This window comes from Phyllostomus discolor, chromosome 5 (genome assembly GCF_004126475.2).
Source record: "Phyllostomus discolor isolate MPI-MPIP mPhyDis1 chromosome 5, mPhyDis1.pri.v3, whole genome shotgun sequence".
In the NCBI taxonomy this organism is placed as follows: domain Eukaryota; kingdom Metazoa; phylum Chordata; class Mammalia; order Chiroptera; family Phyllostomidae; genus Phyllostomus; species Phyllostomus discolor.
In genome coordinates, this window is record NC_040907.2 from 28965792 (window position 1) to 29036489 (window position 70698).

General features: G+C 50.2%; 1 protein-coding gene and 1 long non-coding RNA gene across 2 annotated transcripts; both read right to left on the minus strand.

Annotated features, from left to right (window-relative positions):
* Window positions 1-4639: 4639 nt before the first annotated feature.
* Window positions 4640-33685, minus strand: SLC2A1 (solute carrier family 2 member 1). The gene is made up of 10 exons (XM_028511788.2): window positions 33467-33685; window positions 20978-21073; window positions 9663-9823; window positions 9268-9508; window positions 8508-8670; window positions 8230-8417; window positions 7870-7974; window positions 7387-7488; window positions 6091-6294; window positions 4640-5721 (listed from the first exon to the last, which is right to left on the minus strand). The coding sequence occupies exons 1-10, from the start codon at window positions 33482-33484 to the stop codon at window positions 5521-5523; spliced, it is 1479 nt and encodes a 492-aa protein (XP_028367589.1). The 5' UTR covers window positions 33485-33685; the 3' UTR covers window positions 4640-5520.
* A 10704-nt stretch (window positions 33686-44389) lies between these two features.
* LOC118500587 lies at window positions 44390-60936 on the minus strand. The gene is made up of 3 exons (XR_004903161.1): window positions 60926-60936; window positions 50649-50653; window positions 44390-44617 (listed from the first exon to the last, which is right to left on the minus strand). It is a non-coding gene; the product is annotated as an uncharacterized LOC118500587 (long non-coding RNA).
* Window positions 60937-70698: the final 9762 nt, after the last annotated feature.

Here is a 70698-nt window from a genome sequence, read left to right on the forward strand (position 1 = left end):
ATCAGAGCCAGAGATGACCTTGAAGACTGAAGGCCCCTCTTTGCCTTCGTCTGGTAGATTACATCAGATGAGTAATTTTTATATTAGCCAGAATCAAGGCAAGAGAAGAAGAAAAGCAAAACATACAAAAACAAGACATAAATTAAAGAAAAAGAAAAAGAGCTTAGGTAGGTAGCAATGCAGATAGATTTCTTTTTGGAAATCCACCTATTTCTATTTCTATTTTAGAAACCCAGCTAAATTTTAAAAGAGCGATCTTGGTATAGTTTTACTTTATTATTCTGGTGAGACAAAACAAAAACAAATCTTATAAAGTGCTTTGAAAATATGGCTCTAGGAGCCCTGACCAGGGAGCTCAGTTGGTTAAAGTGTTGTCCCAATATGCTAAGGTTGCAGATTCGATCCCCGGTCAGGACACATACAAGAATCAGCCAATGAATGCATACATAACCGGAACAGCAAATTGATGTCTCTGTCTCTCTCCCTCCCTAAAAAAATTAATAAAAATTAATAAATCAAACCAAGGAGATTAAAAAACATATGACTCTAGGAAAGATAACAAAGGATGAGCTGGGCAGTCTCAAAACTTTCCAGTCCTGGGGCCTTCGGTATTTGACTTGCATCTGCTGCCCGTAGAATTAAAGCCTTTAGCTGCCTCTTTCAGCACAAGACAGCTGGTGTGTAATTTTGCAATAAATGCACAATAACTTTTATGCACTTTTCTTTACATGTAGTAGGGAAAAGAGAAGATAAGATGCGATGACTCAAAGACAGGTTTGAATAGATCCCTTTCATGGAATACAACCTGTACTTATTTTATGCAAAATAGAAGTGCATAAACAAGGAATAGCAGATATTGAGGCAGCTAATAGCTATCCACTTGGACTGTATTATTTTTCTACATAATAAACAAGTTTATTACATAAGTAGGCACAATAGATAAGATTTCCATTTTCTAGATGAGTAAGTTGGAGCTTTATACTCATTTAACCTAAACAAGTCCATCTGGAAAAATGTCAAAGATACATTGTTGAATTAATAAACTTATTTTTTGGCAGGAATATAAAATGAAGAATAAGAAAAGAAAATGAAAGGGCTCTCTGGGAATTCACAGAAATCTTGGCAGTAACAACCAGACTTTCTGAAAGGGCGGGAGGGAGAATGTGGAGTTACTCCAGCTGACACGTGTATTACTAATACATTATCTTATTTCATCTTAATATCACAAGTGGCAGAGCAGGAATCTGAAATAAGCTCTACCTGACTCTAGGAATCATGTTTTTTCAAGATACCATGTAGCTTAGGAGAAAGAATGTATGCTTGGTTATAATGTAACAGTTGAAAGAATGAACAAACATTTCATAGACAACATGACAGGTTCTTTTGAGAAACCAAAGGCAGGACAAAGAAGAAGCTTGAACAAAAGGTTTTAGGATCACATGTTTAGGAGCTGCCCAGGGAACACTGAGTACATCAGCTTGGCTGGATCTTAGGTTGTTGAAGGAGTGTCTTAGGAGATAAGGTCTCCAAGGATCAGAATGTGAAGCATCCTATCTTCTAGATTAAAGAATTTGGGCTTCACCATGAGGCAGTGGGGAGTATTAAGTGGTAGAATAATATGGTCATATTTTGATTTAGGGTAGTCATCCCGGGGTTCACGGTCACCAAATGGATTTATTGTAAAAGTCCCAGTGAAGGGTTATCTCCAAAGCAATCTTTCTCTCTGAATCCCTGAGAGGTTGAGGTTAAACCATCCCTGACCTAAATGTTCACACAACAGCCACTAGCTGGCAGCAATGTCCCAAGAAATGGATCAGCCAGAGAGCGCTCCAACTAGCAGCTTCCCCTCCCAACTGCTGGGGCTCTGAGAGGGTATCACCTGGTGGACAGTATGAGTAGGTGGGAAGGCAATCTGTGTGGAAGGAACCCCAAAGGCCCCTAGGGGAAGGGGTATGGGAGGTCAAAGGACAGAGTGATCCAAGCGTGGACCATGGGTGGGTTGTGTGTGGGGAGTAGTGGTGAGTGATGAGGCTGCATCTGAGAGTTCGAAATTGATCGTGAATGGCCCTGAATTTCCAGGTTAAGGAATTTGGATATTATCAAGAGGGAACTGGAGACTCAGGGAAGGTTTTAAGAAGGAGAGAGGCGTGACTACATTTGCATTTTAGAAAGATCATCAGGATTGTAGTGTGGAGAATCACGGGGATAGACAGGAAGCAGTGAGGAGGTGCTCCGTGATTCCGGAATGTCCGCACTAGGGCCAACAACTGCAATGGATGGAAGGGGTCGGATTTGGGGGGAGACTTAAGAAACAAAAATCATAGAATGAGAAAGGGGTTACCAAAAATGTTATGACGGAAGAGAATTAATATTCTTTCCCTGTTGTTAAGCACGCATTCTCAATTGTTGGATTTTCTGCTTAAAACCGCACTGGAAAAAACTCAGATTGTGGAACTTCACTGAATCCAAATTCTAGTTCATTCATTCAACAGTCCTGACCAGAATCTGTGGTGGGAACTGGGGACAAAGGAATGACTTAGCAGTTGCCTCCCCGGTCTGGTGGAAGGGCAGTTAACTCCTGTCCAGTGTTGTGAGCGCTTTGATGGAGGAAATGCGGGGCTCCATGGGGTCCAGTGGGGAAACCCGATCCAGAAGATTTCCAGGGACTTTTGAGCTCAGAATATGAGAGAAAGAGTCTCACAAAACTGTTAGTGAACTCAACTAAGCACTGGAAAAGAAAGGGGCCTGGGAGCAGCTCCATAACCTATTTACTCCTCTGTCCGAAACCGTAGACGTGAGCTACTTTCCCCAGGATGCCGAAGCTAAACTAGCCACCAGCACTCGCTCGTGGAGCAAACAAAACTCGCACCAGAGCCAGGAGCAATGGGCCGCAGAAGCTCCTGGACGGCCCGGGGCAGCCAGGCTGTGATTGGTGGGGTCCTGGGCTTCTGCTCTGATTGGTGAAGACACTACATAGCTCCGCCCTTTTCGTCGCCAGGCGACGAAAGGACGCTAAGGTGTTGATGTGTGGCAGCCGAGTGGGGCCTGGAGCATATCTGTTACTGTTGAGGATGTGCTCCAAATTTTCACCTGCGGTAGACTGCTATCCCTAGGGAAAGGCGTCAAGGGGCCGGAAGCTGTGCCTCCCGGAGCATTGTGGGCCATGGCTGGGTCCGGGGGTTCGGGCCCCCGGCGCCTGCGTGCACCTCGCATCTTGGGGAATGGCTGGCGTTCGGCTTGTTGGTGCAAACCCGTTGCCGGGAGGGAACCTGGGAGTGGTTTCTTGGGCCTTTTCAGACCCGGATTTGGGGCCTAGGGCCGGGGCGAGGGTGCTGCGGGGCTCTGTCCAGCTTCTGGGGCTGAGAAGCGTGGGCGCCAAGGTGCGGCACGGGCTTTGAGTGCCATCTGCTTTGCATCCTCAAGCTCAGCCCTCTAGCGCGCCCCTCCCACTCGAGATGTTTTCTTTCCATCCTTTAGTAACAGCCGCCCGACTGCCGCCATAGGACTTTATGACTAGGGGACCCCTCAGATAACTCCTTTCAACAGAAGCTTTTAGGGGACGGGGACAAGTGATAAGCCTTCCTCAGTACCATTTAATCTCTGTTCTGGCTCCAGCCCTTTATCAGTTAATTGCTCTGGCCCCAGGCTCAGGGCAAGGCACAACCTTTTTCTAAACCTCTTTTGTGAGATAGGGGTGGTAACTCCTCAGGTTCTTTATCTAATAACACACAGCGCATAGGCACTTCCAACTGCTTTGTACCTGTTTTCCCTTCTTCACCCCCTTCTTATAACCCCTTTTCTTGCCAAGATTTTAGTTTTGCCTGTGTGCAGTTGTGAAGGCTTCAACCGGCAATTTCCCCCAAGATTTTGTCAGGGGAGCCTCTAGGAACAAATTTCTTGGTGCTTTATCTCATCAGCTATTTCTGAGTGTTGCGTGCTGAACTGTGAATTCAGTGCTGTTGGACAGACTTCTTCCCTTTAAATTGAGATTAGTGGGAAAAATTAGTACTTGTGATAAAGGGTTGAACTAGTAGGAAAGGAAAAGGATGTTAAAATTCGGGGGTAGGCATGAGGAATCAAGTCTTCAGAAAAGATACATAAGCTGGAATCAGAGGGGGCGTTTCCAAAGGAAATTGATGGGAGAAGGCAGCTTGACAGCTCATGGGCCCATGCAGTGAACATGATTTAGTTGGTGTGTGTGAGGGTAGGGGGTGGGGTGGGGAATAGGTATCAGGTAGGGGTTGTGCAGTGTAATTGCTAAAAACAAGGGTTTCAGCATATTCGCCTGAGATTCAGGAATGTAACCTCTTTGAGCCTGTCAAATGTGGATATAATATCTATGTCACATTTGAGATAATGCTCATCAAGGCCCAAATGTCAAGATCCTCACATTGCCATCAAGTTTTTGAATACTGGCCATCATAGGTGAAGGAAAATGGGCATGCCTTGAATGCCAAGATATTTAAATTTTCTCTGGGTAATAGGGATCATACAGATTCTTGACCATAGTGGGTGTTGGTCACAGGAGGTGCTTGGAAGGGACTTTGACAGAGTCAAAAAACCTAAAAAAACTGGCAGTTGTGACTGCTTCTCTCCCACCCAAATCTCCCAACCATTAATTCACAAGTATTCAAAACCGTGTTTCTAAAAACCAGCCATTTATATCTGTTTAGGTAAGTACAGAAGGAGTACAGTGGTGTATTTACAAGTTGGTTTGTCCAGATAGACTATAACTTAGTGTCTGTATTTAATATTGACAACCAAAAAATATATAAATATCTTCCATCTATACACAGCAGGGCAGGAGCATCCATGTGTTCTTGAGTAGTGAGTCCTCCGCCTCCCACGGCCCTCCTCTCGTGCTGATCGTCTGGCCTTCAGTGCAAAGGAGGCTAGAACCTGGCAGCCCAGTCTGGCCCTTCCCCTCTCCTCCCTCCACTCCAGTGCTCTCAACTGGTCTTGGGCAAGGAAAGATTAATTCGAGTGGTTGGGTAGGAAGAGATGGGAAAGGGTGAATCCTAATGGAGCCTGACTCCTAGAGTGGGGAGATTCAGGACCGCAGAAGTGAGTGGCCACCTCTAGGGGTAGAAGCCTGGTAGTTCATAGTTCAGTTAGTGTGTCCTTGGTCATAGGTCCAACCCTACAGATTAGCTTGGTGGAGAAGGCAAGTATGTCTAGGCAGGACTTGGCCCCCACCCTCAGGCACTGAGCCATTCAGGGTGAAGCCTGGAGTGTGGGTAGAGGAGACTGGCTGATACAAAAATAATAATAAAATCAGTAATAAAAAATTATAAAATCTGTTGCTTCTCTGAATAGGTCTGAGCAACAGTCTTGCTTTTGTTAAAATCCTGGCGGCGTTAAAGTCCTGAATATTCTTCTGGAAATCACTGCTGGCAGAAGAGAGGAGCCCCAGGCCCAGCTCTTCTGAAATCTGTCAGTTTGGAAATTAACATCCAGCTGCCTGTGCTGAGAGATCCTTGGGGCTGCTGGGAACAGGCCGGGCTGGTGGTATGGGGTGCCTCACACTTGGGAATCGGCCCCCAGGGGGTGGAACAGCTCCTCAGGTGTCTTGTCACTTTGGCTGGCTCCCCCCTGCCGGAAACCAGAAGCAATCTCATCGAAGGTCCGGCCTTTGGTCTCAGGAACTTTGAAGTAGGTGAAGATGAAGAACAGAATCAGGAGCACCGTGAAGATGATGAAGACGTAGGGACCACACAGTTCCTGAAAGACAAACAGACCCACTTAGTTGGAGTCCTGACCCTACATTCGGCCGTAGGACCTTGGATAAGTTACTTTGCTCTTGTGCCCCTAACCCGAGAAAAGGAACACCCACCCACAACATAGTGCTGGGATGACTCGATGAGAGCCTGCCTGCCTGCACCTGGCATAGAATACGCTCCAGGGAACAGGTTCCCATTCATTACACAGCAGATGGGAGACAATTCAAAACCCAGGAAAGAACCCTGGGGTTGAGGTCAGGCTTCTTAGCTGTGTGACCTGGGCTACTGAGCCTCATTCCAATGGGAACAGCTGGAAGAGCACTTGGCAGGCGAGAAATGGCGTGAGTAGAGACAATGGTGGTTCTCTCACCTCCACGTACTGGAAGCACATGCCCACAATGAAATTTGAGGTCCAGTTGGAGAAGCCGGCAACGGCAATGGCAGCCGGGCGAGGACCCTGGCTGAAGAGTTCAGCCACGATGAACCATGGGATGGGGCCAGGGCCAATTTCAAAGAAGGCCACAAAGCCAAAGATGGCCACGAGGCTCAGGTAGGATATCTTGGGCACCTGTTCCTGTTGAGGACAAGAGAGAGAGTAGGAAAGTTAGACTGGAGCCTCAGAGAAAACAGACCGCAGAGGCAGCCCGGGCAGGGCTAAGAGCTCTGGGCTGGACGACAGGAGGCCTGGGGCTGATCCTGGATCTGCAGTGTAACTCGGGTACCCTGCCTTCGGTCTCAGTTTTCTCATCTGAACAAAAGGATTTACACCTGCAAGGTGGTTGTGGGCTCTGGTCTACCCTCTGGGAGTGGTCATGTGGTGTGTGTGCAGGAGCCGCTAAGATGAGGTCCCTGAGGTCCTCCGGCTCTTCCTGCGAACCCGCCTGAGTCTGCCTGCAGCAGGAGAGTGTGGAAGAAAACTGTCAGAAGCCTTGTAAGGCGCTGGGCTCAGGGCCGGCCCAGCAGAGGCCCCAGACATGTGGTTCTATAAATAATCACCCCCCTTGAGGAGGCCACAGAAGAGTTTAGGGGCTTTGGCTCAGATCCCAGATCTGCCACTTGTCACTTACTGTGTGCCGGACCTCTCAGCAATCACAGGGCTTTTTAAGCCTTGGTTCAGCTGTAAAATTAGTGTACTGGTGCTTTCCTCATGAATGTTCTCATGTGTGAGGTGCCTGGCAGGGTTGTCCAAGGTCCCGGGTGTGGGGCCAGCAGACCTGAGGCCACTGTTGCCTTAGTCACCTCCCGGGACTGGGTTTCCTCACCTGTGAAATGGAACTACTCACTGAACCACACTGAGCTGTGAGCACTGAGTGAGATCAGGCATGTTTCTGCTTGTATGGTGAGGAGGGCCATACTTTCTAGGGTGTTCTAAAGACGAATGGAGGTTATAGATGAAGGTTTGAAAGGATTAGTATTGGGCAAAGCAGCTGCTTCGGAGAGGGAATTTGGGGCCTGAGGCTGCAGGTGCTGTGGTGAGAAAGTGCCACGCCGGGGAGCCAGGTCAAGGCAGGAGGATGTGGCTGGGTAGGGTGCAGAACCAGGGAGGGCAGCACCCCCAGCCTCTGGGTGCCGATGGCCAGGCTGGGGCTGAGACAGGCACTTTGGGACCCGCGGCCCACTCTGGCGCCCACCCCCGCCACCTCACCCCCGCAGTGTGGCAGCTCACCAGTAGGGCCAGCGCGATGGTCATGAGCACGGCGCAGGCTGCCATGCCAGCCAGGCCAATGAGGTGCAGCGTCCGCCGGCCAGCTCGCTCCACCACGAACAGCTGTGGGCAGAGAGAATGTCAGCGCCACACCCCCTGGTGCCCCTCTAGACCCTCCCACCCAGATGCCCGCCCCCTGGGGCTCTGCTTGGGGGCCACACAGGGAGTGAGGGAAAGGGGGCTGGCCTAGAGAGCCAGACAGCGGAGCATCCTGACGGTGGCCTCGGGCAAACCACCACACTTCTCTGAGCATCAGTGCCATCAACTCTGGTATCAGTGATGAACTTGACAAGTCGAGGATGAAATAACATAGCACTTCGGGAGCGTATGACACAAGTCTGGCTCACAGTAAATGCTGCCATTCAGTCGTGAGGCCCTGACGCCCTCAGCTGGACCCTGGCCCCTGGCTGTTGACTGGTGGCGGGCAAGGACGCAGAGACTCACCGACACGACTGTGAAGGCCGTGTTGACGATGCCGGCGCCAATGGTGGCATACACAGGCTGCTGCACCCCCGCCTTCTCGAAGATTCTTGTGGAATAATAGAAAACCTACGGGACAGAGAAGTTGCTGGGGCGTGGCTGGGTGCTGTGGCCTCTCCCCTGCCTCTGTCCCGGTGGGTACGGACACGGAGTGGGGGGGGGGGGGGCAGCATGAAGGGGATGCTGCGGCAGTTTGGTTCTGAAGTAAAGCTTCTCCTTTGGTAGGGGCTTGCTTGTTATTTTAAGTTTGGGTTCTATTCATAGCATGTACTTGACCACAGGGTTTGGCTGGGGCCACAGAAAGGGTGGGTGAGGGGCACTCACAGCGTTGATGCCCGACAGCTGCTGGGACAGCTGCAGCACCACGGCGATGAGGATGGGCTGGCGGTAAGTGGGCGAGCGGAACAGCTCCAGGATGGTGACCTTTTTCTCCCGCATCATCTGCCGACTCTCCTCCTTCATCTCCTGCAGGTCACGGGTCACATCCGCCATCCCTCGAAGTTTCTTCAGCACTGAGGGGAGCGGAGGAGAGGTGGGGGTGGCTCAGAGCGGGAAGAAGGCCAGGGTCTGGGGTGGGGAGGAGGGCAGGGACCTGCCCGTACCACTCTTGGCCCGGTTCTCCTCGTTGCGGTTGATGAGCAGGAAGCGGGGGCTCTCGGGGCACAAGGGCAGCAGGATGCACTGGAGCACAGCGGGGATGAAGATGATGCTCAGTAGCAGGGGCCACAGCTCCTTGTTGCCCATGATGGAGTCCAGGCCGAACACCTGGGGGGAGCAGGGTGGGCGGAAGCAGCTGTGAGCTCCTGGCCCTGGCCGCATGGCACCCAGTGGCCTTGGCTGGCTTTATGTCCAACAGCCGCTTCAGGAACAGGGCTCCTGTTCTGAGGCTCTAACTGCTCTGACCTCAGTTCCCGCATGTGGAAGATGGGGAAAGAAGGACCTGTTTCCTGGCATTGCTGGGAAGACAAATGGCACAGGGCATGGGGTCTGCCACAGGATGCTTTTAGGGCGGGAAAAGGGAAGCCCTCTGGAGAGGGGGTAGTGTATGTGCAGATATAAAGGCCTAGAGGCATCGGAGCCCAGCGCGCCGAGGAACCAGTGGGCGTGCCTGTGGCTGCGCGCCAGATGAGAGGAAAGGCTGAGTGGCCTGGACGGACTTGCCCTCCCACTGTGGAGTTCGAGGGGGAACAGCTGAGTGGGGGGGCGTGTTCTCAGGGGCTTGCACTGGGCTGTGTCCCTGGGGCAGGGCTGCGGGAGGCTGGGTGAGAGGTCTAGTCAGGAGCTGTCTCCTCGCACGCCCAAGAGCCACTGAAGCTGCGGGGTGGGGGCTGTATGGGGGGAGCAGACGCTGCCCCAACTCACCTGGGCGATGAGGATGCCAACGACGATGCCCAGCTGGTGCAGGGTGCCCAGTGCCCCTCGCAGGGCCGTCGGGGACACCTCCCCCACATACATGGGCACGAAGCCGGTGGTCAGGCCACAGTACACGCCGATGATGAAGCGGCCCAGGATCAGCATCTCAAAGGACTTGCCCAATTTCGAGAAGCCCATGAGCACAGAGGACACGAAGGCCAGCACGTTTATCATCAGCATTGAGTTGCGCCTGGGGGTGGGGTCACAGGTCAGGTGGGTCCTTTGATTTCCCCCCCAGACTCCCCAGGGACTTGGTCACAGGGAATACCCTGGAACAGGACATCTCTCCCAACCCCCACACCCATCTGGGACTCCCTGGGTGGGGCCAGGACCCCTCTGCTTACCGGCCAAAGCGGTTTACAAAAAGACCCACGGAGAAGGAGCCAAACATGCCCCCTATGGAGAAGATGGCCACGGAGAGGGACCAGAGCGTGGTGAGTGTGGCGGGCAAGATGCTCTCCCCATAGCGGTGGATCCAGGTCTCGTTGTAGAACTCCTCGATCACCTGCAGGGGGAGGAGCAGCCTAGTGGGCGAGGCCAGGACCCAGGGGTTCTTTCCCTCTGGCACTTGCCCCTCAAGGGGGGGCATTTTACCCCCCATACCTGGCCAGGCCTCACAGTCACTGCATGTTGAATCAAGTCCCCCCGCTTTTGTGGGGCTGAGTTTCCCCAGTGGTTTCCAGTGCCCTGTTTGGTTTTATATGCTCAACTGGACTTCCTGGGGATGATGGCACTTGACCAGTGGTAGAAGCTCCAGCACAGAGCAGAGGTTGGGAGAAATTGCTCGTTCTCACTTTCCCCTTTTCTCTTCAAGGTACCTATGGCCCCAGGTCCTCTTGTAACCCCTGCCGGGGAGGAAGTCCAGCTAGACAGACAGGTTCTGCCATTCCAAGGCCCTGGGAGGAAGGGAAGAGCAGGTTTGCTGTCCCTGCACTCAGGGCCTGTGTGACTAACCAGCCTGCACACAAGCCACGCTCCTGACGCTCACACTGTCGCTGTCTCCCAGGCTCAGCTCCCGTGGCTGGCTCGGTGGTCCCACCTTGAAGGCCGTACATGGTCCCACCTGTGTACGGCCTCCTCCCGTCTCCCAGGTGCCCAGCTGGGGAAATACAGGAAGGGCTAGGACAAGGAAGCAGTTCTGCGAATTGGAGCCATCTGTCCCAGCACATACCTGCCTGCCAGCCCCGCCTCTCCCCAGGGGGGGTCCTGGCCGGATCCCAGGAATGTGACAGGCAGGAGGTACAGGTTCTCCTGGCAGATACACACCCAGTGCCATGGGACCGGCCAGACCCACCCAGCCACATGTGCAGCTGGGCTCAGGCCCAGAAACAGCTTCCTGTGCACACACACACTCATGCTCACGCCATCTGAACACTCCTGGCTTCAGCCAGTCACAACCCGCATACCCCTCCACCCCTCCCCACCTGCAACTCAAACTCAACCCCATGCCCGTCCCAGCACCCCTTCCCACACTCATGCTGCAAGCTCAAGGACACATGGCAGCATGCATCCTTTATACACCCTCCACTGGCCCTGCTCTTGGCCCTCCCTGGCCCTCCCAGAAGAGGGGTGGGTAGGCACAACTGCCAGAGGGGAAACAGGCCTATAGTCCCCGGAATGCCCACTGAGCATGCTGGGCCTGGCCCCACGATTACAGTGGATCCTTGGCCACTAGCCAACTTTTTCCTGCCCTGCTGCCACTATCTGTCCCAGGTCTGGGGACACCTGACGGAGGCTGGGCTCTAGGGAGTTAGGATAAGGAGGGAGAGGGGAAGTGGGGAGAGGGGACAGTGAGCCCTAGTGATCTGTTATTTGTCACAGGGAAGCCAGGCACTGCAAGAGTTAGGTACTGCACAAAACCAAGTTCAGATCCCAGCCCCACCACCCACCTGCAGTGCGCTCAAGGGCTAATGATCTCATTTCAAATGACATTAAAAATATCTACTTCATAGTGCTTCCGGGGATTGATGACACATCCTTACGGCGCTGACATTGGCACGGTCGCTGAGCCCAGGGACCCCCGCCACATTCCAGTACTGACCCGAGGGAAGTGCAGACCACCAACAAAGTCTAACCAAGCCTGCATCCCGTAACTCAAAGTCAAGGTCCTTGCCAGACATCAGTGTAGCCTCCCAGCTACCAGCTCCTCTCCCTTCGCCCTGCACACCTTTTCTCCACCCTCCGAGGTAACTGTGCCTGGAGGGCCCACCCTGCCTTCCCACACTAAAACCTTTTGGGATCCAGTTCAAAGGGTCCCAGGAGTCTGTGCTCCCAGAGGACAGGGACCTCAGTGGATTCCCACCCGGGCCCGTCCCAGAGCTGGGGTCAGGGATGCCTTGTGAGTGAAGGAAGGAGTCAGTGAAGAAAGGGCCTTGGGCTCTCCTTCTGGAAGGCAGATTCCAACAAACAAACAAACAAACAAACAAACAAACAAACAAACCACTAAGTGCTTGTGTTCTTCACGAGACAAAACCCGCTCCAGAGGAGCACTGGCTGGGAAGAGCGATGCCCCATTCATCAGGCAGACGAGAAGGAGCTGACCCACACTTTCCTGACCCGTCACCTGGGTGGAAATCTTTCTCCCTCCCCTCACTCTCACTTGGGTGCCCTTAGCAGTTAGACCTATAAGCAGGGCTGCAGGGCACCAATGTCCTTGCGGCCCTTTACAGGGGCAAGAAGAGGAGTTGGCCCCAAGGGCTTTGAATTAAGTTTTGCCTTCTCCTGTGCTCAGCGTCTTCCTGTGGCTCAGATGCTTGTCCACAGAGCTCTCCACATTATTGTTGTAAGTTCTGCCAAGAAGTCAGCTAATGGAACTTGTCTGAATTGTGTGCAAAGAACGAGGCAATAGGCAAGTGCTAAGTAAGGGCTTATGACCTAAGATGAGCTGAAGGGCGTAGGCTGAGGTTTCTGTGATGGCAATTCTGGTCTCTAAACCTCCTTTTGGGGCTGGCTGGTGGTGCTGAGGACCACGTGTGCAAGTGATGTGCTACTGGAGCCCCCAGGTAAGTCTCCTGCTTGTGGTGACAAGTCAGTGGGGCCAAGCGCAGTGCTGGTTCCTCTGTGGCTCCTGAGCTCCCCCGCTACTCAGACCACCTCGTGGGGTTGAGAGGGGAGAGCAGCCAGGCCCCTCCACCTGGGCCCCAGGCCCCTCCTCTCTACCCCAGCAGCACTTCCTGGCCACGCGGAGGTTGTACAGTGGATTCTTGCCTCTTGATCTGACATTTGCCATTTCTGGGAGGAGGCTCTGCCGGGCTCCCATTCCTGCTGCTGGCGTGGGAGCTCTGTGTCCTCTTGTCCCTGGGGGTCCATGCCCCACAGGGGGCTCAAAGCTGGCCCCAGCCCAGGAAAGGTAGGGGGACCCCTGGAGAATCAGAAGAACCTTACATGGGGTCACTGCTTCCACCCACTTACTGGCCTCCGCATCCATACCAGCAGTGGCTGGGTGCTCCTAAGGGAAGAACCTACTTGCTGCTCCCCTAAAAGGACCCCACATACCCAATCTCCACAGCAAGGTTCCTGGCAACCTCCTTGGCCTGGCTGCCATTTGAGGAGGGGCCTGGCACAGCCTCCTGCCAAATGCTCCCATCGTCACATGCTCCCTTCCCACATGCTCGTCATGAGCCTGGCAGATACCCTGGGTCCCGCCATGCCTTCCACCCCAATAGTCCCCAGGTCCTGGCAATTCTGCCTCCTAATTTGTCCTACTCTGATAGAGCAGCACCTGCCCTGGGTCTCTCCGGGACACCGCCCCAGACTCCTCCCATCCCCTGAAGCCAGACTCCTCTTTTTGCAGGGACATTCTCTCCCACGGGGCACAGGCTTACCTGTGCCTCCTGGTCCCCAACCTCCCCACCCTGCTGAGGGTCTGTGTGAGTATGTGTTCTGGGCAGAAAGGGAGGGTCCTGTCAGTTTGAGGGGGGACTGTCAGGAGTTGGGGGCCATTAAGGGTCTCTGTCCAGTTGTCCTCTCATTCAGCTAGACGGCAGTGGCCCCCTCAGTGACACCAGAAGGGCCAGCCTAGAGAAGTGGGTCAGCTCTGAGCAGTTGAGGTCCCTTGGTTTCCAGTAAAAAGCTATTTCTTACCCCAGCAGTTCTCTTGGGGGTGAGTGTGGGGCTGGGGAGGGAGGTTTACGTCATGTCTGACTTCTTGGGAATCACCTCCTCCCCTGCGCTCCTGCTGCCCAGGCAACTGTGGGTGAAGGACCACATGTCTGCCTGTCTACAGAGGAAGTCCTCACTTCCTCTGTGTCCAGGCATCATCTGCAGTGGGGCCCTGGCATAGGCGGAGCACGCTGCCCGGTATACAGAATAAGCTGTTACTCACCTCACTGTTGTTCTGAGAACCCGCCACTCTCAGGGGAACATTAAGGACAGGGTTTTTCCATTTGCAAATTGTAGGCAGACAAAGCATTACCCTAAGGAATTTATACTGTAGAAAAGAATCTGAAGGAAAGCTCGGTCACATTCTACTTGGTGCACAGAGCCCCAGGGCATACACCTCAGCTGGGGAAAAGAACAGGGTTCCTAGGGTTCAGAGGACACGATTACTCACCATACAGGTAGTGAGTTCCCTGGCAGCAGGGAGCATACAAGTCATATTCTAGAGCAAGGTTTGGTGAACATTTTATGTAAAAGGCTAGATAAAAAATATTAGGGTCTGCAGACCACATATGGCCTCTGTTGATGACTTTTTTTCTTTTTACTTCCCTCAACTCCTTAAAAAGGTAAATGAAAAACACTCTTAGCTCATGGGCCAGACAAAAACAGGCCACTAGCTAGATTTGGCTGCTTGCCAACCCTTGATCTAGAATCCTAGACTATGACCAAAAGAAGGGGTGTGTGTTTTAGACCTCTGGCTGCTCTCACCATCTTTCCCTCCAGACATTCCTCTAGCCCAGGAGACCTGGGTCTTCTAGATCATCCTGAGACGGAATCAGAGCTGCCTCTCAACCCTCTCTTCTCTCTTGAAGAGATTACTGTGGGGACAAAGGGGTTAAACAGCCAGCTAAGCTTTGAGCTCCATCTAGAAGGAAAGGGCCAGCTTGTTCAGTTTAGTCCCTCAGCTTGAACTTGACCCCTATTTCCTGTTCCCTGCCTTCTCCCCACTACCACTCCCCAGCTGGGGCTGCCCCCACCCTCAGCCCAGAGCTTCTATGTCCACAGCAACTCTTAGCCACGCCCTGGGGTCAGCTGGTAGATCAGAGCGAGACACTACAGGTGGGGCTGGACAGAAAGAACCCTGCCCCCTGGGTCTCCTGGGCCCCACACCACAGACAGAGCCAGAAGCTGGGCCCCAACCCCACAGCAGAGGATCGGACCACCCAGGCTGCTTCCCAGGAAGAGCCCAGACTTAGCTTCTCTCCAAGCCCGGGCCGGGCCTTGGTCGTGACCTCCTCACTGGTGCCGGACCTCCAGGGTCTCCTTTGCAGACAGAAGGACCTTTCTTTCCTCGCCTTTCTCAGCTCCCCAGCACCCGCAGGATGAAGTGTCTGCCCCACCCAGACGACTCCCCCATACTACCTGGACACCCCACTTGTCTGTGCTGTGTGGCTCGTCTGCCTCTTCCCTGGTGAGCTGCTAACAACCTTTCAGAAAAACGCACACACACTCCTCTGGAAAGCCTTCCTCATAACCACCCCTCCTTCTCTCCTGCAGTGGTTTTCAAACGGGGCGATGCGGCCCCCGGGGGTGCCTCTGGCCACGTTCAGAGCCATTTTTGGTTGCTACACTTGGTGGGGTGTCGCTGGCACCTAGCGGGCACAGGCCAGGGACACTGCTAGACACCTTATCATGCAGGATACAGGACCAATCCAGACCCCACAACCCCAGAGCATTATCTGGCCCCGAAAGCCCAGTGCTGAGGAAACCCTGCCCTGTGGCCAGGCACCCCTCCCGTGCCCCCTCTGCTCCCACCGGCCTGCCCACATGTCCATAACTGCCCCGAGAAAGTTGCTACAAGGTACTGTGCACTCCCTCCAGACTAAATTTCAACATGGGGACAGTCTGATTCATCTGTCCCTGAGGCCCAGTGCAGGCTGGGGGTAGAAGAGTCGTCATTAATAACCATGCTGTGAATCTGAGGGGCTTAAGGGATGATGCGGCTGTGACGGGTGTACTGGCATGAAGAGATTGTGTAACTGTGTGGTGAACGGTTGACATGTCTGCACATGACCGAGCTCGACTCGGCCTGGAAGTCAGAGCAGGAGGGACCAGCCCGGGGGGCACTTGTAGGTGTGTGAAAGGGTGTTTTGGTGCTCACCTACCTACAGTGTACCTGCTGGCGCTTCTAAGGTGGTCAGGGATGCAGACTAGGGCCGGGCTCTCTGGATTCGAATCCTATGTCTGCCATTTACTAGCTGTGTGTCCTTGGTTTAATTGCTTAACATCTCTGTGCCCCAGTTCCTCATAAAACAGGGGTTATAGTGCTACCTAGTGGGATTATTACACAGAACAATTGAATTAGGATTTCTAAAGCACTGAGAACAATGCCTGACACACAGCAAGCTGCAGGGTCTGTCTTGGTGGAGATGGGGGAAGGGGTCAGGGGAGCCAGAACTCACAGGCTCTAGGCGGAGATACGGAGAAGCGGCCTCAGCGTGAGGAGGCAGAGGGCTCGGCTGGGAGTCGGCCCTGCCTCCAGTCCTTTGACTCGTCAGCTGGTCATCCTGGGCGAGGCAGGGGCAGACCTCACCGGCTTTCCAGCTCGAGTTCCTCCTTTGTCAAACAAAGAGGGCCAGCCCCAACTGTGTGTTTCCTGAGGATGCCTCACTCTCAAATATTCCTGACGCTGTCCCTTGGCCAGGAACTCATGATTTCTAAGTGGTCTTTAGTTATTTCTGTTGGCAGCTCAGACTTACGCAAAGGGGAGAGGCCATTCTCTCCACCCAGGATGATGCCCTTGTTCATTGACTCGCTGTCTGTGGCTGGGCTCGCCACCTCCTCCCCCTCTCCTCCAGGGAGACCGGAGGCCTGGCTCGGAGGAGTCACGTGGACGTTGCCATCACTCACGCAATGTGGGGGCGAGGGTGGGTGGTCAAGGAGGCCTGAGGCCTAGAGTCCACTGCAGGCTCAGCCTCTATCCTGTCCAGGTGAACTCACCTAGCCTCCATTTCCTCCTTTATAATCGCAGCCCCATCCACCTTATGACACTTCTGTGAGGAGATAATTTATGGGGAGTTGCTTTGTAAGCATTTAAGATGATATGATTAATTAACCACTTCCAGGAGGAAGCCCTGCGGGGCCTGTTTTATGGAGGACACCAAGCTGCTGGTAATTAAGACCAGAACTGGTAACCCTACTACTGGTGGAGCGAAGGCCCTTCTGGAAAGCAGGCCAGCGCAGTTCCCCAGGAGAAGAAGTTCCAAACAGACCAGGGCAGCCGGCAGGATCCGTGAGGGCGGCTGGCAATTGCACGTTAATGGCGCACTTCGTGAGGCCGCGTCTCTGCACAAGCTGTTCCCGTTGCCCAGGACACCTGCTCTCCTTCCTCATGGGGCTGACTCACCCTTAAAGGCCTAGGGCGGCTGCCAAGTCCCTTCCTTGCCTCCCCCACCCCCTACCCCAGCACCAGCCATTCCTTCCTCTTTGCTCCCATAGCACCTTGAAGTGCTCCATTAACCCAAGACTCTCCTGGCTTTCCCCGAAGAGTCTCCCCACCCCTCTGGGTGGCCGAGTCCTCTGGGCACAGGGACAGGGCCCAGCGGAGACCCTGCATTGGGCAGCTGTCCGAGGACCAGGATGTCCCTCCCAGTGTTTAGGACACCGCCTGGCACAGCCCTCGTTGACTGAACTCGCTGCGTGAATGTGCTGAATGCGGCTGGAGGAACCGAATCCCTGTGCCCGGGCAGCTCCGAGCTGTGCTCTCATCTCTCAGTCTCAGGTTGTCCTCTCCCCCTTCGCGTGTTCAACGCGTCCCTTCTCATCCGCTCCTGGCCGGAAGAACTACGGCCAGGCTTGTGAGAAATGTTTGTAAAGTGCAAGAGTAAACACATGGAGTGCCCGAGTGCGTGCCCCAGGAAGCGCCACTCGACTTCACTGTGTGCGTTATCAACTCCAGCCACTCGGGCCTCTGGCTTCGGTCCCCAGAGGCCGGTTTCCAAAGTGACATTTGGACAGGTGCCCACAAATTCACTGTTTACAGGCTCAGCTGGGCCCCTGGTGCTGCCCACCTGGCCTTCTAGATGCCCTGGCCAGCTGCCCCGCCTGTCTTCCACAAAAGCTGTCACCCTCCACCTAGTTCTGATTAGATGGGAGGGCCCAAGAACGGGAGGACCTCGTTCTGGGCTTGTCCACATCCTCAGCCTCCGAGGAGCTGCGTCCCTCCAGCCAAATGCAACCCCCTTTGCCTCTGCTCCATCTTCCTCCTTGGAGGAGCCCCTCCCCCAGCAGCCAGCCCTCTTCTCTCCCCCCTCACCACGCCCACCGGCTGGGCCGTCTAGACTCTTTCCTGCTTCCTCTCTCTTTGACCCGCCCCAGGGGGGTTTCTAATACCCCCCCCCCCCCCCCCCCCCCCCCCCCCCCCGTCAGCCTCCGCCACAACAGGATCTCCACTGGGCCTTTCCCATTCAGAAATATGGGGCTGATGTGTCCCAGTCACCCTCCGGGGCCCCCGACGGAGTTCCTCTACTCCATTCCTCCACCCACTGCTTCCCGAGTGCCTCTTACGAGGGACAGGCACCGTGCGAACAAACCCAACCCCCTTGCCCTCTGGCGCTTCTACTCTTCCTCTGCCCTGTGGGGTTCTTCTCTCCTGGCTGGGAGGTGCCCGCTCTCCTCCTGCCAAGGACCCTCCTCTTCTATCAGTGAGGCTTGACCCTTACTTCTCTCTTCATTCCAGTCTCGCTAGAGCACCTTCCTGTCCTGCTACTGGGGTACCAGTGGCCAGCTCGCAACTTCTCTGCAGCTGACTAGGCACCTAAGAAACAGTCCAAGTGCTTCCTGTACAGCTCCAGCAGTATCACTTGGAACCTCAGCTCCTGCTCGCGCCGCGGGCCCTATCAGCGCCTCCCAGACCCACTCCTCCTCCAGGCCAGAACCTCCCCCAAGCCAGGACCCAGACGCAATTTTTAAACCCTATTCTCTTGTGCTCACACTGGTCTGGTGACCAACTCCTGCTCATCCTTCCGGCTCAGTGTTTGCTTTTCTACCCCCTGTCGCAGGAGCAGCTTTGTCACCAGTTTCCCCATCTCTCGTCCCACCGGTCTGGGGCCCACCCCACTACCCACAGATCTGATCATTATCTGTTCTCTTTAATGGGTCCCCATTGTCCTCATCTGAAGCCCACCCTCCCTAGCTCACCTTTAGACAGTAGTGCCCACCTGTCCATTCTGATGGGCCCATGCCATGGCAGTGATGGGTATTTTATAGATGAAACTGACCCGCAAGGCCCTTGCTGGCTGGCTCTGGCTTACCCAGGGCCCTCCCAAAATTCTCTCTCCTCCCATTCACCCAGGTCGCACACCGGACCCTCTCTCCTCTGGGTGCTTTACCCGCCTCCCCACCGCGCCCCCACCCCGGACCCCTGCTCATCCCAACCTGTTCTGCTTCTGGAAAACCTCATGTGTCCTGATCTTAAGAGTCACAGTTCTGTCAGTAACTTACTATGTGATCACAGTCAGGACATCACTTAATCTGGAAGTTCTCAAATTGGGCTGTACATTAGAATCAGTTGGAGAGCTTTAAAAATTTGATGCCCACTCTGGCTGGTGTGGCTCGGTGGATTGAGTGCTGGCCTGTACACTGAAAGGTCGCAGGTTCAATTCCCAGTCAGGGCACATGCCTGGGGTGTGGGCCAGGTCCCCAGTAGGGAGTGTGCAAGAGGCAACCAATCGATGTATCCCTCACACATTGATGTTTATCTCCCTCTATTTCTCCCTCCCTTCCCCTCTCTCTAAAAATAAATAAGATCTTAAGAAAGAAATTGATGCCCAAACAGAAGCTCAGACTTTTTAGATCAGAATCTGGGAGTGTCTGGGGGACCCTAAAGTGCCCTCAGCCTCCCTCTACAACAGTCCAGACTTTCTGTCTGCCTGGCTCCCAAGTGCAGCCAGCTCTGAGGCACACACCTTGGCAAGGGCCATTCAGAGCATTTAGCAAAGCAGGGCTTGGGGCTATTCCAAGCATCGGACCACAGTCGCCATTTCAGACGAGCTTGGAAAAGTCCCGTCACGTCCCTTACAGCTGAGCATGACTCAGCAGGCCAGGCCTTCCTGGTGACCTGCCCCTGAGCACTGGGCGAAGAAGCTCTGACAGTCACCCTCTGCCTGTCTGGAGCAGGCCCAGCTCTAACTACCAGCACTGGCCAGTCCCGCCCAACAGGCCCGGGAGCCTCGGGAGCTTCTACTCTGGACAAGGAGTGTGGTCTTGACAGGAGGGCTGCGCACTCATTTCGTCATCCCCGAGAAGGCACAGCATTTTAAACCAGCACGAGGTTGGTCAGGAAGAGGTTGTGTCAACAAGAGCTTGGCTGCCAACTCCCCCGTTCACTAGCTGTGTGACCTTGAGCCCACTGGTCACTTCACCCCCTTCCTCTGCTCAGGGCCTTGGTTTCCAGGGCTATAAAATGGAAATCACCACCCAACCTCAGAAACATATGCAAAAGGCCTGGTGTAGTAGATAGAGGAGGGACTCGGTACCGTTTCCTTCCCTGCCTTCTTCCTCTCTTCCCTAAAGCAAGTGGGCTGGGCTGGAGGGGATCAGCAGGGCCCCTCCTAGTCCTGACATTCAAGCGAACAAGTGAGGACAGATCTGGGATGCGACGTGGGGAGGGGTGAGCAAGCACAGACCTTTACCCCCGAGGTTCCCTAGGGCAAGAGGCCATTTTTGTTGTGGCTGGCACGGGGCCTCCAGGGAGAGGAGATAGTTTCAACCTAGAACAAGATGCCTTGTAAGGAGCGTGCTGTGAGTGGATGGGTGTGAGCGCAGGCTCAGGGGGCCCCTGGCCAGGAGGGCTCCAAGGCAGAGCGGCGCTGGATACCAGCTCCATCCCTGACTAGCTGGGTGATGCCAGGCAGGTTTCTTCTCTCTGTCTGCTCCCTCTGCCTGCAGGATGGGCACTGTGGACGCTGCCTGCCCGCCTCGGGCTGCAGGTGAGCAGCAAGGGAGAGAAACACCAGGAGAGCCCTCTGTAGCCCCAGGGTGCCATGTCAATGCAGCATCATTTAATTATGCCAGCGATTGTTTTGACTATTATAGATGTCTCTGTTGCGTGGGGGGTTGCTCAAGGTGACCTGTTAAGACCCCATGTTTCTATGGTCCCTGAACTTGTACAATTCTGTAGCTCAAAGACTAAAAAAAAAATCTCTCACCCAAGAATATGTAGAAAGAGAGAGAGAGAGAGAGAGAGAGAGAGAGAGAGAGAGAGAGGTAGAAAAAGACAGAAACATCGATGTGAGAAACATCAATTGGCTGCCTCCCATAGGTGCCCTGACCAGGGATCGAACCTACAACCTTCTGGTGTATAGAATGACGCTCCAACCAACTGAGCTGCCCAGCCAGGGCTGCAGCCCCAAAAGTTTAAGGCCAATGACAAGAATCTCTGACCTGTTCAGGCCCAGAAAATTGCTACTGAAGCAGATGATGAGCTGATATAAGTAAATGATTGACACCTAAGAGGAAGGAAGGGCGAGTGTTGATAGGCCAAGGAAAGTGTAGCACTCACCTTCTGCGGGGCATTGATAACTCCAGTGTTGTAGCCAAACTGCAGGGAGCCCAGCACTGCCCCTCCCACGGCCAGCATGAGGCGGCCTGTCACCTTCTGCAGAGAAAGAAAAACACACTGTTACAGGCAGATCTGGGCCAGGGTTACTACAGAGCAGGGCCTGGGCTGGCAGGTGCCCTGTTCAGGTTACGTTGCCTGACTCCCGGCACTACACCAGCCTTTCTCCCAGGAAACCTGACCACTTTTTGACATCGGGTGCCCCAACCAGCCTGCTAACTTCTAGACACTTGGCTGGCCAGACTCATTCCTGGGGTCTTTTCTCTCTTTCTCCCTTTCTCTCTCTCTCTCTCTCTCTCTCTCTCTGCAGCTAGGTCTTGGCTAGAGATGAACAGGCCTTGGCATTCTCTGGGGTCTCAGTCCCCTGGTGGGGCCAAGCCTGGGGTCCATGTGGCACCACACTCTGATCCTGGGAGGCCCAGGAACCAGTGCCCCCATGTAGGGGTGTGGGGAGAGACAAAAATTACATGGGACAAGCGGCATAGATGGGGGAGTGACCTGAATTTGGACCCAAAGTTTCTGGCCTCTGATTCCTGCCCACCTGCCTGCTCACTCTGTGAATTACAGCAGGCCAAGTGAGCCTTCGTCCCAGGCGCTGTTTTCGGGTCTGCAAAATGGTAACTGTTTCATGCTGATCAGCCTTGGACATGTGGTCCTGCCCTCCCCTTCACTCCGCTCCACTCACAAGGCCGGAAACTGAGCCCCATGAGGCAGCGATGAGGCAGAAAAAGAGTTCCAGCTCATGCAGGGGTCTGCAGAGGGCCAGGCTGGATGGAGCTTGGGGTCCCCGGACTCCCCACCTAGGGTCCCTCGTGGCAGCCATCTCCAGACCTTGAGCCTTGCAGGGTTATTTTGGACACAGATGACACAGCAGCCAGGAATGTGCTTTGGAAAAGTGACACGTGGCAAGTAAGAGTGTGGGGCCAAGGTGTTTTCAATGGGCAAAGGGCTAGGAGGGGAAAAGGATGGTGGATTTCTGTCCCCTGGAAGCTGAGGGCCTGAGAACAGCAGGCAGGTGGGGCCCTGGGTGACAAGGTGCCTGACTTCATTCTTAAAATAAAGAAGCCAAGAAATGTGGCATTAGACAAGCCCTTGGCTGGTCGTGAGAGAATGGGGACACTGTGGGCACCGCACCGGGCAGGGAAGCTCACACCCTGAGCCACACCTATGAGGGGAGGCTCCGCTCAGCCACACCTGCTGTGGGCCCCGGCTCCCCCCCAGAGCCCAGAAGCAGCCCTGACATCCAAATCCTCACAGACAGCCCTGGGCTCAGTTGTTTACCAGACATATTCCTAGTACGGTCGTTTCATTCTCTAGAAGCCGTCAGGCCAATGATTGAGAAAGCCAAGGTTTTCACAACACAGGCTGAGAAAGAGGAAGGAGGCTTCGGCCAGCCCAAGTGCACAAGCTCAGGGGCTGTGCTTCGTCAGGTGAGCACCGGGCCCTTGCTTCTTGCCAGCGCCCGGCCCTTTCCTGGCCACACCTGGTCACCTGGATGCTGGGGCTTTCTTCACAGTGGGCTTCACTCCCTTCAAATCCTGTCCTTCCCAGCCCGGCTTGCCCCCACCCCACCGCTCACCTGCACAGCAGGCCCCAGCACCCCAGGGTCCCCCTTCTCTCAGCTCCCTAGGGACCCTTCAGACCCAGGGCTGTCCATTCTGGGTGGGTGGGGAGCACCTGACAGACCCCGGGTCACACCCAATTCCTAGGCTCCCCTCCGAGATTAGTAAGAGGATGTGGAGAGGCACTGAGCACCCACAGGGGGTGGGGCTGCCCGCCGCATGACAGCATCCTCGTCCTTGCCCTCGCCGGTGAGTCACAGGCTCCGCCTGGGGCTGCCCGGGGGCTGTCCAGAGGGTGATAAAAACGGTAGAGAAGAGACGTTTTTTCCAGTACACAACAGAACAGACATAAAGCTAGCAATGCAAATTTACGATTTCATAAAATATGGCATAACTGTACAATGCAATGTAAGAAGAAAGTTCTTTCCGTATAGATTTGGGACACACACGCACCGAGAGACATTAAGTAGAAAAAGCGAGCCTTGGAACAGTGTGTGTTGTGTGCTGCCTTTTGTGTAAAAATGTAAATACAAAAGGCGAGGGGATGGCGGGGGGGGGGGGGGGGGGGGGCGGGAACACAACCGGCACCACCGATCTCGGCTTTGGAACTCGGGGAACACACTCGGCGCATTTTGATGAGAAGGTGTTTCAGCGCTCGGCACTTGCTCACCGCTGGTCGCACTTGCTAGAACTCGTATGAGTCATGCCACCGCCCCGGCAGGAGAAACTGCTTCAACAATTGTCACTTGCTGGCCCCTCTTCGGAACAAACTCATGACAAGCACCGAGGTGCCACTGTACGTCTACCTACGTATCTGAAAGGCCACAGAGAAAGGTACTTGGAGGAATCAGGGTGCCGGAGGCAGGGCGGAAGGGAGGCTTCCTTGTTCACCCTTTGGCATGTGTTTGCATTTTGAATCATGCGAATATATTACCTATTCAAAATAAAATCGTTTACAAGCCCCATGGTGTTGTATTACTTAGAACAAAGCAATTGAAACGAAAATGTAAATGACAGATAATGCAGACGATCTGTGCTCTGGTAGAAGCCTGCCCCTGCAACACGGGTCTCCGAGAAGCAGTGCTGTTTATTACTACAGGTCCCGTTTTCACTCGGCTGTGGTGTTCTGGGGGTCCCTCTGGGCCTCTGACGTCACCCGTGGGGCCCCTCGGAGCAGTGCAGCCTCTGGCAGTGGGGGCTGCCAGGGCCAAGAACAAACCCCTTCTGCTGGACTTTGCCATTTGGCAGGTCACAGTAAGAATGCTTTAGAAAACCTGCCTACCCATGTCCTGAGTTACAGCCACAACCGCCCAGGCAGGCTCCTACATCAGCACCTAAAATGCACAGGGACCCATCACGCTCAGCACCCCCAGGTGAAACGGGCCCTAGTCCCGACGGCAAGGAAGAGGCTTTTGGTCCAGTGCAGAGGCTGGTGTGGTCTAAGCTTCAACCAGTCCACGGGAAAAGGCACTGCGGGAGTCCTGGAGAGAGAGACTTGTAGTCCTGGAGAGAGAGACTTGTAGTTTTGCCTAGAGACGGTCAAAGATGGGTTCTCAGGAGGTGACACTGGAGGCGGACCCTGAAGGACAAGCAGGGAGTCTTCCTAGCAGGGAAACGGTAGCAAGGCCGCATTCCAGGTGGACAGAACCATTCATGCAGGGGGGAAAACCGGGCCCCATACAGCAGCCAGGTAAAACAAGGGGTGCTCTGTGTGGCTGCACACTAGGGGTAGGGGCAGACCATGGCCTCTGCTCCTTGGTAGGCACGTGGCATTGTGACCTGTCACACACCCTCACCCCCACCACCCACCCCCATGGCACCCACCAAACCCTGCTTGGTCACTGCTGGACTTGGAGTTAGGAGACCCGAGTTGAAGGTCAGTGAGCTGCTTTGCTTCCTTCCACCTTGGAGTTGGGACACGTGGTGGCCCTGGCTCTGGGCCTCAGCTTCCTCACATAGGAAATGGAGACAAAAGTCCCTTCCCTTCGGGGCTGCTGTCAAGGTCTTCATCAGTGCCCATCATGGAGCGTGCAGGGCTCACTCGGGTCGGGGAAGGATGGAAGCTGCCCCTGACTGGCCCCCACGGCACCATCTGCACCCACCAACCAGCCCTGGGCCCAGAACTAAAACACAGCAATGAAGGCCATTCATGCGACAGGTATTTATTTTGGTGCCAGGCTGATGGGCAAGTTGGTGATACCTCAGAAAAGGGGTACAAACCCCACAACCTGTGGCTTTCTTTAAAAAAAAAAAAACCCTTTTTAGGAGTGGAGGAGTAATGTGGAGCCCAGAACCTGAGGCCCCTTGGGGATGGGGCTACCTTCTAGCACGTCCACACACTTTGCCCTTGCTGTGTCCTCTACAGTCTCCAGCTTTTGCTCCAAGTAGCTGGGATATGGATCCGCTGCTCACCCACCAGACTGGGGACTCCTTGAGCATGGGGCCTAGAGGGCCCAGGGCAGGACACAGCACACAACCTTTGCAAAAAAAGACCCACCACTTCCAACTTTTGCTTTTGGGCAAAACTGGCTCTGCGTGTACCTGTTCTGCCAGAATGGCGTACATCCTAACAGTCTTTAACTTGGCTGTTGATCAGTCCTCTGATGAGTACTGGAGCCTCAGCTCTGAGAGGTGGAGGCAGGGAAACAGTAACCCCCATCCCTACCCACAGGGCTGGAGAGGAAAGAGCCCCAAACAGTCGAAACCCTGACTCGCCTAGAGGGCCACACAGGCCCCTCAGCTCCACAAATGCCCAGGCTCAGGGTCCAGCACAGAAAATAACCTCATGCCCCCCGCCCCTTGTCACCACCTAGTGCTTGGGGTGCAGAGCCTCACCGAGGGCTCTCCCTCCCCCAGGAAGTCAGCGATGAGGTGCCAGCTTCCAGAACCTCTCCTCCCCCACACCGGGATGATGATGGACAGGCCTGGCCATGTAGCACGGCCAGCACTGTAACCCTTCCCTCAGCACAGCCTTTCAGCCCTGGGCTCGGCCTTTAGCAGGCCCTTGGTCAAAACTGGCAGAGGGAGGGCATGTGGCTACTGCCATTCGGAGGCAGGGCATTCCCTGTGGGAGGAGGGTCCAGAAGTCGCCCCACCCCCATCACCCACGTGGTTTCCCCAGTGCACTGGAGCGTGGGACAGGGCCTTTGTCACTGCTTGGCCCCCAGTTCAAACAAGGGAGGGGAGGGGTAGGGCGGGGGCTTATCAGATCCATGATAGCTCCCTTTTAATTTATTTTGTGTACACTTCTTTTCTAAGATTTCATGTGGAGCAGAATTCTGGGCATTGAAAGAGAAGCCCAAGAAATTGCAGAATTGCTCTAACACCACCCTCCTGTGATAGATGGGAGCTGGAAGGTCAGAGGTAGGGGCCCTGGGACCCTCAGCAAACAAAAGCCAGTGCTGGGACTGAGGCCCTTTGGATTCCTGCACTGGCGTGTTTTACCCTCTCTGTTATGCTCTCTGACCTTGCCTTTCAAAAAGAAAAAGGAATGGGTTATCCTTCTGACGCCTGACCCTCAGAGGACCTCGGGCATTTGCTCCCCTCGAAGCCATTTCCTCCAAGCCTTCCAGTGATGTCAGGACTTTTGCTTGGCTGAGCCTCCCTGCACCCCATGGTGGCCCTGGAGGCAGAAGGGACTCATCAATCTGTGTGTGTGTGTGTGTGTGTGTGCACGCGCGCGTGCATGCATGTGTTTGGGAGGAGGGACCTCATCAATCTTTAAAGCGGAGAGGAGGGAGCTGCCGAATTTAGCAGCACCAGCAGCGCCAGCAGCACCAGCAGCGCCAGCAGCACCTGCAGCATCTGCAAGGGGCTAGGCATCACGCCAGGGGCTTCTTACGTATCCTGATTCAAGTATTACAAACACCTGGAAGAGACTGCTCCCACTTCCACAGATGAAAAAATGGGAGGCTTGGAGAGGAAAAGTGGGTACTAGCCGGCAAGTCCCTCGGCTTCCGTGAAATTTCAAGTTTGGGTTCTTGGATGCCAAACTCTGTGCCCTTTCTGCTCATGTCCTCCCTCCTTGGCTTCCGGATACTGGTCCCTGAAAGAAACAAGGTTGCTACCTGGTGCTTTCTCTGTACATCAAGTCCCCGTCCAGCAACTCAGGACCTTGCCCAGTCTGAGCCAGGACAGCCCAGGCCCAAGCTTCTGGCTGCTCGGGTGGCTTTGCTCTAAGCCAGGGTAGGGAAACTATGGTTGGTGGACCGAATCCATTCTGCCAGCTAAGGGTGGGCTTCACATTTTTTTTAACTAGCTGAAAAGCAAAGACTAACATTTTGTAATAAATAAAAATATTAAATAATGTTAGCCCTGGCTGGCATAGCTCAGTGGACTGAGCGCAGGCTGCGAACCAAAGCATCACAGATTCGATTCCCAGTCAGGGTACACGGCCCCAGCAACGGTACATTGATGTTTCTCTCTCTCTCTCTTTCTCCTTCCCTTCTCTCTCTAAAAATAAATAAATAAAATCTAGTAGGAATCAAAAATAAAACTTAAAAAAAAGAATAATGTTTTAAAAATATTAAATTCAGCCCTAGCTGGTGTGGCTCAGCGGATTGAGTGCCGGCCTGCTAACCAAAGGGTTGCCAGTTTGACTCCCAGTCAGGGCACATGCCTGGGTTGTGGGCTGGGTCCCCGGTGGGGGGGTGCATGAGAGGCAACCACACTTTGATACTTCTCTTTCTTTCCCCCCACTTCCCCTTTCTCTACAAAGAAATAAATAAAATCTTTTTAAAAAATTATATTAATTCGGCTCTCATTGGTGTTGCTCAGCAGATTGAGCGCCAGCCTGTGGGCCTGTGAACTGAAAAGTCCCTGGTTCGATTCCCTGCCAAGGCACATGCCTGGGCTGCAGGCCGGGTCCCCAGTTCGGGGCATGGGAGAGGCAGCTGAATTGATGTTCTTCTTCCTCTCTTTCTCCTTCCCTTCTCCTCTCTCTGAAAATAAATAAATAAAATCTTTTTAAAAAGTATATTACTTTTAAATTTCAGTGAGCACTAATATAGTTTGGTTGGACACAGCCATACTCCTTGGTTTACATATTGTCTATGGCTGCTTTTGTGCTGCAGTGACGGTGCTGAGTGCTCGTGGCCGACGGGGACAGTGCGGCCCACAAAGCTGACGATATTTACTATTTGGCTCTTGACAGGAAAAGTTTACCAGTCTCTGCTTTAAGCGCCAGGTTCCCTGAACTACTCTGTGCAAACCCAATACACAAACAGCACAGGAGTTTCAAAGCCTTCCAGGCAAAACCAGGTCATTCTGAGTAAATAAAAAGGTGTTCCTTCTAAAACGGGATGTTCAGTGCAGACGGCTGGCTCCCGGCGCGGCGTGTGTGGGCCCTGGGTCAGGACCTGGACAGCTGGAGCAGAGGACGCCCCCGAGGAGGTGCCCTCTTCAGTGGTGGGACGGGCACCGATTCAACTCGGAAAAATGAATTTATAAAACATGGGGATGTACGCAAAGGTCTCAAACACTCTAGGCAAACAAGTATACTGGTAAGTCCCAGCGCCCCAGCTTCCCTGCTTGCGTGATCTTGGAAAAGCCCCTTCCTCTGACACCTCCAGCTCTCCATAAGAGAGGTTCTCTAAGAAAAATAAATTATATTACTAAAGAAACATACTGTGTGAATGCACTAATTCTAGTCAATGGGGATTCAGCAACAGAAACCAAATTCCTGCATTCCTGTTGAACTTGATATTTTAGTTGAGGGCGGGGATAGAAAATAAATACCTAAAATACATCAGGTGGCGGGTGGTATGAAGGAAGTGATGGGGGTGCTATTCTGTAATCATGCCTGTAATGGAATACTAGGCAGCTATTGGAAAGAATGCAGCACATCTGTATGTACTTGATCTGAAAAGAGCCTCAGGGTAGACTGTTCAGAGAAAAAGGCAAGGTATGAAACCATGTACAAAATGTACATTTTGAGTGGTGGCAGGCGGTGGGGGATAATGAAATCGTATGGTACGGTAGGTGCTTGTACTCAGAGAGAAACTCGGCAAGTATTCACCTGTGAGGGGAAGTGGGTAAACACAATGGACCACACAAGGCTGCAAAGAACTCAGTAGAAAGTGTGGTCCGATTCCATAGTAATCACACTTATAGGCACATATAGGCACATGCCTGAAACGAGGTCTGGTAGGGTAAACACCAAACCACTGCAACTGGGAGAAGACATTTACTCTTTTACTTTGTATACTTCACGCAGTTGACTCCATTGCTTCTGTAATTACAAAACAAAAACAACCCCCCCCCCCCAAAACCTCGATCCGAGAGTTTTGTACTATTATTGCTACCACAGCTGAGCAAATAAGTTCCAATAGGAGGTGTGGCTGCCCTGAGCCGAATGGAAGAGCTGTTTCTGACGGAGCCCTTTCTCCCCACTCCCAAATGCCAAGGTCGGGGAGACAGCTCTGGGCTGGATGGTGTGGGGGGATGTCCTGTCCAGCAGAGACCTCAGTAGCCAAAGGCTTCTTAAGCTGGGATCTGGCAAAAGCTCTCTCTCCCCCCACTTCCAGGGTGCCGAGACCCTTGGAAGGCAAAAGCCAGAAAGGTGGTGGTCCTAGAGAAGACGGATCCTGTCCCCATTCTGCCCAAGTTCAAGACCTGGGAGCCTGCTCAGTTACTGTAAAACCCCCCAGCTTTCTTGCATTAGCTACAGCTTCCCTGGCCTGGGCGGCTGGATGGTAGAGCCTCAGGCTCCACTCCACCCCTCCCACGGAGGGAGGTAACAATGGAGGTTTGTTTTGGTGGCCAGGCCTGGGCCTGCAGGCCTGGACACAGCCTCTCAGAGCCTGTACGTCCAACCAAGGAGCCTGCTCAGGGTCTACTATCCTGGGGATGCTGGTTACCAAACGGACTGACTTTATCACCTCTTTGCCCAGGAGTGACATGGGGGAGGGAGGGGGTTGCGGGTCCCAAGCCAGTTCTGCACACACTTTCCCCTTTGTTTTAGGCGTCCCCAGCTCTGCCAGCCTGGGGGAGGGGGGAACTGGATGCCTGTACCCTTGGAGCCAGAGCAGAGCTCTAGGCCCTGACACCCTGTGACCAGGAGGCACTGGGGAGAGCTGAGCTCCCTGAAGTTACAAGCTGATTACGGGGGATTTGGGGCTGACCCAGCGCTGGGGCAAGTAGGGTCGACTCCCTGAATGGCGGCTCAGCATGACAAGGATCATCACGGAGATGTTTACACTGCTTGCACACCCAAACTGGCCATACAAAGGGTCTCTGCACTTAAAATAGCCACCACCCTGGAGGCTACGTAGGGCCCCTGGCCCATCTCACCACATCACCACCACAGGGCAGCAAACCTCCACTTTACAGGGAAGAAACCAAGGCTCTGAGAAAAGCCACTTTCTCAAGGTCACAGTTTTGTGAGGACATGTTTTGTTTCTATTCACAGAAGGGTTTCAGTTGTCAGGTCATGCCTAATCCAACTTTGAGATGCCTGCTGCACCCAGAAAGAGCCTGGAAAAGTCCTAGAAGTCTGGGGATTCCTGCTGATTTGGGGGAAGGGGACACAGAGGACAGGGGTCTGGAGAAGAAAGCACCTTTTTTTCCACTGGAGAACATCTCAACTATTTTGTGACCGCCTTATCTTGAACACGTCTCTTTGCTTCTCTGGCCTCGGTTTTCTCATCGAGGGCTGGGCCGTGGACTGGAAGGTCCCTTCCTGCTCTGGCTCTCCTCCATCCTCCTGTGTCATCCTAGAAAGACTGGCAGCGTGTGTTGGGGTACACGGCTCAGTGCGACCTTGGAAAAGTCATTTTTCACTGAACTGTGACTCGAATCTCCCTCACAGGGGAGGCAGGGCAGCCACATTAGTTGATTCGTCTCTGTCTCACCCATGAGCTACCTCTGTAAAGCAACCACCTGACGAGCCCCTAATGAAGAACTGCAGCTGTAATGATTTCCTCGATCATGTGTTACTTGCGGCCCACGCACACTGGGGCTCCCCAAAAGCTTGAACTACCAGAATGCCGGCCTTCTGGACAGAGCCCAGGTACCAGGTCACCTGAGGCCCAGGTAACAGCACTGCATCATGGGAGCCCGAAGAGGCAAGGAAGATTTATGGAATGTCTATGGGGACACATGTCTTTTTCTGACTTCTTACACTCTAATGATAAAAACGACATCACTGGCAGCTAAGGAAACTGAGCTAGGTGGGAATTCAAAACCACATCTGCTGGACTTCAGAAGCCTACGCTCTGCACTGCTGAGGGGCCAAGGGACCCTGGGGGATTTCTGATTTCTTCTTCGTAGGGAGGGCAGAAGCAGGAGAGGCCCTGGGGCTCCAGCAGCTGGGTGCGCTTCAGGAAGGGCCTGATGAGAGGTCCTGGAGCAGGGTTCACTCTTACCCACTGCCTGGGAGGGAGCATGAGCAAACCCCTGTCCCTCTCCTACTTTCTGCTCCATGAAACTCATCACAGTGAGCTACAGAGGAGCACACGGAACACACACGGAAGGCACGCGAGTCAATTCCGAGTTCCTCGGAGACGAAGAGGAACATAGCAGGAGGAACTTTGGAGCCTGATACACCTGGTCTTAAGACCTTGGGCAAGTAATACAATCTCTCCAGGTCTAGAGCAACACCCTGCACAAAGGCTGTGCTTTCTGATCAGCGCAGCAATCTCCGACGGGGAGGGGTTTATTCCAGACAGCATGCGGGATGATCTATGGAAGGGTTAGCAAACAACAAAAATAAATGTTTTGCTGTAACTACTGTTTGTTTTTCACAATTTCTTTTGTGTAGGCATAAAATCTATTAGAGTAACAGTGCAGGTACATGAATTTATAAATAGAGATAAGCCACTTGAAAGGGGGTGCTCCAAAATTGACTGAGGGGGCATACAGTCAAACATTTGGAGGTTATTGCATTAAAAACACCCACCGGCAACAGCATTTAGAACCAGCTGGTACGAGGGCAGACCTTGAATTTGGGCAAACTCTTCCAGCAGCCCCAACTTCAAGAAAGGCCTTGACTGGTGTGGCTCCGTGGGGTGGGTGTTGTCCTGCGAACCAGGGGAGTCACTGGTCGGGGCACATGCCTGGGTTGCTGGCCAGATCCCCTGGTTGGGAGCATGTGAGGGGCAACCGTGGATGTTTCTCTCCCTCTCTTTCTCCCTCCCTTCCCCTCTCTCTCTAAAAACAAATAAGTAAAATCTTTTAAAAAAATAAAGAAAGAAAAGGCTATGATGAAAAGGGACAGTGGAAGTCCTTCCTGACAGCCTGCGTTCAAAACTATCTCGGCCACTTATGAGACTTACTAGCTGTGAGACTTTAGGAAAGTTTCTTCCCATATCTGAGCTCCCGGCCCATGAACCAGCAGTGATACTGAAAAGCATTTTCGCCAAGAGCCTAGTAAACTGTCAGAATATTCTATCTCCACACAGCATGTTCACTTACTCACTCAACAAATAAATACCCAGGTCCTGCATCACATCCTGAACAGGTAGTTCTTACCCTTGAGGAAGTAAAAAACTTATCTCTGTCCTACACGGTGAGAAACTGAGGCCCAGAGAGGGTAAGTGGCCTGCCAGAGCACTGAGATAACACAGCAAGTATGTGGACATCGGAGTCTCAAGCCCTTACCCCCAGCACTTCTCATTTGGTTTTTTATTTTGTTATATGCCAGCATAATGGCCAACCCATGACTGTTAGGAAATGTGTTCCCCGGGGCGGCATGAGGCAAGCAAGTGGTCAGGATTCAGCGAGTATGAAGGAGTGTTTTCCCGCTGAGAGTATAGCTCGGCGTCAATATCGGGCACCCTTCTGTTCAGCCAAGACCCTGATTAGTCCCCCACCCGCCACCCCCGCACAGCTCCACGGCCCACAGGAAGGGGCAGTGCAGAGCTGGGGTAGCTCGGTCCTACCCCAGCGTTCCGGGTAAAAAAAAAGGGGGGGGGGGGCATCCCCGCGCCTTCCCAGCCAAGGAAATGGGAACATTTAAGAGGGTAAGGGGGTGCGTTTCAAAGAAAAAAAAAAGTGACTTGAAAATACTCTATACAAGGGGTAAGATGGGAGGAAGGAAACAATGTTTTGCACACAGGAGGGGCTCGATACATATTCTGGGAAAGACAAGATTCACAGCAGGACAAAAAAAAAAAAAAAAGATCCTACTTGGGCAGTTGTTTGCCCCCAGAGAAGAGTCGTCATCTACTCAAAGCACGAAGTCTCTGGTCCCCAGTCCCCCTCCTCCGGTTCCACTCCAGCCTGAGGTCCCTTCCCGACCCCCACTCCCACAGGGCTCATGGCGGCGGCCCCTGTGGTGCTCTGTCACAAGCCGGGGCCCAGAGGGAAACGTGCCACCTCCGAGCACATCTCCCCTGGACTTGGCAAAAGCTTTGAGGCCTGCGCCACCGGGAAAGTAGGGCCACAGAGGCCCTCTTCTTTTCGTCTACGCCTGGAAAGGACCAGGCAGGCACCCTGGAATTGGACTCCCGGCTTTGATAAAGTATTCTCCGCGTTCAAGGCAAACACGAGGCCACGCGTGGTTCGGCGCCCCGGAAAGGGGAGCGGCGAAGCGTGGCCAGCTGAGGGTCCCGCCTCCTCGGCACGCTGCTGAGGCCCGGCCCGGCCGGGCCGGGGGGCTCGGCCGCCTCAGCCAATGGATGAACCCCAGAGGAGTCCGCGCGCTGGAGCCGCGGGCCCGGGTTGCCGGGGCCCCGGAAGCCAGACGCTCGGAGCTGGCGCCAACTCCGCTCGCGGCGCGATCGCACCCGCCAAATCGCGAGCCCCTGCCACCCCTGTGTCGCCCCACTCCTGCGCTCTAGGCCGGCGCCCACAGACACTCCGAGACGCGCGCCGCCCGCCCCGGGTGAACAGCGCGGCCGGGCCGCGGGAGTTCGCCAGCTCTGCTATTTACCTTGCTGCTGGGATCCATGACCGTGCTCTCTGCGCCGGAGGCTCTGGCTTCAACCGGTGCGCGGGCGGGCGGCTCAGGTCCCCAAACTCCGACTGCGAGTGAGACTCTTCTAGCTCCCAGGATCCGCAGTCTCCACGCTCCACAAGGCTACCTCTACGGTTTATAGGACCCTAGCCACTGGCTGGCGCTAGTAGTGTGTGTGAGCTGAAGGAGGGGTGAGGGGCTCGAATCAAGGGCGTGGCTTGACACGTCAGAGGCGGGACTGAGCGGGAAGGGGGCCGGGGTGAGGGCCAATTCTGTAGCTGAGATATGTAGGTTAAGGAGTGAAGGAAGGCAAGAATGAATGAACAAATGAGCAGTTAGTCTCTTTCCTGCCATATATTTTTTAAAAAATACTTTATTTGCTTTTAAAATTGATTTTAAAGGAAGGGAGAGAGAGAAACATTGATTTCTTGTTCCATTTATTTATGCAGTCATTGGTTGCTTCTCCTACGTGCCCTGACCAGGGATTGAACCCCCTTGGAGTATGGGGAGGACGCCCTAACCAACTAAGCTACCTGGCTGGGGCTCCAGCCAACTCTTCCAGCCTTTCCTTGAATGCTTTTTGGGTTTCGCTACTTTCCTGCTCACAGTGTCTAGTCTACTGTGTATGCCTCTTCCCAGCATGGGGATTCCCCACTCAGCTCGTGGGTCTCACTCACCATCAGGCATCCTTTCCTTCTCCAAACTGGCCCTGTGCTGGCCTCTTCCATAGGGATCGAGGCATGTGAGTCTGATGCTAGCCTCATGAAGCCCCCACGCCGGCGATGATGCAAGAGGGGAGATGCACAGCAACACTGACTTGAGGGTACAGGAAGAAGAATGGGCGCAGGAGCAGAATTAGTCTCACAAGGGAGTAAAGAGGTTCAGGGAAGGGGGAGGGTTTAGAAGGCTGAATATGAGTTCACCAGGTGGATCGGAGTGAAGGCCATTCTTGGCAGAGAGAATAACTTCAGGAATTACTTCAGAAAGTAATTGCTGAAGAGAGGAAAGACTATCTAGACCCCACTCAGAGACTGATGGGGGAGCCCTGCATTCAGAACACTGAATCCCAGCTCTGCTATTTACTTACCAAACATCCCTGAGCAAATCCCTTTTCTCTCTGAGCCTCAAAACCCACATTTGTGCTGTGACTGGTGTGGCTCCAGGGGTAGGTGTGGTCCAGCAAACTGCAAGGTTGCCAGGTCCATCCCCCATCAGGGCACAAGTCTGGGTTGCAGGCCTAGTCCCCAGTTGGGGGCGTGTGAGAGGCAACCAAACGATGTTTCTCTCACACATGATGTTTCTCTTTCTCTCTCCCTTTCCCTTTTTCTAAAAATAAGTAAATAAAATCTTTAAAAAGGAAAGACCCACATTTGTAACATGCATATAATAATCCCCTCCTGGGTTGGCCTGAGGAAAAATGGGTATGTATAATTAAAGTTTATCCAAAGAAATGGTACTAATTCGTGGTGTCAGAAGTCCAATCTAATCCCCTTCCTGTTGTCTCGGTGGCCTGTGAAGACAAAGCAGAGTGGCCAAACAGCTTTCCTTTTGCTCCCGCCACACCGTACTTGTCCAAGCAGGTCCCCATTACCTGGTGGAAATTCCATTTCTAGTTTTTGCTGTGAAAGTTTTATGACCCCTAGAGGCTACTGTTTAGAGGTACGTTCGTCAGAAGCTACTGATCCTGGGTCAGAGATTAGATTATTGGTGGGCCCGTCTATTTTGGGGGTGGCTGAGACCTGTGAAGTAGGATTGGACTCCTACCAGAGAGAATACCTAAGGGAGTAGCATCTGAGCCTGGAAGGTTGAGGTGGGGTGAGGGAGGGGAGAGCGTGAGCAAATAAATTCCTGGAAGTGGGTCACGAAGGTGCAGCTTAAGCCAGAGGGAGCCAGGCTAAGTAGCCCCTGTGGCTGGAGTTTTGGGGGTTGGGAGACAGAGGAGATGAAGATGGGGAAATTCGAGTGAGAGAAGAAGCTGAAGAGGTGGGGTCACAAAGGCCTTCAAATGCCAAGTATAGCAGTCAGTGGGCAATGGAGAGCCAGCAAAGGACTTCTGAGCAGAGGAAGGATCTGAGGACATCTCAGCCTCCCCTCAAGTCTGCCCTACCTAGCGGCTTTAAAGAGGTGTGAAGAGGGCTGGGGAGCCCTAGCGCTGAGCTTGGAGGGACCATGTGGCCCCCTCCCCAAGCGCTCACACTGGCAGCTTTGTTTCCAGAGACTGCCTTTAGCCCAGGAAGTAATTTGGGACTCTTCTGGGTCTAATTTCAAGCAATTCCAAGTCAAGTCACTTGGAGGAAACGAGCTGAGGCTGGCAGAGCAGTTCCAGGTGGCCGGGCAGATGGGGCCGTGTGTGCGTGCCTCACAGCACGCACACGGGCTCCGGAGGGCGGCGCCGCTGGCAGCGGCGGCGGCGGCTTCGCTGAGCAGGGTCCTAGCGGCTCCCGAGTCATCAGTGAGTAAGCCGCTAGGGAAAAGGCTTTTTTATTTTATTTTAGCCTTTAAAGGCAAGCGTCCCTGGCAATCTGGAGAGAAGTCTTGCTGAGTCAACTGCAGCTGATGCAAGGGAGGGCTGGCAGGGGTTGGGACGCGGGAGTCCCAAATCCATAAGATGTTTTGCAACTCAAATCCTCCCAGGCTACAGGTAAAAACGGTGTTGGACTTCAGGGAGGCCTGATGGGCCAAGCGGAATAGTTTGTGTGCGTTTAATATTTTCATTCTCATTTGTACACCCATTCAAATCACCTGCTCCCAGAGAATTTCCTGGCTTTCCTTCTTTATCCTTTTGTGCCCGTCTCCGCAAGCTCTCTCGTCAGGGCCACCCCTCACTCGCTGATACTGGGGCGGGGGAAGGAACACGCCCCTCCTCTCTTCTCTCCTGAGCACCAGGCTGGTCTGTCCTCCGCCTGTCCCAGAGGTACCTGGCACACCCCATGTTTAAATCTAAACACACCGTCTTCCCCCATCCCTTCCAGTCCCCACCCAGAGATGGTCCCTCTATCCACCAAGTTACTGATATTTTCCCTTCTCCAGCCCCAGCTTTAACATGACTCAACAGGGCGCTTACTAATCCTGTCATTATTTAAAATTTTGGTATTTTGTCACCATGGGTTTTTCTTTTTGCATTAATTTTGAACCTTAGAAAATATTGCATAAAAAACATTATTTATCTCAATGACTGAGCTTATGGCACCCCCCTTAAATCTTAGTAGGAAGTGAGTGCCTCACTTGCCACACCCTGATCCTGACCCTACCGGGAATGGTGTGTAATCAGGATACTGGCTGCACGGGTGTGTTCGATCTGTCAAAATTCGTTGAGCTGCACACTTCCAATTTTTGTATTTTTCTGTATGTACATTATGCTTTGATTAAAAAAATATTTTTACTTAAAAATAAATCTCGCTGTAGTTTCAAGGGAATGCCTGCTGTTTGCTGCTACTAGCTAGCATCCCCAGCACCAAAACAAACAAACAAACAAACAAACAAAAACAGTATCTGGCACACTTTGGGACTCAGTACTTGTTTGTTGAATGAATTAATACAATATTGTTTAATTTAATCCCCACAAAAACTATGAGTATTTTTCTCTCTTTTTCTAAAACTGAGTGCTGAGATTCAGAGAAGCAAAGTAATTTGCCCAAGATCACACAGGTACTAGGTTTGAGTTTTCGCACCTTCATTAGAAAAATAAACAAGACCCTGGCTACTGTGGCTCAGTGAGTGGGGTATCATCCTGCAAATGGAAAGGTCGCAGGTTAGATTCCCAGTCAGGGCTCATGCCTGGGTTGCGGGCCAGATCCCTGGTTAGGGGCACATGAGAAGCAACCACACATAGATGCTTCTCTCCCTCTCTTTCTCCCTCCCTTCCCCTCTCTCTAAAAAATAAATAAAAATCTTAACACTTTTTACAATAATTTGAGCTGTACCTTTCCCTAGATAATGACTTCCTTGGGGCCTGGACTCAGGCATTTCTGACTTCCCTCTTCCAGCTAGCTATGGGTTGGCCAAAAAATTCATGTGGTTTTTCTGCAAAATAAAATACGGCCCTGGCTGGTGTAGCTCAGTGGATTGAGCATGGGCCTGCAAAGCAAAGGATCACTGGTTCAATTCCCAGTCAGGGCACATGCCCGGGTTGCAGGCCAAGTGCCCTCTGGGCGACACATGACAGGCAACCACATACTGATGTTTCTCTCCTCTTTCTCTTTCCCTTACCCTTTCTCTAAAATAAATAAATTAATTACTTTTTAAAAATTTAAAATACACATTTTTCATTTTCACAAGTAACTTTATTGACTTAGATATTTTTAGTATGTTGGCTATCTCCTGTGTGGTATAACACTGAGTGTTCTCAATTGATGTCTCGATTTGATGGCTATCAATTTCAACTGGTCTGCCCCAGCTCTGTCCTGCGAGAGATCTGCAGCACAAAACTTTGCAAACCGCTTTTGACCCGTTCGATCAGCCATGCCACCTTCTCCATATACTGCACAAATCTTTTTGTGTGCTTCAGTTGTGTTTTTACCTTTCTCGAAATAATAAAGTATAATATGCTGAAAATGTGGCTTATTTTCTTCCATCTTCAATACTAAAATTGGTACACAAATATTCATCAATTTTGAAGGGTTTTTTTAAAAAGATTTTATTTATTTTTAGAGAGAGGTGAAGAGAGGGAGAAAAAGAGGGAGAGAAATATCAATGCCTGAGAAATATACATCAGTAGGTTGCCTCCCTCATGCCCCCAACTGGGGATCTGGTCTGCAACCCAGGCACGTGCCTGACCAAAAATGGAACCAGCAATCTTTTGGTTCATACGCCAGAGCTCAGTCCACTAAGCCACACCAACCAGGGCTGATAAGTGCTTTTTTTTTAAATGCACGCTGATATGACAGCTGTCACAATACAATCTATAACAAAATTGTTTCAAATGAAGTTAAAGACAACTGAGTGCTTAGTAGAGCCATCTTACGGAAAAAAAACGAACAAACTTTTTGGCCAACCCAATACTTAGCACAAGGAAGAGGCTATAAATATTTTTTCTGAGATTGTATTTATTTTTAGAGTGAGGGGAAGGCAAAGAGAAAGAGAGGGAGAGCAACATCAATGTGTGGTTGCCTCTCATGTGCCCCTTTCTGGGGACCTGGCCCCACACCCCAGGCACATGCCCTGACTGGGAATTGAATCCATGACCCTTTGGTTCACAGTCCGGTGCTCAGTCCACTGAGCCACACCAGCTATAAATATTTAATAAATGAATGAAGCAAAGAATGGATGAATGAGGCCAATGGTGATATGTGGTAGGTAGAGCTTTGCATTGTTTCCTGGGGGTCTCTGGGGCAGGAAGGAGGGGACCTGTGCAGCCCACAGGAGCGTTCTTCCTCAAGCTCCCAGAGAGGGTAAGTGCTTCAATAGCCTGGAAGCCCGGCTTTATGGCCCACTTCCTCACTGCCAGGGAGGCACCTTTGATGAGTTACTTCCTCTCTGTGAGCCTCTGTTTTCTCTTTGTAAGATAAGGGTCAGAATAAGCTCAACCTTGTGGGGCTCTGGGGAGTGTTCAATCGCATGTCCCCGGGCCTAGCACACAGTAGATCTGAGAAACTGACCTGCACTCTGAGGTGTGGGAGAAGAGTGTGCAGACAGAGGGTCTCGGAGACCCCAGAAGTCCCAGGACTGATGGGAAGAGCACACAGCGGCCTGCCTGGGCTCTGTTTTGTTCTTAGGGCCTCATTCTCCCGAGAAGTGAAATAACAATGCCTGACGCAGTTGCAACTTTGTGACTGTGCGAAACTTTCCCACGCCGCATTCCTCAGTTCCTCCTCACCCCTTGTGCTGAGGGCAAGACAAAATTTATTTACACATCCGCTGGGCAGTTGCGGAGATTGAGGGAAACAGGGGTTAAAGCCACTTGCTTTACCAAAGCAGGAAATTGGTAGCAAATTAAAGATATGAAACTTGGGCCTCTTAATTTCTAGATACCACCATGCAGCTGTTTGTATCCAAAAGAAAGGAACAATCCACTCCTCCCCTCCCCTCCTCCACACCCCAGTCCCCCGGCTCAAACAAGCAATTACAACCCAGCTGGCACTGGGCCGTTCCCGACCCCACCTGGCAGCCGGTCACGTTCATCATGGCGCTGCTGGCCGATTCACCCCATGATACCAGAGCTGACGCACTGTAGAAAACACGGAGACAGAACCAGTCGTGAACCAGGGGAGTCCTCCTGCCCCCACTGAGGCTTGAAATTAGTGCCTCAAATGCAGGGCAGTTTAGAAAGGTAAAGCTCTGAGGGCTGGCGGGGGGCAGAGATCTCCGGACTCGGACGGGTGGTTCAGTTCCAATCTGGCTCTGTTACAGGTTTCCTGGGTGACTTCAAGCAAGTCTCTATCCCTTTCTAAGCTTCAGTCTCTTCATTTTTGTAATGAAAGTGTTGCAACAGGTGACTTCCAAACTGACCTTCTTGCTGTGGGTTGAGAAGCCTGGTCATAATGTCATGTGTATTGGCAGTTACCTAAGTGCGAGGTGCGGGGCTAAGCGAGTGGTACGCAATCATCTCTTTTAATTCTTGCGACAAATCCTAGACATGCTGTGTTATCCCATTTCACAGAGAAGGAAACTGAGGCACAGTTTCAGAGTAGTTTGCCCCAGGTCGAGGAAGGGAGCAAGTGGTAGATGTGAGTGAGGATCGAGCCCAGTCTGTCCCCAGAACTCTTACAAGCCCACCTATACTTACTCCCTTTATCCTGCTACGTCTTTCTCCTCAAAAACAGTTGTGGTAAGATACACGTAACATAAAATGTACCATTTCAACCATTGTCAAGCGAACCGTTCAGGGGCATGAAGCACATTCACACGCTGTGCAAACGGCACCCCATCCAGCTCCAGAGCTGTTTCACCTTCCCGAACAGACACCTCAGATCCATTAAAGACTGACTCCCCACCAGGCTCCCGCCAGCCCGTGGCACCCACCACTCTACTTTCCGTCCTGTGGAGTTGACTGCTGCAGTGACTTCATATAATCCTTCCTCATTTAAAAAACGATGACAGTAGAAGTTAGGAGTTATTTGACCCTTCTAGTGAGGCAGCGGGGCCCCGACTTGGATTTGAGTTTCAGGTCTGCCATTCAACAGCTGTGTGCCCTGCGTAGCTCAGGAGAGAGTCACAGGACACGGTGCCGAGGATGAGGAAGATGCTGGGAACGTCTGGTGCTGCTTCTAGAGCTTGTTAGGTACGCCTGCTTCCTGGAGGGCTGGGACCAGGCCCTGGCTTCAGTTTGTAGGTGTGAGAGCTGGAAAAAAAGTCTAGAATTGTGCATTTCAACCCATTTCCAGACGAGAAGACCAAGACCTAGAGAGGTGGTGACGACTTCTCCAAAGTCATGAACGTGATGCATCCGTGCCCACCTGTGCCCTGAGCATGATGCCTTGAATGTGGCAGGTGCCTGACAGACGTTTGCTGCTGAGGTTGGAAGGTGAAGGCCACGGCAGAGAAGAAAGACACTGACTGTGTTCCAGCCTGGGTACCTGGAATTGGAAAGTGGCGGGTACAGCCTCTGCCTATAGACGGTGCCGGGGCAATATTCTATCTTGGTTGTTTTTCTTTTTACTGGTTCCCAGAGGCCTGCCCTTGTGGCTGAGGGGCCCATCTTCCTTCTTTCCTTACAGTAATGATGTCAGGATTTTTCAGTTGCAAGTATCAATATATTTAAGCCAACTTCAACCATAAAAGGACAATTTACTAAAGGATACAGAGGCATCTCCCAAACCAGTGGCAGGTGTTAGGTAGCCAAGGTGGCTGAGAAAGGACCAGGAGCCAGAGAGATCCAATTTAGGGCTTTTATTCGAGGCGAGATGCTGTGATCAGGTGGGCTGAGTCCGAGCAGACTGCAGCGGCAAGGAAAAGAGTAGAAGCGTTTCCAAGGGTGTGCGGCAGACCCAGGGGAGGGTGGGTCACCCTGCAGATCTGCCCCAGGTGTCCTGGGTATAGATGTTTGCAAAAACAATATCCTCTGATCAGGGATGACTGATTCAGCAGCAAAGTCCGGATTTATGGGCCTTGCCTCTGGGAAAAGCTTGAGGGAGAGGGGAGGGGCAGTGAGGAGTCAACCGGTTTGCAGCAGGATGCCGGCAGCTATGCCTCAGTTGCTTCCGATAATAGGGAATTATCGGAAGCAACTGAGTAGCCAGGTAGTTAGCTGGTGACGCATACCTTCTTTGTTCCAGTGTGGGCTGTGGCCTAGATCCCCCACATCCCCGTAGGCTCTAACAGCAGGGATGCAGTCAGGGGCTGACAGAGGCCTGGACTCCACTCGGAGGTTGCCACCGGGATGGCTGCATCCCTCCCCCAGGTTTTACTCCTCTCTTCACAAACGTGTGCGTTCTGCTCCCCATGGCAGAATACAGCCACCGCACAGGGCCATACTCTTACACAGGACTTTCTCAACAATGCTCAAGGCCAACTTCAACTGTCTCCTGGTTCTGATGCTGTTTCTGTGTGAGAGAAGCAGATCCGCTCCCTCTGGGTGAGATGCTTGCCCTGGGTCCCCTGGCTGTGGTCACGTCAACCTGAGAAAAGCTCAGACCTGTAGAGAATTGTCATGAGTTTGTTTGAGCCAAACAGATGACAATTGCCAGGAGGCAAAACCTCAACAAGTTGGGAAAATGCTCCAGAAAATGACAGTTTTGCACCTTGTTTTATACATTACAATCAAAAGAGGAGGTGTAAGTAGGTTATGTGAAATCCATTGGTGATAGATTGGGGAGCGGGAAGAAAGCAGGGCAGAGTAGAGGGTGGGCAACCTCTGAGACCGAATGGAAAGTAAAATGAGACATACTCCTTTTACACAGGTGGGTGCAGGCTAGCTAACAGCCAACAACTAACAATGTGGGGATTTGTGGTCTCTGCTCTGGGGTATGGTTGTGCCCTGAGGGGGGTCTAGAGAAACACACCTTCACATTCCAAAGGTACATTTTCAGAGATGCAGAAAAACAACAGACAGGCTCAGTTAAGGCAAAGACTGACTTTTGTCAGAGAAGGTTCTAACCTAGAACAGGACTTCCTGCCAAAACCTGCTGTTAGTTTAGCAGTTCTAATTTCAGACCATTCTATGTGGTTACTTCAGGTCTCTGGGTTTGTAAGGCCACCATGCAGGCCTCCCCTGAGCTGGTCAGGTTTAGCACGTGGCCCCTTTTCGTCCGTCCACAGTCAGAGCAATTGCGGACTCACAGAGCGCCGACAGGGCGGACAGGGCTCACCTCTGTGTGAGGGTGGGGTGGAGGCAGGGCTGTGAGTCACACAGGCAAACATGTGTATCCATTTAAAAAAATGTTGAACAGACCCCTGGTTGGGGTGGTTCAGTGGGCTGAGCACCAGCCTCCCTACCAAAACGTCACTGGTTCGGTTCGCAGTTGGGGCCCTGGCCTGTGTTGTGGGCTGGGTCCCCAGCGGAGGGTGTGCGAGAGGCCACCACACACTGATGTTCCTCTCCCTCTTTCTTTCCCTTCCCCTCTCTCTAAAGATAAATAGATAAAACCTTTAAAAGAGTGTTGAATAGAAATATACACACAACATGAAAAGAAAGTCAAGACTGTTTTGAATGAAAAAAAACCAACAAACAGGTGACCAACAGTACATGTATCACATTTTAAAAAGCAAATATGTGCATGTAATATAATTAAACTTCTATGCATACGCATATGCTAAATGATAATTGAAATTATGGGTATTCTGCTATGAAACTATGGGTATGAAATTGGGGGTGGCTTTCATCTACATTTTTTCTGATTTTCCTCTAATGAATATCAATTGAATTACAATAAAACAATAACTCTTACCTCACAGGGCTGCAGTGTGTCAACTAAGACATTTATCCACTTATTCAGTGACTACTTATTAAGCACCTAGTGTGTGACAGTTTATAAAACTGTTTGTTTTACAAACTGTTTGTTTTATGACAACAGTGAAAAAGACCTGGCCAGTGACAAAGACTCGATAATTCAATAATTCGCGTCACCCTAGGCCCTGCCTTCCAAAAGTGCAAAACAAGGCGGTCTGCTCAGACAGGTGCTTCTTGTTCTACTGTTCTCCGAACATTCTGAAAATCAGGCAGATGAAAACAATGGGGTGTTTCAGCCATCTACTGCTGTAGAGTAACTACTCCAAAACGCCATGGCTTTAGACAGCAGTGATGTATTATTTCTTAGGATTTGGAGCAGTTTTGCTCCCGATGGCACTGCTGAGGTTCTTTACTGATGCAGTTGCATTCAGCAGGCTCCTTGGCTGGGACCGTTCTCTCCGTATGGTGTCACATCCTCCTCCGTCTCCAGCAGGATGGCCCCGGCTTCTGTGCTCTATGGTGGTGGCACCCAAGGGGGAACCTTCCAAGAGGACAAACCCTGGCGTGGCAAAACCGAACCAGCCTGCTTGTGTCAGTGCACATCACTCTGGATGTTACTTGCTTTGTTTCTTGATCTATAATGAGCATTTTCTCTGTGAGTAAATATTCCTCCCAGCCTGAATTTTAATGGCTGGCCAGTTGTCCGTCATTGATTTAAGCAATTTATTATTGACGAATATTTAGGTAGCTTTCATTTGGGGGCAGTTATAAACAACTCTGTGAAGAGTTGACAACTTTGAACTCGATACAAATCCTTGGAGGAGAAAGACAACAGGATCAAAGGACAGGGGCATTTTTAAGACTTTGCCAAATCATTCTTCAAAACCATAGTGCATACTGCAATTCTACCAGCTGTAAAGAAACCCACCCTTTTCACAATCTTCTGGCCAATACTGGGTATGTTTATCTTTTTGGTTTTTGTCAATTGGGTAAGTAAAAACTGGTATCTCATCATTGTCTTCAAAAGGGAGACTACTAAAAGTAAGTTTCCCAGAGGCAAATGCTTCAGAAGAGTTCTTGTCTTTTCCTCAGAAGCAGCCCTAAGAAATCAGCAGGGACAAGGGCAGTGTGGTGCCATGACTCTCAGCCCACCGACTTTGGACTGTAAAAAGGGAGAACAGCCTTCATGTTACCGAGCAGATTGGTAACGTTTTGCCTATTCGTTTGCATAAACACACCAAGAGCAGCCATTGACCACATGTCATATTTAAGTCTGCTGTGCTGGAACTCACACAATAATCCTTTAAATTGACTTTTTAGTCTGCCTTTCAGGGCACAGAAGCTGAGCCAGACACTGTCATCTGGACTTCCTGTCTCACCTGCTTCACTCAAGTCCTTGAGGTTTCTTCTGTGCCTTGGTTCTTTTAGCCATTGTTCAGGAGAGCAACCTTTGTTCCTTCCTTGGAAAGACTGCCATGAACCACACAACTAACCAAGGAATCAGGCTTTTTCCATAGACTTTCACTGGCTTCAAAAGTCAATCCCAGTCCCTCAGGGCTTTCTGGTGACATCCAGAGCCCAGACACACCTCCTGCAGGCATGACATTCCAGTTAAAATCTTGGTTGACAAAACTTCCATTAACTGCTGGTCTTATTGGTTTTATGCAAAGAAACCTTATGCCATCACTTATTCCTTCAGAATGCTGAATTCTGGAGGGATCAGGTAGGGATAAAAATACAAAGTGTGAAGGAAAATCCTTGTCCTTTGAAACTGCTTTTCTACACATTATACCTTCCATTACTAAAACCATACAATTTTTTCCCAAAGCTTTCACAAACTTCTACCACCTTCTTCATTTCCACGTCCTATACTTTCCCTTGCTCACTTTCCTACACAGTGTGAAGTTTTAACTGTCCTTGGGAAATCTCAATTTCCTTTTCAGAGCAGATACAGAGCAAAATTTAAATCAAAGATGGAGTCCCAAAAGAAGAAGGGGGACTAGAACCAACTTTGGAATCTTGTCTTATTCCCCACAGGCCTCACTAACCAGTTACACAGGTAAGCTTTCCTAGTCCTATATGGCTAAAATACTGGCCAATAGAGGCACTTTCTCGCCCATCAGTGCATCCACTGGTCTCCTGGTGGAGACATGTCTTCTCACCCCCAGATGGTGCACTCATCGTCATTCCACAGCCCCTCCCTTTAATGGTAGAGACACTCTCTCACCCACCAGGGCATCCACTGGTCTTCCGGCAGAGACATGCCCTCTTACCACATGGTCTTTTGGCAGAGACATGCTCTCTTGTCCCAGGCTGGCATACTCATCAGCCCTGAATGATCCTTCCTGGGTCCCACGTGGAAAAGGCATGCCCCCCAACTGGTTACAGATGACCTCTCCTAGGTCTTACTGGCCAAAAAGCAGAGACAGGGGATTCCTAATGTACCCAGGACAGCAAAATTCAAACCATATCCCCATAAGATCAGAAAACAAACAAAGAAGAACCACATCCAAGAGCTGAGGTTTCCTTTCCTTCAGGTTTAAAACTTTCATAACCTTTCCATTTATCTTTACAACTTCCCATAGGCTTTCTGTAACATCAACAAACTTTCTGTATATCTTTACCCATTCAGATGTAACCATCCACTTTCAATCCTTGTTTTTTTCCACGTTGGGAAGGACTATATTCAAACTCAGTATCTGGCAGCTAAAAGTCCCTAGTTTTATGGGCATGTGTATCTTCCACTAAAAGTCCCTCGATTTGCAGAGACATCCTACAGCTTTCTGAAGCTCAGACCTTGCAAACACCCTGTAAGTCAGAGGGTCACCCTTGGACCCCAGTTCATGGCCTTCAGAACCAGAGCCCTCCCTATCAGAGCCAGTTGCACAGAGAACCCGACTGGTGCGGTGCCCACACAGCAGCAATACACAACATGTAACATGAAAAGTGCACCTAGTCCACCATCTTGCCCACTTCCAAGGTGGAGGCACTGTCATGTGTTATCCACTATCCCATGTTACCCATTATCCAAGATGGCGAAACAGCCATGTGCCACTTCCGAGCTGGCAGAACAGTCACAGACCGCCCACAAGATGGTGGCACCCGTGCCCAACCCACCCTCCTTGGTGGAGCACTCACGTGACTCATCCCCCATTTCACCCACAATGACGGCACACCCATGTGGCTTACTGTCTGAGCTCCAACACGTATGCAGGCTTGGCTCACAGAGCCGAGGGGTTCCCTTCCTCCCCACACCAGCTCCTTTGTACCATTCTGGCGTTTCTGGTGACTGGTGCTTTGAGCTGGGGTGCAGGGAAGTTCCCACAGACATGCTCCTGTAGTCAATCTGCCCTATGTGGTGGAACCTGAGTACAGGTTCCTTGAGTCCCACCTGGGTCACCAAAACTTACCAAGCAGACTGTGGCCTGTCCTTGTGACAACTTAGTGAATGACCCAACAATTAATGCTGGAAGGAGGAGCAGATCTTTATTTATAACATTCCAACCTTGGGGGCGTTTACAGTACCTCATGCTCTGAACCCTATTCTTCCAAAAGACCCAGCATTTCCCATGCTCTCCACCAGGCGACTAGCCAAAAACATCCCCCAAACTTTCTCGTGTCCTTATCTGTACAGGATCTGGAATACATTGCTGTCAGCCTCTGTAGAGTAGTCCAGAAAAGCATGTACCATGTTACTCTGGATCATGGTGAAACTCAGGAAAAGCACAGGTCTTAATAGTCCAGGTAAAACCCAGGTGCAGCAGGACAGGATCTTCTTGCGAGGAAGTCCTTTGCAGCTCCGAAGTCAGCTACAGCAGGCATGACCCAGCAGCAGCATCTCCTTTCTTATTAGGCCAGGCCACAGGGCCTCCTTCCTCACTATAAACTACATAGCTGCTTGTTTACTTCTCCCTTCTTACTGCTCTTTTACCAACCGCATGCCAAAAATCCCCTAGTACAGACAGCACGTCTCTTCCCTCACTGCTACTCCCACCATGGCCAAGCACAGAGCAAGAATGGCTGCTGTGCCTAGTTTAAATCATGGCGCCTTCTCTGTAACCCCATTTCTGACTCCTCCCACAACTGGCCACATCTGCCAGTCCCCTGGTATCTTCTGCCTTTCTCAGGCTGCCATTGTTAGTCCAGGCAGCCTCCAAGCCTCACAGCAGGCACAGCAAGCCCCTCCAGCAACCCCATGAGTCAACAAAGTCTCATGCCCATCTCCCTGATAGCACAGGTATTTTACATAATTATAACACTGACCAACTGTTATTGATATGCAAAGTAACTCTCAGTGCCCCTGCTCTGCTTCTTCCTCCACCAGCCAGAGGTTTTGGGATTTTGTTTTTCTATTTTCTGTATTCCTGGGGGCTTCTAAGCCTATACCCCATCCTGAACCTCATTCCATATCCATTACACTGATGGCTGAACTGGCTGTGGAGATGAGGTCACTACGTCCTCTCAGTGCACTTCCTTGGGACAAGCCCTCTGTTGTCCTGTCCCGTGTCTGAGGGTTTTCCCGTGGACACAAGGCCTCACCTCCCATGCTCACTATATTTATCTTGACTCTGGTCCTGTCCCCTCTGATGCGCTGGTGCTGAAGTCTGGACCTGGTCAGCTATGACTGATGAGAATTGTAAGGAGAGGTATATAAAGTGGGACCCTGAGATCAGTCCTTGTCTTTGAGCAGCCAGAGCTGTTCCTTATGGCCTCAAAAACTCATGAATGGGGAATATCTTCCTGTGTGGAAGTGGGAGTCCTGGACTCAGAGGCAGCCCTGCTTCTTACTAGCTGTGAAAGAAGCAATGAAGCCTTCCTGAGCTTCAGTTTCTTCATCTAGAGTATGGGGGTGGTAGAGCTTTTAAAATTATCATGTATTTCCTCTATGTCTGACACTTGTGATCCTCACAGGACCCCTCCAAGCGGGTATCCTGCCCACTTCACAGATGAGACAAAGTGAGGACCAGAGAAGGAGAATAACTTGCCCAAGATCACACAGCAAATAAGTTGTAGACTTGGAAATGAACTCAGGCCAGTCTGGAACCAAAGCCCATACAAACTCTTTCTCAGGCTTTGTAAAGGGCTGGATAAGAAAAGGACATGTAAAAAGCTGAGCAACTTCTTTTTAATAAAAGGAAATAATTTTATTTATTTATTTTAGACAGAGGGGAAGGGGGGGGAGAAAGAGAGGAAGAGAAACATCAATGTGTGGTTGCCTCTTATGTACCTCCTACCGGGGACCTGGTCCACAACCCAGGCATGTGCCCTGACTGGGAATCGAACCAGCAACTCTCTGGTTCTCAGTCCGGCGCTCAGTCCACTGAGCCACACAAGCCAGGGCAGCTCTGCTACTTATGAGTTAACGAGTGTCTGAAATGACAGCACAATTATAAAATCTGCTATCACCCAGTTAGATGGCTAATTAGAGCAATTCCGAGTGCTGGGGATAGGTGCCTGATTCCACAGCTACAATTCTGCTGTAGTGTGCTCTCTCAACAGAGGCCTTTCACTAATGCTCCCATTTGTTTATGGAGATAGAAGGTGCTAGGTACCCTTTATACACATCTGCACCTTGTTGCAGTCAGTGTCACAATGAGTCTGTGTATGAAAGGTACCGTTGAGGTCCTGTTCTTTAGATGAGCTGTTGGGGCACAGGCAGGTTAAGTGAGGTGCCAGATGGCAGAGCTCGGTTCCAGGGTGACTTGGATTCCCAGTGTCTTAATCAGAGCCCAGAAGTGAGGTGCGCAGGGCTGGACCACCAGCATTTATAGAGCTTCTTACCCAGTTATCATCAGAGCCTTCTCTCAGTCCTAGAAGGCAGCCAGGGCAGAGCCACTCTCTGCCTTACAGATGGGAAAGCTGGGGCTCAGGGAGAGGAGGAGGCTTGCTCCCTCCACCACGGCAGCTTGTGCAGTCAGGAATGCTGGATGGGGACGTGAAGGAGAAAAGCTTGCCATTGGTGCTGGACTTCTGCCTGTCAGCTGAGTTTTGGCAGACTAAGGGCTGGGTGTTTCTTCCAGGGAACTCAAGGTGGGGCAGAATGGGTGGGAGTGAGATCAGAGGGCAGGCCAGGTCAGGGAGAAGGGAGGGCAGGTTGCTGGGGGATTGTGGGAAAAGGAAAGAAGCCTAGAACAGGCCAGGAATGGACCTTGGCCTGGAGATTATTTAGATAGAGGTTGAAACAACGGCCACGTGGAGTGTAGAGCTGGGGGATCAGAGGCTCCTGGGTACAAATTAGACTACGAGAATGGTCCGTTTGGGCAGAGAGTTGTCTGCACTTCAGTGTCTTCATCTGCAAAAGGCCCGAAGTGCAGTGGGGGAGACCAGATATCTGGAGCCCTGCCTGGTTCCTCCCAGCTCTGCCACTTTCAGTGTGACTGGGGTAAGTGAATTTGCCTCTTTGGGCCTCAGTTCCCTCATCTGTCAGATGGGCCTGGTAAGGACAGTACCCACTGCACCAGCTGCTGGGAGGCTTCAGGGGCCCAGCAGCATATGCAGAGGTTTCTTGCAGGCGCGTCACCTCGTCCATCTTTGCTACTATCATCATCTTCACCCACCTCACAGGATTCTTGGGAGGCTTCCCCAGGCCGCTGGCCAGACTGTCTGGCACAGGCATTATTGGGTAACGACCTAGCAGAGTGGCAGGTGCTCTGCTATAGGCAGTGGGAGGAGCAGTGAGACTCACAGGAAAGAGACAAGAGTTCTGCCTGGCTGAGTGGAGGCAGAGTGTGGAGGGCTTCCTGAGGGAAGTGGCTTTTTTCTGGGCCTGGAAGGACTTGCAGAAGTTCTCTTGGTAGGGGAAGGAGAAGGCAGAGAGATGAACTTGAGTGAGTGAGAGAGCCAGAGCGTGTCTGGGGACCATGGAGCAGTTTCATGAGGCTGCATGTTTGGGGTGAAGGGTGAGGTGTGAGGCTGCACTGGGGCACTGGGTCCAGATGGCAGAGGGGTCAGAGTGCTTTGCCTGGGGGTTGAACTGGCTCCAGTAGGTGGGGAGTTTCTTTGCCTGTCTACATGTCAGAATCCCCCAAGGGACTTTAAAAAACACAGATTCTGTGGCCCCATCAAGCAATGTTCTCAGTTGGGCCCCAGGAAATCTGTATTGTTTAAAGCTTCCCAAGAAATTGTGATGCCCACCTAGGTATGGGAACCCCAGCCAATGGGAGAAGGTGTCTCTAAGCAGGGATGGTCCCACTGAAATACAAACCCCAGATCTCCAAGATCTGAGCAGGAGCTTGAGAAGGTGGGTAGACATGTAAGAGTCCTCTGATTCTGATCCCCAGGTCCACATGCCTTTCCAAGGGAGTCCCACACATTGGTCATCACATTTGCCACCAGGGCTGGCCCCTGGAGATTCTAGCTCTTTATAGATCTCTGTCCCCAGGAAGGGCAACCTTCTACCATTCATTCCATCCATCCATCCATCCATCATCCATCCATCCATCATCCATCCATCCATTCATCCATCTGTCCATTCATTCACCCATCTTTTTATTCATCCAACCAACAGTTTCTGAGCTCCCCCCACAGGCACCAGCCATGAGATTGCATCCTGGAGGTACAGTGATGAATAAAGCAGACACTCTACACCCCTTACAAAACCCTCTGTCAGTCCTGGCTCTCTCAGCTGACTGAGCATGGAGTGCTTTGTCATCAGGAATACGGCTAAGTACAAAAAAGCTAGGAAAGGAAGCCCACCCAGGGGCCTTAGACAGTGGTAGCAGCAGGGCCCATTCATCCAACCTCCAGGGCCCATGGCTGCCAGGCACTTCTTGGGTGCCCCCCACCAGGAGGGTCCTGGTGCCTGGGGTAGGCATGAACAGTGCAGGTAGGCATGGACTGTCCTTCCACCCCTGCCCCCAAAGGAAACAACCTTGGCTAAGGCCTGAGCAACTCTTCCCAAGGGCAGGGTAAAGGAGCATTTCCTCACAGGGGTAGCAGAAATAACAAACAGGAGGAAATGACAGTGATTACAGGAATTCCAGGGATTTCAGAGTACACAGCTCCGGTTCAGGACAGAGCCATGCATAGAGATGGGGCTGGAACCTGTTGTGCCAACTTCCTGACCTTGCTCTTGGAGCCATCTCCTCGTGTCTTCATGTTCCTGGTCTCCTGTTTTATTGTGATCTGTTGCCTGCTCCAACACCACCCACACCACTGTGGGTGCTATGGATTTCATTGTTGCACTCACTCATTGCTAATCATTCACTCATTCATTCATTCATTCATTCAACATGTAGGTACGATGTGCTAGACACTGAGGATGAAGCTATAGGCAGAATGGCTTCACGTGGGAAACAAACCCAAAGAATACCACTAATACAATGTCATTATTGTCACCATAGTGTTGTGCAGAGGGTGTTATAAACCCAGAGGGGAACCAAGAGAAAGCTGAGTCTTGATGAGGGAGTGGGAACCGGAGGAGAGCATGTCAAGCAGTGGGGACAGCAAGAGTAAAGGAGGAGCAAGAAGATAGTCTGCAGTGGCTGGACCACAGGGAATGTCCAAAGGACAGCAGGAGTGGAGGTCAGAATGGCAGTCCATGAAGGGCCTTGAATGCTGGCCAAGGAACTTGAACTTTCCGCTGTAGGCAATGGGGAGCTATTGGAGGATTGTAAACAGGGAAGGGTCATAGTCGGATCTGCACCTTAGAATGATGTATAGGAGTCACTCTGGGGGAGTGGGCTGGAGAAGGAGAGGTCAGGCAAAGCAGCCAGTAAGAGGACCAGGCATAGCCCAGGTAGGGAAGCCAAGCCTAATCTAGGGCAGGGGCAGATCGCTAAGCAGGTATGAGAACCTCTGGGCATAAAAGCAAAGGTGGATATGGGGCAGAGGGGCTGTAGAGTTGGCCCCACGTGGGGTAGCTGGGCATTTCCATGTCAAAGACAGGCTGAGGCAGGCAGGAACTCCAAGAACTTCAGGAACTCCTGGGCTTTGGACTTGATTAGGCTCAAGGTCAGCATATGCAGATGGGTCTGTGTCTAGAGACAGGAGGTCCACCAAAGAACCGCAGCGCAACATAGGAATCAGGGCAAGGTCCAGCCCTGGAAAAGAGTTCCCATGAGCAAGGCAGGGTGTCAGATGGAGCCCTGGTCCTGAAGGGAGAAGAAGCTACAAGGCAAGGAGCAGAGGATTCCTGGCTCCAACGCCATTATGTCCCAGGCCACCCCCTTTCTACGGCTAACTGTGAAGATGGGTGACAGAGGCACCTAGGCTATTGCCCTCTCAGATGATACTCCCCTTAGGCTCCTCATCTTGACTCCAGTTACCACTTGCTCCTGACCTGGGCACCCAAAGTCTGCACTGGGTTATCTTGCGTGGATGAACTGGGCTCCACCCTTCCAGATGCTTTTGGGAGTGTTCCCTCCTCGCCAGGCCCCATCAGAACACAACCACGAGATGATGAGCTAGAGCACATGGACCCTCATGGTCGCTGGCCAGAGCCCATTTGGCCAATCCGTCACCCACACAATGAACATTTATTTCAGTGCCCTCAGTTTGCCAGTCTCTGGACTGAGAGCTGGGTTTCCAAGGTGGAATCAGATTCAGTCCTTGTCCTAGAGGGTTGGTTCACAGAACAGTGGAGACAGACAAACACCTTTCACACAACACAGTCTATTAGAACACACCACACCACAGTTCGATATGACTCAGCACAGCACATCTCAGATCTCAGGGCTGTTTTGTAGATCCCTGACCTGGAAAGAAGGACAGCTCATACATAGGTCACAGGGTTGTGAGGGCTTAGTAAGTAGGGGGGTGAGTGCTCATAGGAATGCCGCAGCAGAGGGTGGAGAGAAAGAGCTTCACGGTCAGGATTCCTGGTTTCAGTCCTGCCATTGTAACCTTGGATTGACGACTTAGTGATCTGTGCCCCAGTTTCCACATCTGCAAAATGGAGACAGTAATATGTATCTCATAGGGCTTAAGAATTAATGGAGACAGCTCTGGGTGGTGTGGCTCAGTGGATTGAGTGCCAGTCTGAGAACCAAAAGGTCACCAGTTTGATTCCCAGCCAGGGCACATGCCTGGGTGCTGGGCCAGGTCCCCAGTTGGGGTATGTGCAAAAGGTAACCAATTGCTTCTCTCACACATCAATGTTCCTCTCCCTCTCATTCTCCCTCCCTCCCCCTCTCTCTGAAAAGAAATAAAATCTTTAGAAAAAAAAAGAATTAATGGAGATAATACATGTACAGAGCCTGGCATGTGGTAACAGAATAACAGAATAACATTGTCTTTGGTGGTGGTGGTGGTTGTTGCCTTAGAATTTTAAAACTTTATTACACTCTTAGATTGTTGGAGTCAGGTAAGTGCACACTCATAGAACCCTAGGATCTTAACCCTTATACATAGAACCTAAAAAGAACATAGAGCTTGAGTACTAGTTGGGGGCCTCCCCGACCCTGCAGGTGGTGGTAAGATGCCTTCTAGTGCCTCAGGGCAGGGCTGTCGGGGTCAGTTGCTCAGGCTGTGTCCTGCGTGCCTCTAGGGAGAGCCGTTCACATCAACTCTGCTATGAACAGAGCCCCCTAGGTGCTGCAGGACCCCTCAGTGCCTGCACCACCACAAAGGGGTGCCCCGCTTTGTCCCAGAGACGCCTGCTAAACGCCAGGGGATTCGGGTCACCCCCTTCACCTCTGCCTCCAGCCAAGCATGCTGGCTTTGTCCTGAACCACACTGACTTGAATGTAATGAAACTCAAACCCTGATCTGGATTCCTTATAAAAAATAAAAATAAAACAACTCCTCCCAAGCATTCCTGAGACTAAATTGTGCAGAGGTTTTGTAATGTTCCAGAGAAAGGTCACATCTTGTGGAGCAGAGCCTAATGGCATGTAAACGGATAATGGAGCATGTGCTCCCACTGCCCGACTGGACTCGTCTCTCCCCGCCCTTGTCTCCTCCCACTCCCAGCTGGCTCTCCAGGAGCCCAGGTTCTCTGTAGGAACTTGCTCAAAGTCCTCATCTAAGCATTTTCCCTACCAAGAAAGTTCTTTCTCTTCCCAAGAGAAATTTTGGGCCATATGTTTATGTAGTAATTTTTGTATACATCAGCATAATTAGTACCACTTATAAAACCTGAGACTGCCTCAGCTAGTGTGGCTCAATGGACTGAGTACCTGCCTGTGAACCAAAGGGTCACCGGTTTGATTCCCAGTCAGGGCACATGCCTGGGTTGCAGGCCAAGTCCCTAGTTGCGGGGGAGAGGGGTTGTAAAAGGCAACTACACGTTGATATTTCTCTCCCTCTCTTTCTCCCTCCTTTCTCTCTTTCTAAAAATAAATCAATCAAATCTTTCAAAAATATATACCCTGAGATTTACAGAACATTAAAATAAAAAATCTTAAAAACAAGAATCTTGGAATAATTTAGCTTAAGGATCACAGGTTTTAAAAACCATGGAGATTTTTAGAATCCCCCAAATCTTAAAATTGGAAGGGGCTGTAAAGGGTCCTGGAATCCACCCCTCATCCCATGCAGACATCTCTCCTACAACAACCCGCTGGCTGCTGCCACTCGTACTGCTGGTATGGGTGGCCTCTCCTGGGACGCTCTCACCGGGTGATGCGCTTGTTCCATTGGAGGCTTCCATCAGTTGCCCATACAAATGCTTCAGATAAGGAGGCTCTTAACTTTCTTTTGCACCCGTCATAATGCAGGTGGAGTGGGATTTTAGAGCAATGACAGTTGAGACCCAAGAGCTGGGACCCGAGTGGTCTAATGTATGATAATCATGGGAGCTCAGATATGATTGGGGCCAGGCTGCAGCCAGAGGGTGAGCATAACAGTGGTGGTTACTATGAATTAATCATGAATTATGATTCATTAATCACGAATAAGTTGTATTTCAGTTTCATTTAGTTCTAAATATTTTAAAACTTCTCTTGAGATTTCTTCTTTGACCCATGTGTTATTCAGAAGTGTGTTGCCTAATCTCCTGGCATTACAAAGAGGGGGAAAGAGAGGAAGAGCAACAATAATGTGCAACAGAAACATCGATCAGCTGCCTCTTGCACACACCCCAACGAGGGACCTGGCCTGCAACCCAGCCATGTGCCCTGACCAGGAATTGAACTGGTGACCTTTTGGTTTCCAGGACAATGTCTGACCCACTGAGCCACACCAGTCAGAGCAGCAGCCTGTATTTTAGTTGGTACATCTAGACCATTGATATTAAAGTGATTATTGATATAGTTGGATAAATATCTACCATATTTATTACTTTTTAAATTTGCCCCTTTCTTTGTTTCTATTTTTGTCTTCCACTTGTTCTGCTTTTTGTGGTTCTACCTGAGCATTTGATGTGATTCCATTTTCTCTCCTTTCTTAGCTTATCAATTATACTCTTTTCACAACTTTTTTTAGTGCTTGCCCTAGAGTTTGCAATATGCAGTTACAACTCATCCAAGTCCACTTTCAACTAACACTTTTCTGCTTCAGAGTAGTGTAATACCTTATGCTAATACTTCTAGTTCTTCCTTCTCATTCCTTTTATCATTGCTGTCATTCATTCCACTTATACGTAAGTTGTAATCATCAAATACATTGTTGCTATTATTTTGAACAAAACCTATCTGTTAAGATCAATTAAAAAGAACTTAACATTTTTATGTTCCCTTCACTTATTCCCTCTCTAATCCTCTTCCCTCTTAAACACAGATCTGAGCTTCTGACCTATATTGTCTTCCTTCTCTCTGAAGTTCTTTTGACATTTCTTGTAAGTCAGGTCTATCGGCAACACATTCTTTCAATTTTTGTTTATCTGAGAAAATCTTCAGTTCTCCTTCACTTTGAAGGGCATTTTGCAGGATACAGAATTCTAGTCTGTGGTGTTTTCCTCTCAGCACTTCAAATATTTCACTTCATTCTCTTCTTGCTGACATGGTTTCTGAAGAAAGGTCAGATGTAATTCTTATCTTTGCTCCCCTGTAGATAAGGTGTTTGTTTTCTCTGGCTTCTTTCAGGATTTTTCTGTATCTTTGATTATTTGTCATTAATACAGTATGCTTAGGTGCAGCTTTTTTTTTTTTTTCTTCCTCCTGCTGATGTTCCCTGAGCTTCCCAGATCTACGGTATGGGGTCTGACATTAACGTGGCTGAAATTCTCAGTGGTTACTCCTTCAAATATTGCTTCTGTCCCTTGTGCTTCTTCTCTCAGGCACTCACAGTATGTAGGTTACACCTTTTGTAGTCGTTCCACAGTTCTAGGCCATTTTGCCCCCTTTTTTGGTCTCTTTTCCCCTTGCTTTTCAGTTTGGGAAGTTTCTGCTGAGATACCCTCAAGCACAGAGATTCTTTCCTCAGCCACGCCCGGTTTACACATGAGCCCATCAAAGGCATTTTTGTTTCCGTAGACATGTGTATCTCTGGCATTTCTTTTTGATCTTAGACATGTCATTTCTGCTCACATTGCTCATCTGTTCTTGCATGTTGTCCACTTTTTCCATTAGCGCCCTTAGCATTTTAATCATAGTGGTTTTAAATTCCCAGTCTGAGAATCCCAACGTCCCTGCCTGATTTCGTGCTTGCTCAGATTGTGTTTGCTCTTTGCTGTGCCCTGCAGTTTGTTGTTGCTGTGGCTGAAGGCTGGGCATGAGGCACTGGGTACAAGGAACTTCTTAAATGGACCTTCACAATGTGGTGGTGAAGGCGAGGGGGGTAGGAAGTGTTCCACAGTCCTCTGATTCTGTCTCACCGTTTCAGTGAGCCTGCACCCTGGGTTGTGAACTTCACAGGAGTTTCTCAGTCCCTGCCCCCACCCCACTTAGGTGGGACAGGATGCCTGGACCGAGCTACAGTTGGGTATTTCCCTAAGGGGCTAGGAGGAACAGGTATGCAGAAATACTGGTGGCGTAAGTTTTAACTGGAGGACCTTGGAATCTGACCATTTATGGTAAAAGAGCATCAAACACCAGGTCTTCTTGGACAATAAGTGAGCCCTGGGCTTCTGAAAGGGTGCTGGGGTTCAAGTCTGGCTTTGTCCTGGTCCTTTGTTTTTTTGTGGTTTTTTTTTTAGTTTCTTTTTTTTAATTTTAATCATTGTTCAAGTACAGTTTTCTCCCCTTTACTCCCATTCCAGCCCACCCACCCAACCCTCCCTACTTCTCTCCCATTACCACACTCCCCCTAGTTTTTGTCCATGTGTTCCTTAAATTTGTTCCTGTGAACCCTTCCCATTCTCCCCTGAAATTCCCTCTTCTCTCCCTTCTGGTCACTGTCAGCCTGCCCTCTATTTCAGTGTCTTTGGTTATGTTTTGCTTGTTTCTTTGTTTTGTTGTTTAGGTTCCTGTTAAAGGTGAGATCATATGGTATTTGTCTTTCATTGCCTGCCTGGCTTGTTTCGCTAAGCATAATGATTTCCAGCTCTATCCAAGCTGTTGCAAAGGGTAGGAGCTCCTTCTTTCTTTCTGCTGCATAGAATTCCATTGTGTAAATGTACCATAGTTTTTTGATCTATTCATTTGCTGATGGGCATCTAGGTTGCTTCCAGCACCTAACTATTGTAAATCGTGCTGCTATGAACATTGGGGTGCATAGGTTCTTTTGGATTGGTGTTTTAGTGTTCTTAGGATAAAGTCCCAGGAGTGGAATTGCCGGGTCAAAAGGCAGATCCATTTTTAGTTTTCTGAGGAAGTTCCATACTGCTTTCCACAGTGGTTGTACCAGTCTGCAGTCCCACCAACAGTGCACTAGGGTCCCCTTTTCTCCACAACCTCTCCAACACTTGTTGTTTGTTGTTTTGTTCATGATGGCCATTCTGACTGGTGTGAAGTGGTATCTCATTGTGGTTTTAATTTGCATCTCTCTGATAGCTAGCGATATTGAACATCATTTCATGTGTCTTTGGATTTTCTGTATGTCCTCCTTGGAGAAGTGTCTGTTCAAGTCCTTTGCCCATTTTTTAATTGGGTTCCTTGTCTTCTTAGAGTGGAGACATGTAAGTTCTTTATATATTTTGGTTCTTTGGTTCTTTGGTTCTTTGGTTCTGTGGGGGAGGGGCCAAGACTGGTGCAACTAGAGATCAACGTGCTGTCCTCTGCTCCTGCCTCGGCAGCATGACTTGCAGTTTTGGTTTGCTGTCTCTGAAAAGCAGCCCAGTATCTTCTTAAACAGGGTAGGATCATTTGGAACTCGTTCTGAATTTACATTGCTATCATGTATGAACACCCATGTGAAGTAAGCACTTTTTAGATATCTCGTTTAATCCTCACATCGGTCCCATGAAGGTACATCATCACTCCATTTTGTAGAAGTGATGCTGTGGCTCAGCAAGAGTCAGTGACTCCCTCAAGGTAGCACAGTTAGAAAGTAGGACTTGAACTTAGGTCTGTTTAATTACAAAGCCTGTGCGTGTCTTACCCATCATGCCATCACCCACAACCAGGCAGATTCTGGAGAGGGCTTTAGGCCCAGAGGCAGACACAAGTCAGAACTAGAAGCAGGAGCCCAGGCCAAAATGAAAGATGGGACCCAGAGCATAAGAAAGTTCTCAGGGCTCATTCCTGGCAGGCAAGACACCAGGTCTCTCTGAAGGTAGGTGCTAAATCCTGATTCTGCCCCTTCTAGCTGTGTGACCTCAGAAGAATCACTTGACCTCCCTTCCCCAGCCCCCACTTCAGATTCTTACTAAGTAGCCCAGGGTCTGGAAAATGGCAACTGATCAAAAATGGAAGTTTTTGCTCTTGTTGTTGGTAATGTTGCCAGCTGGAAGGGCGCAGGTGCTTATCCCTGTTTAACCCTGGCCAGCTGAGGTCAGTCACTGGAGAAGAGGTCAGAGCTATCAGAGACTCCAGCTAGGATGGCTGGGGGAGGCGGAGGCATTGGCATCTCAGAGAGGAATCATTTTGTTGACAAAGTTATCACGACATACCCCAGCTCTGTCTTCCCATGGGATACACATGTTACCTTCTTTTCCTGGCCACTGCCCTGGTTGGCTGGCACGCAGCGTTTGAGAGGCTGAGAGCACAATAAAATCAGTCCTTCCCTGGGGCCTAGCGTGCCGCCTGGTGTAAGGGAGGAGAGGCTCCCAGATCCAGCTCAGAGCCAACCCTGGCACTTCCCAATCAATTCCAGCGCCAGCTCTGATGACAGGAACTTCTGCTTCTGGTGAAGATGGAGTAATAGGATCTAGATTTACTTCCCATCTGAAACAATTCAAAACAAAAAACAAAAATGTGGCACTCAAGACATCGCACGGTATAAATAGTGATCACAGAGAGAAGGGAAGAATCTTAGGTGAGTCCCTAAGATTGGCTGAGCTCGCTGCTCGGAGGAGGAAGTTCTCAGCTACGGCGCTACAGCGCAGGAACGGGGAAATTCGGAAGAGCCTGGCAGCCTCCCTGAGTTAAGGGAATGGCTAAGAGTCCTGCGCTGGCCCGAGAGGCTAGAGCCTGCAGGAGGCAGAGCTCCGAAGACCTATGGAGGGCCCCTCTCCACTATTCAGTTTAGTATTAATCAACTAGAAATTGTATTAATCAACCTGAGCGTGGGGGAAGAACCACTCAAAAAGATGAGAGGGATTAGTGTTCAGCACTCACACAAGTCTGGGGAATGGAGCTTATTCCTGAAGGCCTACTGGCCGGGGTGAAAAGCCTTAGAACTCCAGGGGCATCGATTGATGCGCTAAGGGTCTTGACTGAAGGCTGGGGAAAAGTAGTCCTGTGCTCAATGCAGCTCTGGCCCCACCTAACAAAAAGATCAAACTGTTTCCAAGTAATGTAATTCCATCCAGCACAAAACTCAAGATTATTTACAGAAATATGAAACTATACAAAACTCAAAAAGGTAAATAAAATTCACAGTGTCTGACCTAATCAACTATTACTATACCCTGGAAGAAGCAGGAAGCACCACTTATAATGAAGAGGAAGTTGCCCATTGAACGGAGGGCAGAGTCCATAGGCGGCAACACCAAAGTGGATGCGTTTCATCTGTTTAGCGAGAGATTGCTTTGTGGAGACATGAATCTGCTAAGACAAAAAAGGCAAAAAGTGGCACTTTTCACCGTAAACTTTAATAAGATCTAAATAGAAACTTCTAGAGATGGAAACTACCATGCCTGAGATAGAAAGTACAGTGGATGGAAATAATGGTAGATTAGATATTGCAGAAAAGAAGATTAGTGAACTGGAAAACATAGTTATAGAAACTATGCAAAAAGAAACTAGAGGAAAAAAAACTTAAAAAAAACCCAGTTGTTTAGTAAACTGTGGTACAACTTCAAGAGCCAAATAGCTGTTTGCACAAAAAGAAAAAAAAGACATTAAAAGGCAAATAAGATCGGAAAGAAAGAAGTGAAACCGCATTTATAGACATGGTTGCCTGTCTAGAAAGTCCTATGGTATCTACAGAAAAAGAGAGCAGAACCCATAAGTGAGTTTAGCGAGATCAATATACAAAACTCAATTACATTTCTATACACTAGCAATAAACATTCTGACATTGAAATTTTAAAACATTTCAGTGGCATCAAAAATATGAAATATTTAGGGATAAATCTGACAAAATATATGTTAAGATCTATACACTGAACATGATAAAATATTGCTAAGGTCAATTAGCACAGTCCATAAGAAATGGATAAATTTGACTTTATTAGAATTAAAATGTACTACTCTTAGAAAGACATTGTGAGAAAAATGAAAAGACAGCTACAGACTGGGAGAAAAAAAATGACCCATTTAACAAGGGACCTATTTGCAAAATTTACAAAAAATCTTACAGGTCAGCACTAACACAAACAGCCAAATGAGGACACGGACAAAGGTTTGCTCAGACGCTTCACCAAAGAAAATAAATGGATGCTAATAGATGTGAAAAGAGCCTCCATATCACAGTTATTAGGGAAATGCAAATTCAAACTGTGAGACATTACTGCCACAGCTCCATTAGGGTGCATAAAATGATGATGACTTGACCACACCAAGCATTTGGCGAAGATGGTGAGCAGCTGGAACTCTCAGAGGTTGCTGGTGGGAGGTTCAAATGTGTCACTACTTCGGCAAAACAGTTTGGCAGTTGCGTTAAAAGTTAAAATGTGACCCGTGTGGTGACCTAGACATTCCTCTCCTAATTTTTTACCCAAGAGAAATGAAAGCATTACAAAAACTTGTATGTGAATATTCATAGGAACTCTATTTGTAATAGCCAAGAATTGGAAACAGTCCAGGTCCTAGGGCCAAGGAAGAAGTACAAGGGCTTGTCCTGGGGATTGCTGAGATGGAGGTTGAAACCAGAGCCACGTGGACTGTGGAGCTGGAGGATCAGAGGCTCCTGGGTACAAATTAGACTACGAGAATGGTCTGTTTGGGCAGAGAGTTGTCTGCACTTCAGTGTCTTCATCTGCAAAAGGCCCGAAGTGCAGTGGGGGAGACCAGGTATCTGGATCCCTGCCTGGTTCCTCCCAGCTCTGCCACTTTCAGTGTGACTGGGGTAAGTGAATTTGCCTCTCTGGGCCTCAGTTCCCTCATCTGTCAGATGGGCCTGGTAAGGACAGTACCCACTGCACCAGCTGCTGGGAGGCTTCAGGGGCCCAGCAGCATATGCAGAGGTTTCTTGCAGGCGCGTCACCTCGTCCATCTTTGCTACTATCATCATCTTCATCCACCTCACAGGATTCTTGGGAGGCTTCCCCAGGCCGCTGGCCAGACTGTCTGGCACAGGCATTATTGGGTAACGACCTAGCAGAGTGGCAGGTGCTCTGCTATAGGCAGTGGGAGGAGCAGTGAGACTCACAGGAAAGAGACAAGAGTTCTGCCTGGCTGAGTGGAGGCAGAGTGTGGAGGGCTTCCTGAGGGAAGTGGCTTTTTCTGGGCCTGGAAGGACTTGCAGAAGTTCTCTTGGTAGGGGAAGGAGAAGGTAGAGAGATGAACTTGAATGAGAGAACCAAAGCGTGTCTGGGGACCATGGAGCAGTTTCATGAGGCTGCATGTTTGTGGTGAAGGGTGAGGTGCGAGGCTGCATTGGGGCACTGGGTCCAGATGGCAGAGGGGTCAGAGTGCTTTGCCTGGGGGTTGAACTGGCTCCAGTAGGTGGGGAGTTTCTTTGCCTGTCAACATGGCAGAATCCCCCAAGGGGCTTTAAAAAACAGATTCTGTGGCCCCATCAAGCAATGTTCTCAGTTGGGCCCCAGGAAATCTGTATTGTTTAAATCTTCCCAAGAAATTGTGATGCCCACCTAGGTATGGGAACCCCAGCCATAGGGAGAAGGTGTCTCTGAGCAGGGATGGTCCCACTGAAATACAAACCCCAGATCTCCAAGATCTGAGCAGGAGCTTGAGAAGGCGGGTACACATGTAAGAGTCCTCTGATTCTGATCCCCAGGTCCGCATACCTTTCCAGGGGAGTCCCACACTGGAAATGCTACATTTACTGCCAAGAAGTTTCTTATAAAGATATATATTTACTTTACAACTTGTGAAGTGAAGATGTAAGTGAAAGCTCATAGCAACTCTGTTTGTTCCAACCCAACACTGGAAGCAACCCATGTGTTCATGGGTGAGTGGACACATTCACACAGTGGAGTATGACTCAGCAATGAAAAAGAACGAGCTATTGATACATGCAGAATGTCAGAAAAAGCCGAACAAAATAGTAGGACCCTCCCAAAAGAGTACATAACGTGTATGATTCCATTTCTATAAAATTCTAGGAAATGCAAACTAATCTACAGTGCCAGAGAGTGGAGTAATGGTTACCTGGGACGGGTGGTGGTGGAGAGATAAGAAGGAGGGGTTACCAAAGGGAATAAGCGACTTTTGGGGGTGAGAGATATGTTTCTTATCTTGCAGAGGCGCTGGTTTCTGGGGTGTATACACACGTCAACACTTTTCAAATTGTGTGGCTTAATCATGTGCTCTTTATCGTACGTCAGTCGTACCTCAGGCCATAGGCCGTTGGAAACATCTGACGCCAGCTCTGCCTAGTCACAGCCGGCCTGGTCTTTCCACAGCACCCCTCCCCCACGTCCTCTCCCTCACGGCCAGGGCACGGCGGGTGGTCACCACGCACCAGGTGCAGGTAGTCTGCTAAATACTGCATGGAATTTTTCATTTGATCCTCACAATAGCTGAGAGGCGGTGCTGTTACTGTGAACTCTGTTTTGCATATGAGGAAACTGAAGTTCAGAGAGGTTAGGTCACTTCACCAAGGAAATGTCACCTGAGTCCCAGCCCCAGCGTTTAGCCCCAACCTATGGCAGACTGGTCTGATCTGTTCTTGTGATTACACAAACACTGTGATATTTGTGGAAAACAAATTTTGAATTGCTTTTAATTAATCCCTGTACATCCCAAATACCACATCTAATGATTTTTTATTTTCCATGTTTTTTAATCCTGATGAAGACAGTATGTTTACCACCATAATTCAATTACATAGCTAAAAAAATTGTTTTTCTCCCCCCAAACCTTGCATCTTTATATATAATCTTATTGTCTGAGTCATAAAGAAAAATAAGAAGAAAAGCATTTAGATAGATGATTTTTTTATGTTCAAAGTCCTCAAAAGTGGGGTGAGGGCAGGGCACAGAATGTTAGTTTTTTCCCTTTTTATCCTGATCTAAGAAAAAAATGAAACAAAACCAAAACTCAATTTTTTCACTGTTTAGTGTAAGCTGGCACCTTCCTGGAACTCTCTAGTGGACTCTGAAATTCCTGTGGCAGTTCTCATTTCTTACCACCAAGCACCCATTCCCCTACGTCTCTAGGAAATAGCTCACTCTCTGACACTAACCATAGGTTCTGAAGGAAGGAAAAGAGAGAGAAAGAGAGAGACAGAAACAGAGAGAGAGAATGAAAGGAAGGAAGAAAGAAAAGGTTCTGATAGGTTTTAAGACAATCCGTATATATCATGGCCATTGTCTAGGCTTGTCTCTGAACCAAATTAGAGCCAGTGAAAAGCAAGGGAACTTTTTCTGGCATTCCCGAGAAAGAGAAGTGGCTGTCTTTTCCATGGCTACTAACGAGGGAGACTCCTTTTTATGTAACAGTACAGGGATTAATAGGGAGGCTTTTAGCAGAATGGCAGTGGGTGGTGGGAAACCTTCCACTGATACTGCAGGGATGGGAGCAGAGAGAGGGCAAGACCCCACCCCATTCTTGGGGATATCATTTGAGCCACCTGAAGGCAATTAACAGATTCCTTTTGTTTAAACCAGTTTTTTATTCAGCCCTGACTGGTGTGGCTGCGTTGGCTGGGCTTGGTCCTGCAAAGTGAAAGGTGGCTGGTTCAGTCCTCGGCCAGGGCACATGCCTGGGTTTTGGGTTTGGTCCCCAGCCGGAGTTGTGGGTTTGGGTTTAATCCTCAGGTCAGGACTCCTGCCAGAAGCAACCAATCCATGTTCTTCTCTCATGCTGATGTCCCTCCCCATCTCTCTAAAAATAAATAAATAAAATCTTAAAAAAAGAAACCCGTTTTCATCTATGTATTTATTTGACCAGTATATACTGACCACTTGCTACATGCTAGACACAGTTCTAGGAACGATATTTATGAGTTGTGTTTTCCATTTAATTTTTGCCTAATCCTTAGTCATGAACTTGACTTCTGACCGTTTTCTCGTGAAGAGCTTTTAGTGGCAAGAAACAAAGTACAGAGGGCCATTATGAGAAGAATAAGATGCACTTAAGAATATGTGTGAGGCACTAAGGGAAATGCCAGGGCTATTGCAAAGACCCTACCTACAGCAGTGGACCTCAGGAGGTCTAGATGGAAAATATCACTAAAGATGAAGAATAAAGTCCATCTCTAGTCAGTAGAACTTCACGTCAGGTTCTAATGTCAAAAATATCAAGTAACTAAGGCATCTTTAAGTGATGTATTCCCCAGACAAACTCTGTGACTTCTTTATAGATCTCTAATGAGCAACCTCTGATGGAAAAATACTATTGGGTTGGCCAAAAAGTCTGTAATTTTTTCCATAAAATAAAATACACATTTTTTATTTTCACCAATAATTTATTGATTTGGATATTTTGAGTATGTCGGCTATCTTCCGCTATTGGCTTCTAGCGGATCGAGGCCAAGGGTGCTGCTGAGCATCTTCCAATGCATAAGACAGCTCCACAGCAAAGAATTACTTGGCCAAAATGTCAATAGTACTAAGAAGCTTTGTGAACCACTTTTGACATGTTCAATCAGTCACAGCACCTTCTCCATACACTGCACAAACATTTTTTTTGCATTTCAGTTGTGTTTTGACCTTTCTTGAAATAATAAAGCATAAGATGCTAAAAATGTTGCTTATTTTATTCCAACTTCAATATTGAAATGCCTCACAAAAATTCACCAATTTTGGTAAGTTTTTTTTTAACGCACACTGATATGACAGCTGTCACAATACAGTCTAACAAAAATGTTTCGAATGAAGTTAAAGGCAACTAAGCACTCCTAGAGCCATTTCAGGAAAAAAAGCAAATGAACTTTTCAGCCAACCCAATGTATCACCTATATATTTACTGGACAAAAAACAGTAAACTCTTTCAAGTGTATGGTACTAAATGCCTTCCAAGTAAAAAACTGCTGATACTTTAAGTGCTAAATGCACTTTCTCCTGCCCGGCTTAACGTCTCAGGCTGTCGCTTGTCTTTACTTCAGTGTGATGAGGCCCCTCCGCCCCTGCCGACCCCAAGGCCAGTCTTAGGGGTGGTCTTAGGTCTGAAAAGAGGCCGGTATTTTGGTTGTTGTTGTTAAATAGGCCTCACTTAGGTACAGTTTACATGCAACAACATGCACCTGTTTCAGGTGTAAAATGCGTTGAGTTTTACAAATGTGTACAGTCGTGTGACCTCTACCATGCTGAGACACTGAGCACTTCTGTCACCCCAAAGGTTTCCTCATCCCTTTAAAGCAAATCCTCCCCCCATCCTCTCAGCCCCCGGCCCCCAACTCCTGATCTGCCGCCCGTCACTATGATTTTGGTTCTCCTGACATTTTGAATAAATGGAATCATACTCTACGTGTTCTTTTGTGTCTGGCTTCCTCTACCCGGCACGCTGATTTTGATGTTCACCGTGATTTGTGTGTGACAGCGGTTTGTTTCTTTGTGCTGCTGAGGAAGTGCCATTATGTGGCGGTACCACAGAGTGCTAGCCCGTTAGACAGTCAGTGGCATTTGGGTCATGTTCAGTTTGGGGCTGTTGTGAATACAGTTGCTGTGAACATTCACTTACAAGTCTCTGGGTAAACACCCCTCTTCACAGACATCTTCTGGGTACGCATCTAGGAGTGGCATTGCGGAGCTGTAAAGTGGTTCTATATTTACCTGCACAAGAAACCGCCAAACTGTTTGCAATTGTTTTGTGCTGTTTTCCATCCCGACCAGCAGTGGATGAAAATCGCAGTTGTCCCACATCCTTGCTGACATTGATATGGTCAGTTTGAAAAGTTTTAGTCACTCTAATGGCTGTGTAGTGGCCTTTCATTATGATTTAAGTTTGCATTTCTCTAAGGACTAATGATATTGAGTGTCTCTCTGTGTGCTTATTAGTCAGTCATTCATGTATCTTCTTCGGTGAAGTGTCTGTTCAAATCTTTTGACTTTTTACTAAAGAAATTGGTTGTCTTCTTACTTTGAGTTGTAAGAGTTCTTTATGTATCCAGGATAAAAGTCCTTTGTGTGATAAATGTTTTGCAAATGCTTTTATCTATCTGCACCTTGCATTTTGTTTTTTTTCATGGCATGTTTCAAAGAGCAAAAGTTGGTCATTTTGATAAAATCTAATTTATCCATTTTTTTCTTTTATGGTTTCTAACTTTTGTGTCTTTTTAAAAAAGATTTTACTTATTTATTCTTAGGCAGAGAGAAAGGGAGGGAGAAAGAGAGGGAGAGAAACATCAATGTGTGGTTGCCTCTTGTGCACCCCCAACTGGGGACCCAGCCTGCCACCCAAGAATGTGCCCCAACTGGGAATTGAACGAGCGACCTCCTGATTTGCAGGCCAGCACTCAATCCACCAAGCCACACCAGCCAGGGCTAGCTTTTGTGTCTTATCTCCCATCCAAGTACTAACAAGGCCCGACCCTGCTTAGCTTCCGAGATCAGATGAGATTGGGCGCATTCAAGGTGGTATGGCTGTAGACTAACTTTTGTGTCTGATCTAAAAATCCTTGCTTAGCCCAGGATTTCTCAATTTCAGTACTGCTGTTACTTTGGTCCAGATAGTTCTTCTCTGTGGGAAGCTGTGCTGTGTACTGTAGAATGTTTAGCAGCATCCTGCAGCACACTTTTAATAAACCAAGTCCTAGTAATTCTGTGAACTTCCCCCTTCAGCAGTTGGAACCTTCAGGACCACCAGTAGCAGCAGTTCATGGACTTTTACTCTTACAGCTCATGATTAACACACCTTGACGACCATCTGAATTTGCTTCACTTCATTCTGCTGGCTACTTTAATTTCTCTGTTCAGTCACTTGAACGGGCTTGAACAGGCTCAGGTCTCTAGACTTCTTCATACTTTGACCTCTTTGCCTCCATTTTTCTGTCATGTTCTCCCATATTTCCCTGTTCAAGTTTCTAAGTGTGACGATCTGGTCTGGCCCTTTTCATCTTTTCCCTCCATGTCATTGGTTGCCAGGGAGCCCTGACTCCCTGGTCAGGTTCCCTCTGATTCCAGTTTGTTCTGTCCACCAGGAACAAGGTCCCATGGTCCAAATGGACCTCCTTGGGCTGTGGGGGCTGGGGACAGAGCAGTCTCCCTTGCAAAGAGTATGACAAGGTGGGCACCTCGTCATGCATACCCCCTGTGATGGACACCTCTCATGCATGCCTCCAGCCCTAGGCCCTACCTCCTTAACACTGCTCCTCATCCAATCCGAGAGAGAAACACAAACCTCATTTTTAGGCTTGGCACTGATTATCTTCCTCTTCTTTTCCAAGCCCTCTCACCCCTTTCTTTGCTCATTCATAGTCATTTAAAATCATGCACTCCAATCCAGGCGTTGGGCAGATGAGAAAACTGTGGCCTGGAGACTCAAGTTCATGGAGAGGCAAAATATAAATATGGGTCTCCTGATTTTCCCAAGTTAGTGTTTTTCCCCACCAAGTAGTACTTGTTCCGAGCAGGCATGGCCGCCTACCTTCCCTGCTGGGTATCTGATGGGGCCAAGAAACTTGTGCTGCAGTCCAGTGGAGGCAGCAAGGCCAAGGAGCAGGTGGCAACTGTGACCCAGCCTAGGCTGTGGTGGCAGGTGTCCCATCCCACCCAGGGTCTGGCCTTAGGGCTTAGGGGGTGAGAGCCTGGGGGTCTAAGTCCAGGTTGGGCCATGAGAGTAGGCAAGGGACTGGCTGAGTTGGAGCCAGACCAAGTGGTGGTTGTAACAAATCACATCAAACTGGGTAGCTGAACACAACAGAAAGAGGTGTTGTCTCATGGTTTTGGAGGTCAGAATTCCGAAAGCAAGATGTTGGCAGGGCTCCGCTCCCTCCCTAGACTCTGGGGAAGGATCTGTTCCTGGCCTCTTCCTGCTGCTGGTGGCTGTAGGCATTCCTTGGCTTGTGGCCACACCACTGCAATCTCTGTCTCCATTTTCACATCTCCTTCTCCTCTGGGTATGTGTGTCTTCTCCTCTCTCTGTCCGTCCCCCTGCCTCTCTCCTATAGGAGCACGTGTGGTGGCAGTTTAGGCCCACCTGGACAATTCAGGACATGCTCCTCTTCTCAAGATCTTTAACTTAACCACATTTTTTTTTTGCCACGTAAGGCAATACTCACAGATTCCAGGGATTTGATATGGATATCTTCTGGGGCATTGCTTTTGGTTTACCATGGATCTCACCACCCCACACCCCTACCCCTCCTTCCAATGGCCTCTGAACTGTGGGGGAAGGGGCGGCAAGCCAGCATCCCTTCCTTATTCCTCCTGGGAACAGAGGGGAAACTGGAGGCTGTCAAGAGAGAGGACAGCCCTGGCTGGCGTAGCTCAGTGGATTGAGCACGGGCTGTGAACCAAAGCATCACAGGTTCGATTCCCAGCCAGGGCACATGCCTGGGTTGCAGGCCACGGCCCCCAGCAACTGCACATTGATCTCTCTCTCTCTTTCTTTCTCCTTCCCTTCCCTCTCTAAAAATAAATAAATAAATCTTTAAAAAAAAAAAAAAAGAGAGAGGACAACTACAGCCCTCCTACTTAATTCAGGCACCACGTTAGTTTGGACGGCCTTAACAAAATACCACAGACCAGGTGGCTTAACCAACAGAAGTGTCTCTTCTTACCATACTGGAGGCTAGAACTCTGATATTGAAACCAAGGGTCCTCAGGACTTTGGCTACTTTTAGCTTTAAATCTTATCCCACCTTTCCCAGGGATAATCAGCCCCCACCCCCACCCCCACCCCAAGGCAGCAGAAGACAGCAGCCCAGACCTGACTGATGATTACAAGGTACAGCCCTAGCAGGCTAAAGATAATGTGTAGATCTAAGTGATGTTTCAGCAAATGAGTCCTAAGGTGGAATGACCCCCTGGCTACTTTTCTGTGAGACCAGTCAGAGGGGCGCCAGAACAGACCTCTGAACTGTCCTCAAGACCAAAGGAAATGATTTATTATCTTTGCTTTACCTTTGACACGACCCTGAGCCCCCTAATCCACGGAGTCTTATGATTTTTGCCCTATCTAATTTGTCACTTACATGCCCATCAGGGAGTTTGGGCTTTTGGGCATTAGCTTCCTGTTCTCCTGGATGGCACCATTCATAATAAAATGGCCAATATCTCTCCATTGCAATTCTCAGTGTTAAGTGTTTGGCTCTGCTACTGCCAGGTGGGGTGGATGAACGCCTTCTGTTCAATAACAAGATCGGGGTGCCAGTGTAGCCGATTTCTGGTGAGAGCTGTTTTCCTGACTAACAGATAGCTGCCTTCTTGCTGTGTCTCCATACGGCCTTTCCTCTGTGTGTATGGGAGGCGAGGAGGGCAGGAGGCACCCTCCTGAGCTCTCTGGTGTCTTTTCTAATGACGCTAATCCAATCAGATCAAGACCCCACCCTCCTGGCCTCATTTAATTTTAATTACTTTCTTAGTGGTCCTGTCTCCAAATACAGTCACACTAGGGGTTAGGGCTCCAACATATAAACTTGGGGGGGGGGGATCTAAACATTCGGTTCATAACAGACTCTTTTGTTTATGTTCTTATTGAATCATCTCTATATCCTCAGGTAAGGATTAGTATTCCTACATTACAGGTGAGAGAACAAGCTCATAAAAGAAGTAAGTGCCCAAGTAATTCACCTGTCAGAGTCAGGATTTAAAGAAAGGTTAGTCTGGCTCTGAAGTCCAAGCTGATTGCATTGTCCTGGGCTCCACTGGGAACTCCCCAGCTAAGACTGGGGGCTCTAGCCTGCATACACTGCTCTCGCTGCTGCTGCCTTCCACAAGAAGCACACACTCAGA

Bases quoted from the DNA above. Each gene is read 5' to 3' on its own strand.
- SLC2A1 (XM_028511788.2), bottom strand. The intron at 9,509-9,662 runs GTAAGCAGAGGG...CCCCACCCCCAG, and splicing joins TTTGTAAACCGCTTTGGCCG to GCGCAACTCAATGCTGATGA. The intron at 5,722-6,090 runs GTGAGAGAACCA...TTTGTCTTTCAG, and splicing joins TGTGCTTCCAGTACGTGGAG to GAACTGTGTGGTCCCTACGT.